Raw genomic sequence first — 53,940 nt, forward strand, 5'->3', positions numbered from 1 at the left:
AGATGATAAAAACGTTTTGCATACTTTCAATTGCTTCATGGCACTGGACACAATATTAATCTTTCACAATGAAGATATAAATACATACATTGTCCAAGTAGCACTGTCACATAATAAAGCTCTATTAAAGCGAATATTAGCAAAATACTCTTCACGGTTGACCATACATTTTCTATCTTCGGGAGGATGTGGTATCCGCTTTTGTCATACGATAAAGACATGTTCTCCCAAGGACAAGATTTTAGATCCTTCCAAAATTTTCAAACTGGACCGGATAGAGAAGAGAATAAAAAAAAAAACAGAAATATTGTTTGTCATTTTTCCAAAAGGATTTCCGGTTTTCTTTTAAGTCGAGCTTTCCCCCTCTCTCGGTGTGCTTTTGTTGATAACTTTTGCTCTGCGAAAGACTTTTCATCCTTTTCTTTCCTAAATTTCCAAAGGATATTGTTTCCTCTTCTGGCCCACATCTTCATCGAAAAAGATTTTCCCAGAACAAACACAAACGACAGCGCACGGCAAACGATTTAAAGCTCTAAACCGGCAGCAGTTCTAGCGCAGCGAGTGTGTGCGCTTATGTGTGGCAACAGTAAACCGTTTTGATTGCTGTTTGATCGGTTCCGTACGGCTTGGCGAAGCAACTTAACCGGAAAATAAGACATTGTTACGGAATCACGAACAAAGCCGGCCGCCGGGAGGCGTGCGTTATGTGGGTCTTGTTGACTCGTACAAAGTCAGCGTCCGTTATGCTCGTTATGTGATCTGCTGGACTGTACTGGTTGACTGTGTCGGTGGGAAAACACAGCACACACTCATACACAATTACTCAAATCGTGCAGCTAGAGAGGTGGGAGGAGTAATTTATTCATCCCGAAGGAAGCATTTTTATTGCACTCTGTTGTGCGGAATGGGCACGCCATTAAAAAGGCTGTCCATTTCCGAACGGTTTGAACAGCGCAACAATGTGAACAAAGCGAATGGACGTTTGCTGCATTGAAGCTGCTACGAGATTGTGCTTTATTTCGACTTCAAGCATTGCTCTTTTGCTGAGTGGACTAGATGCACTATTAAAGTATTACCCACGAAGTGAAAGAAATTGCAATTGCGATTTTTGCCTGAAACTAAAACGATTGGCCGTTGCTTTTCCCTTTTGCAAGCAAACTAATTGTAAGATAAGGTTCACAGTGTGATGACTTTTCCGAAGCAAATAAAGATCGACTCCAATCGAGCTGCAATTAGGGTGTCGATGGCAAAGCGAACGAACGTACGAAACGCGAGAGCACCAAAAGGTCAATTCATTGGCATTTCACCCGACGCATTTCTTACAATCGAGCGCTTGATGATGGCAACACACACAGTAGTGTTGTGTTGCACATTTCGTGTAGCTCCATGCATGGAAAGGTCAAATTGAAAAGGATAGCAGCGCGCATAGACGAACGCTTCTATGCTTTAAGCAATCTACCACACACACACGCACACGGTTTGCACGAGAGTGTTTGAAAATGCATTTTCAATTGCTGTAATGAACTTTTACCCAAAGGAGCGTAGGGAGCATCACAGGTTTCGGTATCTCAATTATCGTCCGTTCGAGGGAAGAATTGAAAATTGAAACCAATTTGCTGTGTGATTTGCTTGCTTTGAAATGGGAGCGAAAAGATGGTATAGTGCAACTGCAACACTTACAAAGTGACGTTTGAGAGCTTCATCTTGATTAGAAATGGGGGGAAAATCAATCCAATTGAATGGTTTAATTTCAAAAAAGGGCATTTTTTCTTTGCCATTTTCATTTTGCTTTCACTAATTCCACCCAACTATTTATTTTTGGTTTAACTGCAGAAGCAGTAAAAAGAAAATCATCAACAGCAAAATCAATGATTAAATAGTACTTTCCACTAGAAATAACACTATCGGATAAATTATATCTATTTAAACCACCAGTCGAAGCCCCATTACAAGAAACCGCAGTAAACCCCTTACCAAGGAATGAAGCATAACGACCAACTAGCGCGCGATACGTTTCCTAATGACCGGATGTGCGCGCGGCATGCCGGAAATGGAAACGCAATAAAATTCTGCCAACTACCGTCTGGTAGTTGGTGCCATTGCTTTCTTTCTAAAACAAATTAATTCTTCCTCAACCCACTGGTACACTTAAAGAGCACGAAATTGCCTACATTTAGGCGTTTATAGCTATACAGCGAAGCCAATTAGCAAACGATCGGTTGCGTGTCGATTTGGAGAAGGATAGTAAAAAACAGGCAGCCTAAACAATGGTAATGCACCATTCCACACCAAGACACAGCTTTAAATTAGGGGCCATTTTGTTCCTTGCTTCTGTTGCAGCAGTGGAGTGATTAGCTGGGGCAGGACACTTTATTGTTTCTTACACTTCTACACAAAGGCAGACGCTAGCTAATCGTCACACAAGCGCAAACGTTCACCACGCCGAATGGTGTGGTAAAATATTTGTCTGGCGCAGTAGCCGGGAGAATTTGATGCACGTGAATTATGACTCCTTTGTTTTGTAATGTAAAAAACAACACAACAATAACACCAACAGCGTACAAGAAGCTCCAAACGGGAGAAAATGCCATTCCGATGCCAAACTTTAATCGCGTAATGTTTCAACGTTCCTGTTTTTTTGTTTTTCGCTAGAGATCACGCTCCATCGCAGAGCAGCAGCATCAAAGGCAGCGAGCACCAGCAGAACCGTCCGAGCAACAGTGGAAGCAACATTCCAACAGCTCCAAACTTGTGAGGAATTTAGCTCCGTCGGAAAGTATCAGCGACCGTAGCACCGGCGGCACGACGAAGTAACGAGCAGCGGCGCGATTCGAGACAAAAATGTAACTACTGTTCGATGAAGCGAGTTTATTAAATTCTACCTCCCCCGGTTGGAAGAGCTTACCGAAAACAAACGACCAAAAAAAAAACCCAAGCGAAACAACGAATGCTTGACAAGTGCCGGCGAGCACTTCCCAACAGTAAGAAAATTCCAACACACATACACAGACAAAAAATTGCCTCCGCTGCAAAGATCGGACACACAAAAGACCTGGTGGAATCTGGGAGATTGTTTCACTTTGTCGATTGCTTTTAATCGACGTAAGGCATGTTTTTTTTGGGTGATGATATGCCTGCCATAGAAAGGAAAAAAAACACGATCAAAACCTAACCTAAAACAAAGCAGATTGAGAGACGGAGAGCGAAGCAGAGGCGGACAAAAAATCGCCAGCCGGAAAGAAAAATATCACATAAAACGTGAAAGTGACGAAGCACGAATGGTCTACCAAGGCCGGTCTGACCGGTACCGTATCCTCCCGGTGAACGTCAAGGAAATTAATTCTCTGGAACTGTTTGCAACCCGCTACACGGTGCATTGGTTTCCGTCCACCGGAAACCGGACTCGGCGAATGAGAAAGTGAGGAACAGAACACAGGAGCAATATTTTTCTATGCCTGCATCCGTGTGTCTGTGTGTATGTGTGTGTGACTGTTTGAGGTCTTCTATCACTTTCGGCAGTGGGTGGTAACCACCGCCCCATGCTGCTCAGAACGTCCGAGTAGAGAATAGTGGCTAACCAAAAGAAAAAAGCTTCTTCTAGCAATCAACCACGGGAACCGAATCCGGTTCGAAGGACCAAAACTTTTGCACCACAGTAGCGGATGGAAAGAACAGACTCTAGAGCGAAAGGGAGAGAGATTGAGCCCACATAGCTTCTGGTGTGGGTTCTCAATACTAATTTATCGGATGACAGTTTGAGCTGAGGGGGGGAGTACGGTTTCACTATACTGCTGTTAAGAAAGAAAATAGAGCACACACAAAAAAAACTGGAGAGAAAACTGTGTCTCTACCGCAGGGCGTGCGTTGCGTGACTTACCCGTGTTGAAATCGACGGCGAACTCCTCCATCTCGTTGCCCTTCACGATGCTGTAGATCAGCTTCCGGCCGAGCGGGCTCTCCGCCTGGATGGCAACCGACAGCGGCGAATGCAGCTCGATGTTTTCCGCAACCGTGTCCGAGTAGAACTGCTTGCTGAACACCGGCATCGATTTATCTATCACCTGTGCCGAGGGGGAGGAGAGAGGAAGAAAATCGAGAATGAGAATGTGGCTGTGGTGCATCTAGCAGGTAGCTGCCCGCGAGCTGTGGCCAACCGTCCGACGAACGATTCAATCGAACGTCGGCTTAGAGCATGTTTAAGCTGAATTCAATGATCGAAACCGTAAGCTGGGTCAGGTGAGACGTTCCAGAACGGAGAGAGAGAGAAAAAAAACCAGCATTGCCTCAGGTGAGCGCTTTCTATAGAGACTATATGATGGGGCATGTGGGTATGTGGGACAGACACAAAAAAAAAAAAAGAAAAATGAGCACAAATTTAGGTGAAGGCTAGAGCTTACCAGATGGCACGTTTTATCAGGCCCGACCGGCCAAATGCAAATGATATGCAAATGGGGGGGGGGGGGGGGGGGGGGGGGGTAATCATTCAGCGCAGAAGATAATGCTAAATTGAACGGTTTTTGAAATGCACACAGCTCCCGAAAGGCCCGAATGTTTGCCGAGTGACCCAGTTCTGTGGCTGGCACAGAAAAATGGGCTATCAAAATTAATAAGTAAAATGCGCCTTTTCGCTCCGAGCGATGAACCAACTTCCGGCACGTACAAAATAGACACTTCCTGGGAAACAAATCACGAACAAATACACCATCGCAACCGCGCAACACCGCAGTTCCACCTGGCAAGGGAAAATGCGCTGCTGACCCTAATCCTGTTGTGATAAATTTGTCCGATTGTGCCGCCACCGGGTGGTGAAGTAAAAAAAAAAAAGAAGCTTCCCGCGATGTACAAAACGGACCGCACCGGCGAGAAGAAAAAAGGTGAGAAATCTAGTGCCGACGGGGCCATATCGTTCGATGGCCAATTCCCGCCAAATGGAGCTAAACCAGCCTGGCAAGGAGGGCGGGAGAGACACCTCGGGGCTAATGCAGCTCGGCACGGCATATAGGCAGGATATACCATGATTAATGACTGCATTCAATCAAAAGCGAACAAAATGTTTCGTATCCTTCCGTGCGGATCCTGCTCTACCTGCTTGGCCCCGTTGTTACCTTAACGCTTATTGGCATACCGTTTGGTTGTTTTTGTACGTAGTCAAGTAGTCTGTTACACGAAGACATATGAGGGAGCCATACCACCGGGTGCTCTGTTCGTGCACGGATGCTTCCAACGGTTGATCGTTTCCGACCTGATGAAAAGGTCGCTGCCCAAAATGCCGGAGGGAGCTCTCCGGGCGATGATAAGCAGCTGGAGCAGGATGAGATGTTGAATGGATGTACACACCCTTCTCTCCACCAAAAAAAAAAAAAGGATTGTTCCGTCGTCCATCCGTTCCAGCCAATGGGACGTGTGAACACGTCCATGATTCATGAAGCTCGTATCACGCCGGGAAGGTTAGGAGACGAACACCCCAAAACAACCCAAAACAAGGGGGCATGCGTGTGCGGTGTGTTGCAACAAAATGTTATTCTAACTGAAAGAACCTCTTGACAGAAGGAGATGAGGATGAGAAAAAGGACGAGCGATAAAAGTAACAGTAAACCTCAAACAAAGGGATGGGATGGCCAACCGTCGTACCCCATCGCTTCCGGAGATCCGGCCGGGATGGGTTTGTTCGGTGAAACACACACACACACACTGAATGCCGATACCGTGGCGGTAAAGAACGGTAATAGGTTCCTCTTGAAAAACTTCCTGATTTATTACGGGTTTGCCTCTTCCCAAGGAAGGCATCGCATGAATGGACCGCTTGAACCGACTCGCCGAGCTCGAACGCGGATGCTTCCGGCGTGATGAAAAGAAGAAGAAAAAAACAACGAGTGAGAAGCAAACCCATTTCTTACCTTCACGTGTACGGTAACGTCCGTCGAGCAGGGTGTGATGCCGCCGTCGTACGCCGATATCAGCAGCTCGTAGTCGCGGTTGTGGCCCTCGAGCGTCTGCTTCAGCGTCACCTCGCCCGTCTTGCGGTCCACCTTGAACAGCTCGCCGTGGCCGCGCTTCATCTCGTACCGCACCTCCCCGTTCTCGAAGCTGTCCAGGTCGAGCGCGTGCACCTTGGTGATGACGGAGCCGCGCGGATCGTCCACCGACACGACCGCGTAGTACGGCAGGTTCACAAACATCGGACAGTTGTCGTTGATGTCCAGTATCGTCACGTTCACGATGACGTGGGCGACGCGCGGCTTCTCCCGGTCCGGCTGCTGGGAGCGGGCCTCCACGATGAGCTCGTAGTTGTCGCGCACCTCCCGATCGAACTTGCGGCCCGTCGTCTGGATCGCGCCGGACGTTAGCCCGATCTGGAACATGTCGGTCGGGTTGAGGATGGCAAACTCGATGTGCTCGTTCAGCGTCGAGCCGAGCACGTTCACCACCGCGACGGTGCTGATCTTCGTGCTGTTCTCCATGATGGAACCCTCGTACGTCGGGCGCTGGAAGATGAGGCCCGAGTTTTCGGACGTCTCGACGTTCACGTGCACCTGCGCCACCTTCGCGAACTTGCCGTCCGAGACGCGCACCGCGAGACGGTAGGCGGGGCCGATGCTTTCGACGTCCCGCGTCGTGATGATGCCGGTGGTGGCATCGATGGCGAACACACCGTCCCGGTTGCCCTCGATGATGTCGTACCGGAGGGTGGAGTTTTCCGAGCTGTCCTCGTCGGTCGCGTTCACTTGCAGCACGGCCACGTTGGCGTAGGTCGGCAGCAGCAGCGTCACGTTGTACTCGCTCTGGCTGAACGTGGGCGCACAGTCGTTCACGTCCGTGATGTTGATGCGCACTTCCGCTGTCAGTTCCGACGTCAGCCGTGGCTTACCGAGATCAGTTACCTAAGCAATTGTGGCAAAAGAGAACGAACGAAAACAAGCAATATAGTAGACGTTTCAATAAAAAAAGACACTTCTCCGCACCGCGAGCCACTTACCTTGACGTGAAAGCTGAAGAACGGGATCTTTTCGTGGTCCAGGAACATGATCGTCTTGATCGCGCCGGTGCTCGAGTCGATGTGGAAGTACCTGCGCGGCAGCATATCCAGGATGTCGTAGTGGAGCAGCGCATTCAGGCCGGAATCGTCGTCCCGCGCCCGGATCACGAGCGGCAGCGAAGCGTTCACGAGATGATTATGGTTGCCCGTTATCGCACTGCCGTTCGGCGCCAGTGCCTCCGACAGCGTCAACACGAGCGACCCGATCGGGGCCGCCTCCGACACCTCGCCCCAGTACACCTGCTGCTCGAAGTACGGCACGTTGTCGTTGCGGTCCAGCACGTTAATAGTGACCGAGCAGGTGGCCGACGCCGACGCCATGTTCGTGGCGCGCACCGTCAAATTGTAGAACTTGTTGTGCTCGTAGTCGAGCTGGTCCTTCGTCGTGATGACGCCGGTCGACGGGTTGATGAAGAACATGTCGCCCACGTTGCCGCCGATGATCTGGAACAGCAGCGACGAGGTGCTGCGTGCCTCCAGGTGGATGACGAACGTGCCGATCGGTTGGTTTTCGTAGATTTCCGCCGCCGGATCGTCCGAGATGAAGCGGGGCGGCGCGTTGTCCGCCATGCCGATCATGATGTGCACCGGGATCTGGGAGGAAAGCGGCGGCTTCCCACCGTCGGTCGCCTTCACCTGCAGCATGTACTCGGACAGCGTGCTGATGTCGAGCTGCTTCGCCACACTGATCACGCCCATGCTCGGATCGATGCCGAACACGTTGCCAATGTTGCCGCTCACGATCGTGTACGCGATCTGCGCATTGTCGCCCACGTCCCGATCGATCGCGTACACCTGCACCACCTGCGTCCCGACCGCTGCCGTCTCGTACACCTTCCCCTGCACGATCTTCGTCGTGAACTCGGGCGCGTGGTCGTTATGATCGTGCACGGTAATGATGACGGTGGCGTAGTTGCGCTTCGCCGGCGTGCCCTGATCCTTCACAATCACTATCAGCACGTGCTCGGCGAGCGTTTCCCGATCGAGCCGGTGCGCCATCACGATGCTCCCGGTGACGGAGTCCACCCGGAACAGCTTCAGCGATACCGGATCCCTCGCCGCGTGCAAGCTGTAGAACAGCTTCTTGTCCTCGTCCTCGTCCGTCGCGTGCAGCTGCAGCACCTCCATGCCCTCCTCGATGTTCTCCGAAATGTCCACCCGGTACACCGACTCGGTAAACTCGGGCCGGTGGTCGTTGATGTCGATCACCGACACGTACAGCTGCGTGTACACCATGTGCACCCCGTCCGAGATGCTGATCGTGATGTTGTACTCGCGCTGCCGCTCCCAGTCCAGATACTTCGCCAGCAGCACGTTCCCATTGTCCCGCCCGATGTAGAACTCGTGCCGCTCGTCGCCGCCCACGATGTCGTACCAGACCTGCTCGCCGTCGGCGTCGGACGCCTGGATCAGCGTCACCAGGTAGCCGGGCGCATCGCTCTCCGTCACCTCCACGTGCTGGTCGCCCGTCTTCACCACCGGTGCGTTCTCCGACTCGAGCGGCACACCGACGACGGCCACGACGACGCGCGCCTGCTGGGAGCGCTTCGGCACGCCGTGGTCCTCCGCCCGCACCAGCAGATCGTACTCGGTGTCGATCTCGAACGTGCGGGCCGCGTAGATCACGCCCGTGTCCGGATCGATGCGGAACTTTTTCGCCTTCCCGCGGCCCGGCTTGATCGAGTACGTGACGCGACCGTTTTCGCCGATATCCTGATCCGTCGCCAGTACCTGCATGGGACCGAAAGATAATGAAAAGGCGCATTATTGAGCGGGTTGGGAATGGTTGAAAGCGGTTGTGCTGCAGGGGAAAATCAAAGCACAAACGCATAAGCATTACATTAATAAAGGCTTCATTTACGCTAGCTAGACTACTTTCTAAAAATAGCTACGTTAACGTGGTTCATTAACTTTTGAGGCACAGAATTGTGCCATTTCCCTTTGATGTTGTCATACCACTCTGCTCTGGCAAACGATGGACGCCCCTTGTCTCGGCACTTTAGCATGAAACCCGTCGAGTAGAAGCAAATTGCGCTTCTAAATTGATACATTCTCTTTCATATCCTGTTTGTTTTTGCGCCAGTCAATTCGCATACAAGATGCCACCCTTGGGAGCGGGGTTAGCCTGTGTCGCTGACACCATATCGGAAAGCGTATTCCATTCGCAAACAAATAGCAAACATTTCAGCGTAATAGAATTTATCCCACACTCGCACTACTCGCCGGGTCGCTTGTTCAACTCGAGTCAATTTCTCCCGCCCCTTTTTCCATTCTGCCATCTCAATATGCTCGCGGTAGGAGAAAACAACGACGAAACAATATATCGTGCCCGTGCGAAGATTTAACACCCAGCGTGTGCATGTTTGTGCATAGGAAAAGAGGGTTTTTTTGTGTCGCCGTTGTCTAGCTCGGTTGGTACAATCTTACTCTACACTCTACACTGTTTTGGGTACATATATGCATGCATGGATCCAATCTGCTGACGACGTACATAGGGGAAAGCGGGGCAATATGGTCATCTGAAGCAGTTTAATGAATATTCTTTTGAAATTCCCACAAACCATGATCGTTCTTACATTGATTACATGATCCCCACTAATCTATGGTTTAAAATTGGTACATAACCTGAAAACTGGGGAAATATGGACCACAACAACAGCGCTTGGGTAATGGTCAAAGTTTTTGCGCACGTTTCATGAAATGAGGACCAGCCCGATTCCGTTTTCGGAATCAATTCCAGAGCTGGTTTCGATTCGAGAGTCGTTTTTGGAGCCGATCCTGGAGTCGACTATGGGGTCGATTTCGGAGCCAATTCCGTAGTCAACTCCGGAATCGATGCCGCGATCGGAATCGGGTCCGTAATCAGAATCGACTCCGGACCTGAGAATCGCAATTTGTTTCGGTAACGGAATCAGAATTGACTCCAGAATTGGAATTAGCTCCGGAAGGAGAATCAATTCTTTAATTGAAACAAGAAGTTTCAGAAGCAAAATCAGTCCGGAAATCTCCATGAGAATGAATCGTTGAAAAGTGAATTTTGATTATTTGCGGCCATCGTAGCATACGTAGCATCTTTGGACCCAAACGTCTATCCTTCATCAAATTCTTCATCTCCATCCCGAAACCGACTCCATTTCGAAGCCGATTCTGATTTCGGAGTCAATTTCAATTCCAGAGCCGATTTTGATTCCGAATCCGATTCCGGAACCAATTCCGGTACCGATTCCAATTCCGGAGCCGATTCCAATTCCAGAGCCGATTCCAATTCCGGAGCCGATTCCAATTCCGGGGGCGATTCTGGAACCAATTCCGGAACCAATTTCCGATTCCTATTATCCAGAATCGATTCCAGAAAACTTTGGAGCTAGCCGGAATTGATTCCGATAAAAACTTTTTTTTTTTTTTTATTCAGGAGTAACGGTCCAAAAAGGCCGTATTGCTTAGATAAAACTTATTTATATTTTTATAATTTTTGTAATTTTTTAATTACGGATCATAACACTTACATGGTGTTCATAGAACACTCCAATGAATACATTTTGAACCTTGGAATTTAAATGGTTTTCCAAGTCACTTTCAAATATAAACTTTGTTATTCACTGCTTGGAAGATGTTAATCCACAATAATCTGATATTTCATTTCCATCCCAATTTTCCATTTCTTCAGCATGATTTTCAACAAGACTAAAGCTGGATTGAGATTGATAGTTCTTTGTTATGTGTTGAAAATCATGAGTTGAAACTGAAATTTCATGTTGAAGCAAATGCACAATTTGACAGCTGTTGAAAAACATTCTTGGATGCGGTGAATAATTGTGCACACATTCGAAAGTGACTTGGAAATCCCTTGTAAGCTTGCTGTGAAATAATGCTTAACTAAAGGGTGCTCATTTTGCCCCGTTTACCCCTATACTGCCCGGATGGAGTGTGGATAACGAACCAGCCCCGGCTAGTCATTCGTCATCACCGTCGTTACCGGGGCACGATACACTCATATCCCGGGGAGTTGTGTGGAGAGCGTCCTGACATTCGACGCCTTTTCTCCAGGATTGAGTTGACTTTGCTTCTATCATCTTCTTCCTTTACCCACCATTCGGAGTACACCAGTAATATGCTATTTGCGCGTGTTTATATCGTACTTCCCTTTCCGAAGGGTACAGAACATCTTTCAAAACTGACTACAAGTGTCGCAGCACAGAGAGACAGATGGAAAGAGAGAAAAAAAGACGGAAAACTTCCTCAACACGACCAACACGACACGGAGAGACAAGGCATTTTCCTTTTATAGCTTTTGTATGCGCCGCTCAAATACGTTCCTCCGCACGTTCCCCTGCTAGAACGCGGTCGTTTCGGGCGTAACATATTCTTCCGGCACTCTCTCCGGCGCGTTTGCAGAAGGTCCTGGAAGGGAGAGAACGTACTTAAGGGGGTTTCTTGCGTGTTTTTTTTTGTTATTTCCTGTTGGTTGGTGATTCTTCACAGCGCCCGGTGAACGTGTGCGAACCTTAAAGGCTTTTTCGGTGAAATGTCACCCTGCCCACGATTCCCGCGACACTTTGCGCCACATCATCGGACGAACATAAAATCATAAGTGACATCATTTCACTGGGATGGGTTCGGGGTTGGTACGAATGTGTAATGGAACACTCTGCACACGTCCCGGGGATCAGCACCGGGGTGTGCTTTCCGCCGGGGGTGCTATGCATATTGTGCCACCGCCCTCACGTCGCGTGGTAAGCGGTGCGGATTCAAAAAAGAGGGGGAAATTGCATACTTCATTCTACACTCGTTTGCCAAACGGCTTGAGCCACACCGACGGACGGACACGGGGGACTACTGGGACCTGGGGCTTTTCAATTCCGGCACTTGTGAGCTTCGGGAATGGGATACTTTTCAAATATTGTCTTATTTATATGGTAAGCTTTTTATTTGCGACAATTGAATCCATCTACTTTGCCACCTTTGGAATCATGTGAGAACAAAAACCGCCCGAAGTCGACAGACTTTGAGACCCCTTTATCGCTATGCATCGAATTTTTTTTCCCACAGCCAATGCATTTTGAGCAGCCTCTGCACCTGGCGAGCGGTGTTGTATTCGCGCAATTCCGATTTATTGTCCTCGTAAAGTTGTCGTACTTGAAATTGTTTTCCCAATTGGATTTTATACAGAGAGAGAGAGAGAGCACGAATATAAAAGCAACATTAGCGAAAATGGCAACTTGACCCACATTGCAGTATTTTATGCTGGGTGGAGAATGAGTGGGTTCTTACTAAGGTGTGATCAGTAGCGGGTTTCCTTTTATCTGAGAATATGGCAATCTCCAAGCCTTTTCTTTTCGTTTGTTATGACTAATTTTATCCACTTAAATAAACTTTAAAGAATAATCCGTTTGATGGAAAATGGATAATTCAATGAAAACATTCGTACTATCTGTGAATATTGGTACTGTAGTGTGAATATTGGCATTCGCTAACATAACCTAGGCGAAAACTTTTACCATTTTTAATGCTGTAAATAAGGGTTAAGTCTTTTTGGGAGAGTTATTTTTTCTGCTTCTAGGAACCATGCCGCTTACCCTTATTAGACTCAGCATAGCGTTTCCATGTTTATTGCATTTGTAAAGGATTTACGCTTATGGTAATTTGGCCTTTTCTGGAAGGGTCACGCAGTGACAGTTAAAAAGAGTTTATTTACTACATAAAAGCACGACCTTTTCCGCGAACACATCAGCCCCGGAGTCCCGGAGTCAGGATGAGGCTGAATAAAGCTTTTCAATCTAAGCTTCTTTTCAAAAATGTGTTTCAAACAGGCGGCACACACGGAGGGGGGGGGGGTACGGATGAAAAGCAGTCCCCCTCCTTACGACAAGCTCCGTATTTTCTTTACAAAGCTACCTTGCATAGCCGAAAAATGCTTTAAAGACTATATGCTATGCGCCTTCAAAAATACGGGAGCTCTTAGCTTAAAAGTCAACGAGATGCTCGCTCAAGGATGCATGATGCGTCGTACTACCCCCTGTAGTAGTGCGTGTAGGAGGTGTGTCCACAAAAAAAAACATTAAGAAGAAAAAACCTTTCAACATTTCCTTGTACATCCTTCCAGTTTTTGTTGCTGCCCACCGAGCAGCAACTGCTGACCGCGTTTGGACAGCCGGCGGGAGCATGTCATTTTTCATGCATAATTTATTGGTCCTTTCCGTGCCAAATCCTCATTTTGATTGACACTGATGAAGGCGACACACGTAGCGGTAGGAAGGGAGAAAAAAAAAGCAAGAGGGAACCCAAATTTTCAAGCCGGACCCTTCGGTGAAGGCAAAAAAGGGAAGGGCACACAACAGTATGCGCATTGAATGGAATAAAAATGAAAAGTTAACTTAGGTTAGGTAAGGTTTATTCGATTTAGCTTTAGCCGTGTCTTCTTCCTTTTTTATCGGTACAGAAACAGTCCATCCTAGGGATTAACATTTCTTTTCGGGGTGGCCTTAGAGGCAAGATTGACGTGGGGCAAACTTATGCGCACCAAACAAAAAAAAACGGTGCCACATTTGTCAGCGGTGAGCTCTGTACTGCCCCAGCAGTTGGGTAAATATTTAAGGATCAGGGACAAATGCTTAAAGCCCGATCGAGGATTTTGCGTAGTGTAAATTCGGTTATGATAACGGTGGATTTAAACAGGCCAGTTTTCTCTAACAGAAATTTAAAGTCTATTTCAATAAACTCCACTTACATACAAACTCAACCTTGATTTGTGGCGTACGTCACACGACTTACATCACGAAAAACCATTTCGAGCAGAACTTGTGCAGGTAATTACGGTGTGATAATAAAGCAAGCACATTTATAATGACTGAATGAACGGCCATTAGTCGCTAGTCGCTGAATGGCACCCTAATTAAGGTCTTCGGCAGAACACCAGGCACCAAGCACCCACTCAAATGCGCTGCTCCTGCCTGTATGTGCAGCACACACACATGTGCCAAGGAAAAGGAAGAGTAAAGCCACGCAAAACGCAAGCAAAAATGCCGCATAAACAACGTAGACACAAATCCCATTCGCGTACTTTCTCGCTTCGCTGGATTTAAGACACGCGAGCAAAGAATCGACATAATTGAATTAATCAGCAGCCTTTTTGAGACACACTCGTACGGTAAGGACGCGCAAGGTATACCGACGCAGGCATGTTCTATCCATACGCGCAACCGGTCGAGTGTGTGTGTGTGAGTGTTGCTGTCTTTATACATCGTTCGAGAGATTGAATAATGAATAAATTGACTTATTGTCAGACGGAGACGCACAAACCCGGCGCTGTTTGTTTCAGCATCGCGAAAGATAAAGTGAATTAAATAGTTGTGCTTGAGTGTTGGTAGGAGTCGCTCGGTTGTACCTAACGCTGTCTAGAATGGTTTTCCACGAAGGATAGGGATGTTCAGATAAATAGGAAAATACGGGTTAACGCGAACGGCTGCCATGGAAAAACGGGGGGGAAATTGCATTTGAGTTTACAAATTCCGCGAATCGAATTCAGTTTTTGATGTAAATGTTTGAATCTCATTAAAGGGTAGCATTATGGTGGCAATTGAAAACGTCATCTAATAGAATGTTTCAATCGATGTGGAAAAACAATCTCTATTTTATGCAAAAACCTTTATGGTTTGAGAATTTCATATGCCCATTGGATTTTTTTTTTCAATTTAAATAAAATATATTTATATATATTTGTCGCATGTCCACTGAAATTCGCGATCCTTTCTGTCTCAAGTCCCTTTATTGCTGGGTCCGTTCCGTACTGGAATATGCCTGCATCATCTGGTGTCCTGTCCAAAAATCTCTGCTCCAAAGGATTGAGAGGATCCAGAGACGTTTTACGAGGATTGTATTTCGTAGGTAGCTGGGTCATCACTCTATTCCGTTTGCTTCGTATGACGATAGATGCACTCTATTAGGCCTTGCCAAGTTGGAGCACCGCCTCTCGGTCGCTCAGGCTTCTTTCGTTGCTGGCATATTGCTTAATACGATTGATACTCCTTCCCTTCTGTCGCGCTTACATTTGTATGCACCTTGTCGCACCTTACGTTATCGTTTTTGTCTCCAGTTACCTATATGTCGTACACGTTTTGCTCGCAATGAGCCTTTTGTAAGAGCTATGTCGTCTTTTAATAGTACTTGAGATCTGTTCGATTTCAACATACACTGGTGGACATAAAAATAGGAAAAAAAAATTGTGTGTTTTTTTTTTGCGTGCACTAGGTGTGTCATCGCCAACAGTTCGAGGCGTACTGAATTTGCAATAGTCGAATTATGCCTTTTATACTCTCATTTTTGGTGCGCTACTTATCTGAGTTTTGAGTGCCGGCAGCGTTTTGCGGCAGTATAAAAGGAGAGCCAAATCGTGTTGAGCTTCATTCTTCCATCAGTGGTCAAGGTGAAAGGTTGCTGTTGAAAAATTCCACAAAATCATCATGGGTCGCGGAAAGCACTGCACACCAGAGGAGCGAAAACACATTCAGGGGCTTTATCGTGAGAACGTGCCAATCAAGACAATCTGTAAGGCGTTCGGCCGTTCACGGACGTTTGTGGACAACGCCATTCGTAGCGAGGCTACGGGTAAATCGACAGGTCGTCCGCGAAAAACAACGGCCGACGTTGACGCGCAGATTGTTGAGATAATCAAGGCGGATCCTTTCAAAACTTGCGCTCAAATCAAGCAGGAGCTTGGTTTGCAAGTTTCGGCGAAAACGGTGTCTCGCCGTTTACACGCCGCTGGGTTCTGTGCCCGGAGACCGCGGAAGGTTCGTAAGCTGCTGCCGCACCACGTAGAAGCGCGCATTCGGTTTGCCGAAGAACATTTAGCTGCATCCATCTTTTGGTGGAGTAAAATCATTTTTTCGGATGAGTCCAGAATCAATCTGGATGGTTCGGACGGCATTAAATACGTCTGGCGCCTTCCTAATCAGGCGTATCATCCGAAAAATACGATAAAAACCCGAAGTCACGGAGGCGGCCACGTAATGGTGTGGGGTTGCTTCTCCTGGCACGGCCCGGGTCCTTTGTTCCGTATCAACGGGACACTGAACTCGGAAGGGTATAGAAAAATACTTAGTCGTAAGATGTTGCCATACGCCCGACAAAAATTCGGAGACGAAGAGCATTACATCTTTCAGCATGATAACGACTCTAAGCACACATCGCGAACAGTTAAATGTTATTTGGCAAACCAGGATGTGCAAGTTCTACCGTGGCCTGCGTTGAGTCCTGACCTAAACCCAATTGAAAATCTGTGGTCAACTCTCAAGCGTCAGCTTAAGAACCAGCCTGCACGTTCAGCCGATGATCTATGGACACGCTGCGAGGTTATGTGGGAAAACATACCCGAAAGCGAATGCCGTAAGCTCATCGAAGATATGGCCAAACGCTGTCAGGAAGTGATAGCGAATAACGGTCATCACATTGACCGTTAGAATGTGTTTTCGCTCTGTGGAACACCGCAACACCTCCTCCCAACAACCACTTAAACAGTCCTTTTCAGGGCTACCAATATTTCTGACAAGAACTATGTCTTTCGGTCACAGAAAAAAGTTCCTATTTTTATGTCCACCAGTGTACCCTATCCTGTCTACCGATCCCGTCTTCGCTCCTTTTCCGTACCATAAACTCCTTCCACCTCTCTTCCGGCCTCTTCTTACTCCCGAATAACTGTACACAGTCAGTAATCACTATTGCTGTAACCCAACGTGGCCGAGCAATTAATTGAAATAAATAAATAAATAAATAAATAAATAAATAAATAAATGTAGTCAAAGTATGTTATGTAAATTTGTCAAAGTATCTAAACCCAAGTGCCTGTGTAATTGGATGCAGTGAGGACTCAGTTGCAATATCCAGGATACAACATATTCTTCGATTCGGTGATTCGGCAAAAAAGACAAAAAACAAGCACAAAATTACCTGTCGTCATAATAGTACTCGCATACATGGTGGTACCCCTATGGCTACCAAAACAACAGCATGCGCTGTACTTATTCACTGTGTTGTTGTAGCGATTAATTTCATCAGGTAAACACACAGCGCGTGGATTACACTGTACTTACAATACGCGCTCCAGCAAACGATGACTCACGCGAAAGGTTAAACGATCGAATTCACGCGGCCAAACAACACAATATTGTAAGCATAAACTAAAGCCAACAATGTCCCACCCGTTTGCAACACGAGGGACTGTGAGTAGTTGAGCATGAATGCGTATCATGTTACATGTTTTTACGCTGTCGCTGGAAGGATTGCAGCCAAATCGGAACCAAACCGGCCAGCCAAACAATGACTGCCGAGCGTATTATAATGATGAAGGGTGAATTGGGCGCGCTATGCTAGCTCCACGGCTCACCATCACCACCGACACCGACGTCTAAACCATACCGTCAGCAAAACGGTGACAGTGACTGACCGTTCCGTCGGACGCCATCGGGCGCAGGAGCGATGTCGAAAGGGCGCGGGGTCAAATCAGTCAACCGTAAATCTGTCATAGAAATAAATGTCAACGCAGCAACAATGCAGCACTCTCGGTTGGTGATAGAAGCGGTACGAATTGGCGTGTGTGTGTGTGTTTGTGTGTGTTGCGACATGGCTGCGCAATGTCATCTGAACCTTGTGCTGGTGTGCTGTGCCTTTCCCCTAACGTCCGACCGATTGAATATAAATGTTTAATCGATGCAGATTTGACGCCCGTAATTTGAGTATGGCTGCGTTAATTGGAAGTGATTAAAGAGAGAGAGAGAGAGAGAGAGAGAGAGAGAGAGAGAGAGAGAGAGAGAGATAGTGGGGTGTTGGATGCTTCAGTGGTGGTTTTGATTAGGGGCTGTGTAGTTGCTATTGTATGTCTTTTTTTTTATTTTTCAACTGGAAGCCATACTGACAGTCACGCTTCTATGTCAAGCTGAGGGCTCCGTGTGATGACACTGCATCGCGTGACACGTGTGATGTCTGTGAGTGTGTGTGTCCAATCAAAATGGCACATAAATAATAAAAAAACAATCGGCTTCATATTTCGGTGTCTCGAGCGAGCCAATATGGTGGTCGTGCTTGCTTGCTGTGGTCGTCGAAGAAGATCGATCGGTGGTACGGAAGGGGAGCGCTGTCAATCATAGAAAATGTAACGAACAATTTCTGCAGACTGAACGTCACACAAATGGGGAAATTAATTTGCTTCCATCCCCGACGTTTGTTTGACAGGTGGGCTCCAGAGTGGGAAGTAATTTCACACTACGCCAGAAACGTTTTGTATCACCGGCCAGTGCGCGGTGCACTTGATTTGCTGGATTAATTTCACAAACAATGGCTTTGTCGCGCTGATTCAACATTGCTGCACTCGGATAAGGTTAGAATTAATGGGAAAATATAACGATTTTGCTTTCCCTTCCCGAAAACTATGTACCAAGTAATTTACTCAAGTATTCCGAGCAGGAAGACCTACGAGTTGGACCGTAACATTCGATCCTTGTACGATAAACCTTGCCACAGAAAAACCCACAAGAATCCACACAAAGTCCGCTAAACCACAGGTCGGTTTGTAATCGGTATTTTAGGTAAGGATTCCAAACGCATTTTCCGAACCATACACCACATCGATTGTCAGTGTGTTTCCGATGGCAAAGTAACAGAATAAAAAACCTCCCTTCAAATGCAGTGCGCACTACTACGAAAAACCAATCAAGCACGACCGATGGAAAGTCATCAGTGTACGCGGAAGAACTAGGGCGCACAGGAATGTCCAAGCATTGGGCGGTGTACATTGCAAAGGACACCTGCCCAACAATTTCTTAAGTCGCCCCAGTGTCCCTCACTACGGTGCGTGTGGGTGTGTGTGATTTGTGATACGATATACATGCACTTTACCGACCGTAACCGGATCCTTGAGTTGCTCATGTCTTCTTGTGGTCGTGTGGACGTCGTTACCGTCCACTGGAAGTCGTGCGTTACCGTGCGTCCCGCTCTAAAAACCTCGCTACCATCGCAACCTCGTTGCAAAGGGTCCTCATGGAAGGGGACATCACACACACACACACACACACACACACACACACACACACACACACATACGATAATAACGTTCCGGACGGGGGATGCGGGAAATAGTTTGCTAGGAAAGCTAAGCTGACACTGATGGGATATAAAATTTGTGTTGATCATCGCTTTTTGCGGCGATGGAAGCCAATTCGGTTCCAGTTTGCTTGTGCTGTTCGAAGCTGTGGTGACGAAGCACTGCCAACGCAAGTTGCCGGCAGGCAGGCCACCGGCAGGTTTTTCGATATCGAAACCAAGCAAGCAGGGACAAAAATGAGTCACATATCTTGAGGTAATTCTACGGTCGGAAGCAGCTTATCATGAAGTACAACTGACTCTTCTTAGCAAATTTCATGCTACGATTACTTCTCTCATTGGAGTGGAAGAGAACATTCACTGACATAGAAGAAGGAAATAAGATACAACCAAAACAAGGACATCACAATCTCCGTTTGCCGCCTGTTGGATGCAGGCAGTTTTGGGAAATAATTTAGTCTTCTTATGAGCGGCATCGTTTAATCGAATCAGGTCGCAAACGCGGCAGCTCAAAAAGTTTTTGAGGCAGCTTTCGCAACCGATGGCTCCGACACTTCCGAGGTTAGTATAAGAGCTGCGCGGCACATTGTGCACGATGATATCGTTCATTAGTTGCTCGTCCGGGGGCACCTCGGCAGTGGCACCCAAGTGCACCCCAAAAACTTCCGAACCGCACTATCGCGTGGCAGCGGCGGCAAGTTTATGGCAATTATTGGCACGAGCGCACGTACGTTTCTTCATAAATGCTGAGAACAGCAGATATGAGAACGTCTCTTTTTCCACAATTTCCACAACCATAGTGTTGTGTCAGCAGTTTGGTCCTTGTTGGTAAACAACATTTACGACAGCGTGGTGCTTTCCTGTGGACTCTTCTGCGCGGTAACCTGATATATTTATAAGCACGACATAATAACAGGTGTAACGAGGTTCTTCATTGCCAGGGTATTGCTGATGGGGCGTCGTAACAACTAATCATTGCTCCACCTCCCCCCCCCATGAAAGTGTGATAAAAATATACGAAATGGTTTAATTTATTTCGAAGATCGGTTCATCTCTTTTTCTCGTCGGATGCATGTCGATTCGATTGGATGAGAAGCTTGGAAGATACTTCCGGTGAAAAACATCTAATTAATTCATCCAGAGATGGAGCAGTATTGCATAAACAAATAAATAAGCAACGACAGTAAAAAATACACATATAGATCATACGAGTATCGATTTTTTACCAATAAAGCAAACGTGAAACAAACAGCATTTACATTGAAATATTCACCTAAAAAGTAAAAGTTTTACAATAACAAACAGCTTAACAAGCAAATTGCATACTTTTAAGAGTATTCTAATAAAATGCACATGAGCTTGGGCAAAAGTTTGCCATAAAAATGCCATAAAAAGATGTTTTCGATTGAACATTAAAGGACAGTTGAAGCAAAGAAGCTAATAAAAAGTAATCTCTACAATAAGCTCAACAATGCGAAATAAATTGCTCTATAAACTTTACCCTACATGAAGCATTTGTAAAACGAAAATAATATGAATTTGATTTTGGTATTAATCTGACTGTTTAAAAAGCTTTCATAAATAAATAAATAAATAAGTAAATAAATAAATAAACCCAATAACAGGTAGAAAATGCATACAACAGAAGCGACAGTATAAAACATCCAAATTAAACCAGCAAACAATTAAAGACGCCGAGAAAGGAGAGAGACAAAGAGAAGAGAAACAATGTTCGCCATCATTACCCGAAAGATGACTTGCAGGTCGTTGAAGTTTTTCTCCGGAAACGATTCCCACGTGGCCGCATCGTCCAGCCCGACGTCCGGATCGGACAGCATCGGTTCGGTCAGTTCCAGCTCCGGCGGTTCGTAGCCACTGCTAGCGTAATCATTCTGCGTGTGTGTGTGAGATAGGCGAAAGCGCGCGTGCGGTACCGTGATGTGGGTTTGGCGAAAATCGCAGCCCCGATTTTGTGCAATTTCGTTACGAGCGGTGTCGTTTTGAGTTGTGTAGGATATATTATTGAATAAGCGCCATACGATTCACCAGCGTGAAACAGGAATACGATTTCGAAGCGAAGAGGAATGCATATTTTGTGGTTTGGTGTCGATGTGTTGGCACCGATACAAACACACACACACACAGAGTGTTGTAGCAGCCGCCAGCGGCCAGATGTTGATGTTGTTGTACCGGAGGTGGTCGTGGTTTTGTGTCACGAAAATCACGTGTGTCGAAGGGGGAAAAAAGATCATAATACAGAGAGATAGTGTGTTAAGAGATTTGTGTAGTTCATGTATCATTTGAAAGAAACAACATATTGCTAAACAGTAATTTCCCAGCCAGACTGTGAATCATCGTGCAGTGAGAACCGAGCAAGTGGTACATTGAATGATTTAAAAATGATTGCACTATGCATTCGAGATGTTGTAATAAAATTAAAACGATGCACAATAAGACAAGATATGCATAAGATGTGTGGGAGCAAAAGTAATGAAACAGTGATGAATGTTATGGTCATGAATAACTTGAAATTCCTGAAAATTCTCTTAAAAATATATAGATGCTGAATGGTTTATAGCAAGAGCGCCTAAAAGCATGCAATTTTTTATTCAATCGTGAATCTACATGAGCTGATAAAGAGTGATGTTTTGATTTGCGCAGAATAATGTTTCAAATTCTGTATTGGTTTTGCGAACTAGTTGCAATAAACCAAAACCTTGACAAAAATTGTCATATTTTGCACGGAACATACTGTACACATACGGTAAACACTTACACCCTTGTCTACACATAGTTGGTATAACGTATCATACGAGCAAATATCGACATTGATCGCTTCAGCCTAACATCACTTTCCTGTATCGCTTATGTACGCACTGGCGAAGATAAACATCGATCTCTCACACCACACTCAATTGTAAAGTGATTAAAGTGCATTATATCGAAACAAAGATACATACTCTCTCTGTCTATCTCTCTATATCTATCGCTCTCTGTCTTGCTCTCTCTGATTTCAATCCTCTTCAGCGTACCCAGGCCCGGACGGTACCAGTAATTAATTTTCCTCGGAACTACCATCGGCAGCACCAAATTACTGCCACGCACACCTGATGTGCACTCGGTGGTGTGCACTTGAACGCAGAAAAGGCTATCATTAAAACCCATTTTCCGCCGAGCTGTCAGAGAAGCACCATCGTTGTTCGACGGGCGGGATGTGAGGGGTAAAATGACCGAAGAACCGCCGCATAGCAGCACCATGGTCGGCAACTTCACCATCATCATCATCATCATCAGCATCCCTATTATGCACAGATCATAATCATCGTCAAAAAGCAATCGTGATTCGATGCGACCGGACGGCAAGGATGCAGACACACACACACACACACACACACACACACACACACACACACACACACACACACACACACACACACACACACACACACACACACACACACACACACACACACACCACACACACACACACACACACACACACACACACACACACACACACACAGAGCTCGAGATAAATGGACAGGCTGTCAGCAGTGTCATTGTAACCGTGATTATCACCTTCATTGTCATCGGATTGACATCGCATTCCACCGCACCGCCGGGTGAAGAATATGGATAGCAAGATAGCACCGACAACAGCATCTATAACACCACAACAGCAACAAAAAAAAAAAAAACGGACTCAAACGGAACCGTACACATGCAAACCGGCCATCCTGTTACTAGCCTTTCAACGGCATTATCAACATGGTGGAATGCTCGTGAAGGCGGGCAAGAAAAATGGGAATCGATAGTCTTTCTAGCGGTCGTGTGCTTCGGGCGCAGCGCATAAAGCAACCATCGCACACGGCCAGGCAGGTTGACTTCGTCGGAAATGGAAACGACAGTCGTTGTTCTGCCATTCGCTGCTCATTGAGTTGACGTAGTTAAGCCAAACGAACTGGCGATGCCAAGGCAACCTTCATTGTGTGCGGGCTGATAGTTTCGCTAGTAATATTCAAAGTAATCTCCTGCTCGTACCTTTTCCGTGCAAAGTTCTTTAGAATGTACGTGGATGGGAAAAGTCAAAGGGAGAGAGCAATGTACGGGAAAAGGATTAATTTTATGTCAGTTCCAATGGTTTGATGATAGTTTTACAGGCGCATTGTTTTACTTGCACGATCTGAACCATCTGAATAACTGGCATATGTAATAAGAAATGCATACATTCAGGAGGTTATGTAGTGTATTGTACATTTTTCATTAATGAGAAGCGCCTAAAAGTATACTAATTGTCTCTTCTACCTTTTTGTAGGAAGTTGACATCGAATTTAGTTTTTAATTTTACCTTGAATGTAAGGAAACAACCCATGCTTGTCTTTTTAATGGATTATGGTACATAAAGTACTCGTTTTTATGAATTATGTTGGTACCGAATAAAAAAAACCTTTCGAATTTAATAAACCTTAAAAAATAAGTAGCCGATCCACTGCATACATTCAGGCGCAATGGATCGCTCGTTTGCGTGTAATGTATAAGCTTTCATCTAAGATTTATGATGAATGATGAATAAAAGCAATCAAAGTATCGCTTGTAACATGTTGATACTATCGAAACATACGTTCATTATGAGTTTTTTCAGCCAAAAGTGCTTAGTGTAGTAATCAATCGTACTCTCTAGCGCCAGGGTGATTGCACGCAATGAGGTAATTAGTAAAGATAAATAGAAAAACAAAACTGATGTTCCTGAAAGTCATCCAATATCTCATGCTCCTTGACAATGGCGTTGATTTACTATCAGGAACAACCCCACAATCATGTCTAGAACCTCACTTCCCCGAAGCAGTTCCCCGGTAGCTTTCGCATGTAACTGGTATTATGTGTGTAAATCAATTTCATCAACCCATCACACTATCCATCTAGATAGCTGCAGTGAGTTAAACGTGATTCCGGGAAAGGTTAAAAGAAATAGGCGTTTTTCTTGCGGTGAGTAAATTTAGAATTTTCCAACGCATAATTGATGTCTGAATAATGGAACGTGCTGCGGACCATCTATCCATCAAAGAGAAATTCCTAGCTTGAACCGCATAAACGATCAGTAGCTTTGATCTAAGGGAGAGAAAAATCCCGTACCACCAACACAAAACCATGCTTCATTATCCCACGTTAAGTCACTACACATGCCGGCTTGTAAAAACATGCTGTCAAATGAGGTGTACACCGGCAGCTTCACAGCGCACACCCTTTACCACACATAGTGATCTCCGTGACCGCTGGATGAGGCGTGTATGTATGCCTTCATTCCTACGCAGTTTGCGGCCAGGTAAGTCGCATACATTATGCAAAACTGATGCCTTCTCTCCGACGCTCTCCCAGCAGCATTGTTACCTTTCATCCCGTGTGCGTTTAGTTTGGGCCCATTCCCATCGTGGAACGGAAAATTCCGAAACCAAAGCAGACAGTCAAAATGAAAGCGGCAAACGGCTGGAAAAGAAAATATATTGCCCACGGGAAAATGTGGCAAACATCACACACACACACACACACACACACACACACACACACACACACACACACACACACACACACACACACACACACACACACACACACACACACACACACACACACACTCACACACACACACACACACACACACACACACACACACACACACACACACACACATTTATACGCACACATTAAGACATGTGGGCGGGCTGGCTTCGTGTAGGCAGTTTTGCATAATTTAGCAGCATTTTGTAATTAACGAGCGAAAGAGCGCACCAGAAAAATTGAAGTCGAGTCCTGAGCGAGCGTTCGTTTGCCAGCAAAATTGTGAGCAGGAGCACAATTATGTTTGGTTGATTTATTTTCATCATGCGTTGAATAACAAAGAGAAAAGAATGAGGGAGAGAGAGAGAATTAGAGAGAAAGAGAGAGAGAGAGAAAGAGAGAGAGAGAGAGAGAAAGAGAGCAAAACAATGTGGGCAAAGGCTGAAACAGGAATATTTACCCCGAAACGCAAACGGAAGCAAACTCTTTCGTTCGTATCGAAACGCCTTGCTTAGGAGAAGTTGCTTTTCTACGAAGGAGAAGCTTTCTAAAATAAACCAGCCACCGGGCGGACAAGGGTTGCGCACTGCTGGATTTATTTTAAGACGGGCTTTCGGGTGGTTTGCGTAATAAAAAGGAACCAAAACCCCCACCAACAACGGGTTGGGGGTGTTGTTTGTGTTGTTTGTTTTAGTTTGTGATTAAATTGAAGGGCCCGAAGTGCTTCCGTAAGAAGGCGGCAAACGGTTTTTGAGCAAACACTGCCATGATACTTGCTTTAAAGGAAACGTTTCTGCACAGCTTCAGCTGCAGTACTTTAATTACTTCCGCTTCAATGGGAAATGGAAACCAAGAGCAAAAAAAAAGGGACACATGAAAGGCCAGCACATGAACGTACATTCCACTAGCAAATGTCAAGTGTGTCCTGGCAGGATGCGACGATCCGTAAAATGACTTCTCTTATCATAATTACTATTATCGCCCGCCACCACAACCAATATCCGGACGCATCAATCTTTTCGATTCGACCAGCGGCAGTGGAGACGCCTGGTGGCTCACTACAAAGACGAGAAAAAAAAAACGCACACAGACAAACAAGAGGACAAAAAAACATCGACCACAACTGAAGCCCCGAACCCGGCTCGTGTTTTGTTGGTTTGTCGGTGTGGAAAAGTTTTCCCTTTGCTGTGCTAATTGAAATTCAACTGCTGCTGTAGCTCGGGACGGGACGGGACGGAACGAAACGGCGCACGGCGCCGCCAGTGCGAGCAAAGAGGCACCCGCTTTATCATTCAATTAATCAAACCGAAAGAGTTTTATTCGTACGGCCCCCGTGTTACGGGTTCGGCCACTTCATCTTCTTCACACTGCCGCTGACGAGGCTGTTATCTGGGACAGTGGGCGAACTAAACTACGGCCCACGTGCCGCACCATACCCCGAGTGGCAAATGAATAAAAATGTCACCATTCGGTGTGTGGCGGTGATGGAAAACGAAGAAGAGAGAAGAAAAAAACAGCATACACACACACACAAACGTTCGCCGAGTGGAGCAACATCAATAACATCAAACGACAAATCATTTGCGCGCGTGTAAGAGCTGATGTTTTATCCCTAGTGCTTCTTCTATGTTGCTCCCGGCTTGTTATACATCAGTTTTATTCAGCTCATTACTTAATGCGTACCCCAAATGAGGATCGAGGCACGCTTGTGGCGCTGTGTGCGCAGCGGCAGTGGAATTAATTACCCGTAGTTGATTGAATTATTCATCACGCAGGGGCATTCGGGGCAGGAATGTGTGCGTCGGCGGTACCCTGAAACTCGGCGGTTTGTAGGCCTTCGCAAGAGCATGGGTAGGGAAAGGACTTCCGTCCACTCCACTCGCAGCATTATTGATAATGGATCAGAATTTTAATTTGCGACTTTAAAAAAAAAATAAATAAACAAAATGCAAGGCTCTAAGGGATTTCAGCCGAATCGGGTCTTATCATCTTTTCTCCTCATATCTCCTCATCATTTTCAAATTTAAATTCAAAAATATTTGCAATGTTGCTGCTTTGACAAGCCTATTTCCAGAGGAAAGTATTCACATTTACTCAATAAAAACATACAATACGTGTTAGCGGCAATTATTGTACAAAAAGGATAGACTTTAAGTGCCTTCCTAGTAATTTTCAGTAAGCCAACTCTCAACCAATCACTTCATGTTTAAAATCGATTGATCGTTGCAATTTAAATCTTGATATTGATTTAATGCTTGACACAACATACACGAAAGCCAGCTAAACTTCAAAGCATGGCATTGATTAAAAACCCCTACCAATGTGTCAAAGGTTCATCCAAACAATCGCTAAAATTAAAATGTGGTAATACCTTTTAAGCAACACGGCAAAGCCGTCCCTCCTCAATAAAAAAAGTGTTAGTACCGCGAACATACACATAATCGTATAAAGCATATCTCGTAATCGCAACGAATGATACAACTTTCCACCCGATCACGAACACCGTACGAGCGAAATGTTCCAAACGGACAAAAGTGCATCACGAGCAAACAGCACCGCAACCACCGCAGGGTAAGAGATTGGCTTCATGGTCGGTACAGCCACGGGTCCATGATCAGACAGTGGCCAGCGAGCGCTCTAGAAACCGTAACGATGGTACTGGGTTGTCGCCCATTAGACCCGGATGTTATTATTTTCTGCTAAATGAGATTTTAATGAGTGGTGCAACCGGTGCCGGGTGCCTGTTCTGCGCCCCGGTAATCGTTTGCAAGCCGAACGACGCCATGTCCAGCCGTACCGTTGACCTCGACCTGGGCCAGCCGAGGCGGTCACTAGCCCATGCCACACTGCCCCGAAATATTGAACCACAAATAGCGAATGTTTGGACGTGATTGAAAAATAAAATAAAACCTAACACACAAACCCAAAGCAGCAGCAGCGGTGGTGCCGAATTGTTGTGGAAAATCTGCACACGATAGCACCGGTTCGTCTTTTACGGGTTATTTTCACATAATAACAACAAAAAACACGATTCTGGCCCAACCATGCTCTGTCCAAAAACTTTTGAGTCCCTCTCCCCAAAGCGGAGGGTGCAAAAGTTCAACTGAAACCCAACACCAGACCCACGCCCGGTGGGAAGCCGTTGCCCCTTACATCCGGCGATTTTAGGCCAATTTTCAACTCCTTTCTCCTTCCCTATCCTCCTGCAGAGACGGGGCAGATTTCATTGGGGGGAAATTTTCGGGCTTTGTCCGTCCGCGCGCGCTCGCGCTCTTGAAAAAGGATTAACGCTTTATGAAACTAATCCCAACATTCGCACGAAATGAAAGCAGCTTTGCAATCAAACTGCCTGATGTCGTCTAGAATCGGTGTATGTGTGTGTGGGTGTGTGTGTGTGCATGTGTCGACACATATTCACACGAAAGCTCGAACGGAACCCCCACGAGGGTAGATTTTTATGATCCATCTCGGTTCGCTGCTTGCTTGCTTTTATAGCAAAAAACCCCTCCGCTGCGCCAAAATGTAGGCAAAGCGGTGTTTCGAAAACTCTGGCAAATCCCTACGACCGACCACGTGGCTAAATTATCACGTGGGAAAACTGTTTTAATCGCAACATTTGGTCCACTTTTAGGAGGGGACGGTGGTGGCCTAAATCCTAGCAACTACGAGAAAGAGAGCATTATGAACCTGTGTGGTGTGGGCTTTTCAGTTTGCAGCGTTGGTTTAGCTAAAAGGAGTGTACAAAAAAAAATTTATGGTAACGAAATATTATGCCGCCCTCTCACTGGGATGGATGGGTTGGAGCGGGCTTAATAATACCTCCCCCTCGACCTAGCAGCACCTTGCATGCAGTGCACGTGGCACAAGAAAGCTGCTGGGTGCCTGGGCCGCAGTTCGATGCAGTATGACGGGAACGATTCAAAACGAGCGCTCACACACCCGCACCCGTTGTCAGCATGTCAGGAATGATTAATAGATCCGGGGTCGGCCCGATTACGCGACAACTAGGACATGCAGAGCATACGATGGGAGCTTGGTAATGTGTATTTGGTTTGTGTTAAAATGGGTCCCTCCTCGCGGCAAAGGGTAGGGGAGTGAGCAGTGCGGGAGCGCTTTACGCTTCCCTCACAGTGACTACGGATGTACGGTGGTGTATGCGTGTTGTGAGGTGAGTATGGTATGGATGTATATAAAAATAAAATACACGAAACAAACCAACAATAAAGAACAACCAACATAAAGGGGATGCACTTTCGGGCGATAATTATTTGACAATCCGCTCACTCAAAATTAAACCTTCCGGCACCATCCGCCGGTCCCCTCATTATCGGTGCGGCACAGTGCGGATTGCGAAATAACGATCGCCACAACGGACATGCCGGAACATTCCAACAGGCGGCAAAGGAGGCAGCGGCGAACTTACCTGAAACAGTGGCTGATCGATTTTGGCGTTCGCCGGTATCTGCACCTTGTACATTTTCTGATCGAACTCGGGCGCGTGGTCGTTAACGTCCTCGACCTGCACGACGACGCGCGTCGTCGACGATAGCTGCGGCTCGCCGTTGTCCATCACCAGGACCTGTAATTAAAATGGCATAAAGGGAACGGAGTGGGGAAAAACGAAGAAAAAAAAAAGTTCAACATTAGTGCGACTTGGTCCGTGATAGGGATCTCAGTGGAAAATAATCTGCACCGCTGCGGGAGGGCGGTATGCGCCGGGGTGCACACAGTCCTCACCGTTACGCATAACGGGGCCGTCGCACTGGGAGGCAAATTAATTTTCTACCAAATGATTAATGAGCAGCAAACGCGTAGCAGGAAGTGCACGAAAGGCCACGACCACGTCGACGCGTCCCGAGATTGTCCGCTGCTGGGCGAGGCTTTTGTTGATTGGGATCGGGAAAACAGGGCCCAAAAAACACACACACACACACTATCGACACCTGCAGCGGCCTGTCCAGCTGCTTGACTGATGGCGGATTATTTGCAACAATGTGTGTTCTGCGCGTGCGAGTCGGTCGGGAGCGCTGTCAAAACCCATCAACCACACACGTTGGGGGCCCATGGTTTTTTGGGGCGGCGTGGGGGCATTCAACGTGCCATGAGGTCATTAAAAACGCACTTTGATCAGTAATCTGGTTTACTACCAAGCTGGAAACTAGTGTGAGCCATTTTTTTGAATCAAGCGAAAATTGTGCGTAGAGGCTTGATTTTGTTTGTTGTTGCTAATGATTTGCATTCTATGACGTAAATTGCAATAAACATATCTTTTCCTGGGTTATTTAATGATTTGATTTGTATAAAGGTATCTTTCGCCACATTTTGTAGGTCAAATTGCATACCTTTAGGAGTTTTTTTTATTTAGAAAGCTAACAAAGCGTCATCCTTCAATTACGTTACGCTTAAATGGTGATTCTTTTTTAATTTTTTTTACTTTTTTTGAGGGATTTTGACTATTTCAATAAGGATAGAAACTATAAAAAAACAATATTTGTGTAATTGATCTTACCTCAAGTATATGTTCAGGTTGATTTTCCCGATCCAGCTTTCGCGCGGTGGTAGTTATTAGCCCTGCAAAATATAACAAAAAAGAATTAGCTAAAGCATCTACAGAAAAGTTAAACTATCACAATCGGGGGAGGGCAACAGTTAATCCCTCCACCCCAAAAGTCCCAAAGTCTACAGATACTTTAATAAACCCACCGCCCACTGACGCAACGGAACGATTTAATCCTTTCTCCAAGGAGTGCTTTGAAAGCCAAAACCACCACAGAGCCACCTCACAGTAGTTTGCAGTGGTGCCATGCCAAATCATCATTACGGGTTCACCTTTAATCTTAGCCACCCCAAGGGCAAATACATAATTCAACACACACCGATATGGCCCACCCATACTCGGCGGCAAACCAAAGTAGGTGGGAGCAAGTTTCATTTCCATCGACGTTTGAAATGCAATCCGGTTCGGAAAAGCGTTCCGAACCGTTTGAACGTTCGCTAGGGCGATTCGTTACGCCTGGTGTTTGTGTGTGCTATGTTGTGTGCTTTCCTTCTGAAGTACTTTCCTCGATGGACGTCAACGGACACAACCTTCTTCTCTATGTGAGTATGTGTGTGTGTGTGTGTTTTAGTGTTTTTGCTGGTTTGATTCAAACCATTCGATCAGGTGGGTGTACAATCGCTTTTGCCAGGGCTACTCCTTTTCAAGAGGGAATATGCGGCGAAGGCACAAAAAAAAACAAAACTAAAAGCTTTCCCCCCAGTCAGTAAGTATGGTTGTTTGTGTGAATGAGTGTGTGTGTGTGTGTGCAAAGGTAAGGCTAGAGAGGTTGTCTTCCACTTCAGCTCCAGCTGCTGCTGCAACGAATTGACCAACCGTAACCGATCCAGCTCAACCCGTTCCCTCTTTACACGATGCGAAACGCTTCTTGACGGATATGCGCTCGGTTCGGTGGTCCTTGAAACGATCCACTGGAAGCGTGTCCGGTGCCCGCCTGCCCCTGTGCAAAGCAAGCAAAACCACCGCCTCCCGCCAACAGGGTTGTCAATTACAGTTCGCATCTTCGCACGGTACGTGGCCACGGTGGGTAAAGGTAACGTCTTCATCGATTACGGCGCGTTTTCTATGTCAATGGGCACTGCCAACCCGATCCCCTCCTCATCCAGTACGGGATAAAACCATCACAATCGCGCACGTCGTTAACAGGCCCGCCGGGGCGAAACATAGTCACCGGGCTTTTTCGTATCGATCCATATTTATGGCTCCAATCGATATTGTTCCCGTGTTGACTTTTATGAGAAAATAATTGAATTTTAAAAGTGCATTTTCTGGCGGCTGCTAGCTCAGCAGGGGAGGTTTGCTTGGCGGGTTTTGAAGGTGCTTCTTCGACGCCAGAAGCGTTGAGATTTACGCAATGTCTTTCCCGCTTCCTTCCCGATGACGGTAATTAAAATGTGCAGCTTGCTAGAGCGCTACAGACAATCCCTGCTTACCGCTGGTGCTGTTGATGGCGAAGTTGCCCTCCGGATTGCCGGAGATAATGCGATAGGAAATCTGCTGCAGTGGATCGATATCTCGATCTTCGGCCGCTAGCTGCAGGACCTTCACGTTCGGCGGGCTGCTTTCCGGTACCGAGGGATAGTACACGGCGTCCTCGGTGAGCGGCACGTTATCGTTTTCGTTCTGCACCTCGATGTAAACCTGCAAGAGGGGAGCAGTAGTGGGGGAGGAAAATGGGTTAATAAAGGCGCGGTTAGTTGCAAATAGTTTGCTAACCAGGTTTGTGTTTGTAGCTCCTCACCATTAGGTTCGGAGTGTGGTAAAGCTTACCTGTACGCAAGAGTGCAGCGGAACAACGGCTTGGTCCTGTGCGCAAACCGTCAGCCAGTAGTTCGGCTTCGTTTCCAGATCCAATGAGGCCAGTGTGCGTATCGTTCCTGAGAAAGAGAGGGAGAGTGAAGAAACATTGATGAAGAGATTACCACAAGCTTTAGTGTTTCAAGATCATTTAATTGCTGCATAGGAGGTCGTCAATGGAGCGATTGATTGTATCGTTCAAACTTTATGTTTACCAAGCACATACTCTTTGCCCACTAAGGTCACTGCCACACCAGAAGGTGCAAAGTTATTGAAAATCTATCTATTATTATCAAACGTATTTGTGCGCCTAAAGTTATGCAAAGTGCAGATGGAACATTTTTTTCTTATTCGAATTTAGAGCATTTAATAGCTTGGAATGCCTTTACAAAATTATTCTCCTAAGGTATTTTTATCTCCAAACCAAGTCATCTATTGCAAGTATGCAAACACATTCCTGCTTGAATGTGTATGGGTCGTCGCATTGTCACGTTTTGCTAAGCGCCTATTGGTATGCAAAATGCGCTAATTAATCGTCGCAATTACATATGGGACATTGTACAATAATGTGTTCGCATTCATCAGGCATGCAATCTCACATACTTCCAATGATAAAAATTCACTAAATAAACCACAATACAGCGTTTAGCTGGTAAACTTTGACGCTATAAATTTGAAACCTCTTAACAAAATGCTTTAAAAAAATACATTATAAATCTAAAATCTCTTAACAAAATGGTGAAGAAAAAGGACACGTTATCTTAAAGAGCCACGGCAATTTGTCTTCCCACAAAAAAACGCTGAAGAAAAACCGGCCCTAAAATAAACGCACCATAATTACCATCATCGCTTGCACAAGCATTAAGCGTACACCGCAAATTTCATGCAAAGAAATCATGATCTACGGCTTTACCAACTGAGCCGCCGAGCCTTACATCACACGCCCCCGCTTTATGGTCGCTCATCACTCCCTGCTGACCGCTTTTATGTCCCTTGCCCCAGCTAACCCCCGATTGCCGTTGTAAAATGCTCATTAAATCTCCCTCCCTTCAAGCCTGCCGCGTGCGCGCTGCCGCCCCGGTGGAGAGGAGAAAACTTGGACACATCATAAAAATCGTGGTCGGAAAATTCATCTTCCTAATCATTGTGCGGTCATTCTGTACCAAGACTCAGCGCCGTGGCGGGGCAGAAGAAAGACGGATGATGGGGGAAACAATAGGATGAAAACAGCCACACACACACAAAAAAACAGAAGAAAAAGATTTTCCACTCTGTGCTATGCTTTCATGCTGCCTCATCAGACACCTCGCCGCGACACCAGCTGGCAGGCAGTGGGGCATTCTTCCCGGAATCTGCTAATACCACACGACCCGTAAAGCACACTTTGAGGTTTCGTTCAATGCGCGCACGTCAACCGTACAGAGCACATGGAAATGTTGCGACCGGTCTGGGCAGACGAGACTAGCGAGCAGGAACAAATTCTAGCAACCATAATCTTTTGTTTCCTTGCGAATGTGGTTCTCCTAAGCAGAAGGTTTTTTGGCGATTTTGCTTCATCTTTTTTCCAGTCTCTGTTTCGCGCCCGACTGACCAACTGGAACGGCTGGACAGCTGTGTGGTTACCCTGCGCACAGCACACAGGGTACCGGTTATCATCGGAGCACACTTTGGGCATAAGATGAATGTCATTCCGTGGACAATGATCCTCCACGTCCACAACAAGGGACACCTCGGGGACGCCGGTCAACCATGTACGGGCAACGGGGGATAGTATGTTTTTGGGGGAGGATTAGTGTGATTACAGCGTGCTGAACTTGGGCCAACTTTTCGGTTGTCGTCTCTCTCTCACTCTCTATCTTCCTTCCCATGCTTCGGCCAGACGTGTCCCAGAACGGGTCCGCTTCAGCAGCTGCCAAGACAACGATGATAATGATAATAAGTAAAAGTCGCTGACGGGCTTGCTTCGATCGACGGGGACATTCGGCGAACAATGTGTACGGTGTGTCTCGCCCAGTGGACGGCCAGTCACACAGGATTGGCAGTTTGGAGAAGCGAACGACATTTGTTACGCTCAGCGGAGCGGCGATAATGGTTAAGGAAATACACCAAAACATAACAATGGCTTGTTGGGCGAAAGGCTTCCAAGATGGTTGTTTTTTTTTGTGTATATGATATATACCGACCACCATAAGGAGGTAGCAGTGGAAGCACGAGGAACATCGATAAAATTGGCCACAAACTGATCGACAAAGCGTCTGCAGCCTTGTTGCGAGTGGTGATGCGCTGCACATTGTTTGGAAGATTCTGGGCAAAACCGTTGCTTGGTAGAAGAAAAAAAAGGTACTTCTGAATATACAAAAAATTAAATTCTCCATCTTTATGAAATCCAATAACGTCGGGAGTAAAAAATCGAACGACGAGAAACAGCACGAAAGACTACCCAATACACTAAAAAAAAAGTTGGCTCCAACGCGAACGTCAGTTGATATTGTTACAAAAAATTTGAAGGATGTTGTAACGAGTGAGGGGGAAAAATAAACAACATATTGCATTGCACATCGTGAGAGCAATAAAACGCCTAAATGTAGACAATAGGCACATCAAATGACCATTAAGAATCGATGATGCTTTTATGCTCCTATGCGCCTTTTATTATAAAGGTTTGAAATAATCTTTAAACTACCATTATTAAACTGCACCAATCAACGTTCTATTTCTAGTTTAAATCTTAAAGATCAATTTTCTACAATCGATTATGCTTAGAATGCAATACAATACAATACAATCGAGATGATTAGAATGGTTAAACATTCTGTGGTTTAGTTTTTTAAATCGGCATTCAATTAGGTCCTTTTTTATAATCGATTCATTTGATATTCGATTATTAAAAAACGGATGGTAATTTGGAATGTATTTACAAACTTTTTTTGTCAGACTGCTTATGGACGCGAATAAAATGACTATAAATAAATTATGGTACATTATGGCATTATGGTTCCTCTTAGAAGTCAATACCACAGTTCAGCGGCGAAACATTTTTAGATTTTGGAATGATCAAAAGATTATGCAGATCTTCTAACGCCCATCAAGTTTTCTTCAAACTACAATTGAATATGCAATTGTTTTACTTAGTGCACATTATCCACCCCTTTTGAAGCCATAATATCTACAATTCAATACACACACAGCCCTATTTAAACATTTACAGCATATTGACCAATGGTCGGTGAAACGAATCTCCTGTCCAAATTGGGTTCGGTGTTCTGCCAAAGTTTCTCATTCCATTCCCATTTCGTCCACTGCGAATGGAGTACACTCGCTTACGAAATACACTCGAGAGTTCTTCAAAACATTGATAGCGTCCGATTGCCGACTTCGGAGCTCAAGCATCATTCCCTGAGCTGTCAGGGTGGTCTCGCAAGACTCACCCAACCCAACACCGGCTTGGCAAAACCGGCTGGAATGTGAAACATTTCGAGGCCCCGTTTGCCGATGCAAATGGAATCAATTAAAATAAGGGCAACAGTGCTCTGAAAGTTGCCACAGCGTACAAACACCAGCCTGAATCATGGATGAGGTGAAATGAAGTTTGGAAATTTGGCATCTCAAACACCGAAGCAGAGCGCGAGGTAATTTAGGGTAATGGTGCTACGGCGCCGCCCCGGAAGATCAACGGGCGGTATCGATCACACCTAATTAAATTAGAGCTCCAGTCTCTGGTTAATGCCTATTTTATGATCTTTCCGCTCTTTCGCGGTTGGATCGAGCGGGCCCCCTGCTTTGTGCTCGCCACGGGCCACTGGAGGCAGGTCAAGCGGTGGGCGGTGAACTTTGCGAAACATGTTTCGGGGAACTGAAACATTGTTGGTGCCACTCCAAAATATCGTCTGCCTGCACGCGGTTCCCAGACAAGAAGCGTTCCAGTTTCCCGGCAGCAAAGGTGCATGTTCCGCTCGAATCAATAACATTTTCACTTGATTTTTATTGTACACCCTTTCATTTTGCAGCAGGAGAGAGAGAGAGAGCTAAGATGAAATAGGTGGAAATGATGAAAAGCAGAGAGGGAAAAGTTTTTGCTTCGATTGCCACAGCGTACAAGTGCCATCGAGTGTTTCGAGGGAGGGCGCAAAGAGTGTGCGAGTAAATAAATTAGGCATATTCTATCTTCATCAAACGAGCCCATGCCTTTACCGCGCCCGCTTCATGTTTTCCATCTTTCTTCTGTTCGCATGGGAGAAATGAAACAAAAACCGCTCGGGCTGAAGTTCTTCTGCCCCACCGCAAGCAGCCGGCTGATACTGTGCTGAGTGATAAATTTCCCAATTCCAACCGACCGACTCTCATTCCACCCGGCTCCTTAGCACCGAGACCAGACGGGAGAGCAGGTTTTCGGTTGCCTTTGCCGGCGGTTTAATGGAATGGAAGCGCCACCGAACGAACGCCGATGAAATTCATTCGGCCCATAGATAGGCAATAAAACGTGTTAATTACCCGCGATGGCGAAAAACGAACCCAGTGCCCCCGAATGGCGATGGGTGAGGGTGGTGGGAGGAGGAAAGTAGGAAATAATGTTGCTACATTTGCGGGCAGCACGGTTGAGCGAGGGTGTTCGCTATGAAAAAGCAACCCATTAGTAGGTCGGTATGTTCTTTGGTTGCTGGTCTAATCCGGAGCTAGTGTGAATGTGTTTGGTTGAGGTGTGATTATTAATTTCTTTTTATTGTTGTCGGAGGTGGCATTGAATGATTTGCTACATTTTTAGAATTGGATTTTTTTAACTAAAACGCTTCAAACTCTACGAAGAAAGCAACAGTTGGATAACAACATTTAGCAAACGCCTACATTTATGCAAGGAAAACATTATAGCATCTTTAAGCTTTGCTTTTCTGTTAAAAAGAGGACGTTTTAGCAGCTTTAATGAGTGAATGGGTTGTCTTAATTGAATATTTGGTTGTGTTGGTTTAAACAAATTATGTTTCTAAAATTATTTTCAATTCCATTTAAAGCATATTGAAACAGAAATCGGTACAACCACTCGCTAAAGTTCCTTGCATGAAAAACGCTCCATATGCTTTCATGTTGCTGAAATATATCTGCTCACGTCCTTTCTGGCGCGCAAGAACCTTCTGTAAAAAAACATTTAATTCTACACAGCGCACTCGTGCGTGACACTTGCATTCATTTTGCTCCCATTATAGCTAAGCGTTGCAGTAGTCATGTAGCTCCCAGTCGTACGCCATATATCCTGCAACAATCAGCGACTGGCGGAACACATGAAACAATAAAACAAGATACAAAGTTAAGCAACAAATACCAGGAGCGAGAACACACACATTCTTTAGAATGGCTTCGTCCTGTCGCGTCGAAACGCAGACGACTGCGAAAGACGCTTACACGGTGCCGCTGCTTTCTGTTTCTTGTTTTACCTCGCGCTGCAAACGGCAGGGCGGCAGTAGGACCACAAACACCACAGCTACAGCTGAGCTCAAACCAAACAAGGCGCAGAACAGCACAATGGAGCACATGCTCGCAGACTGGCTGGTAACAATGGCTTTGCATTGGTCTAATTGTAGTCCCAGCGCTGCCGAAAGGAAATGCCACCGGGGGGAAGGATGGAGTGAACAGTGAACAAAAGTTTTCTCTCTCGGCAAGTTGTTCGGTGTAGCTCCCTAGGGCTGTCTCCTAGCTAAAAGAAAAATAAACAGTAGCACCACAGTACGCAAGATGAAGCACGCATTTATGATTTTTTATTGCAACATTCTCCGTGCCTCCTCACTCGCGCGCCCACAACGTGGCATTGGCCGAGAGCCGTTAGAACAATAGCGCTTTTGGATATAGGTGAAAACAATACGAAAAAAAAACGTTGTTTAAAAAAAAATGCCCCGCCTTGTTATATGATGCCACCACCAGCTTTCTATCGCTTCCGATAAAAGGCACTGACACTCTTTTCCCATATAGCATACCTCACGTACCAGTGGTTCGTGTTCGTAACTTGCCGCGCGCTGTGTAGACCGCGTCTGGTGCTCCGTTCGGGGGAGGGCACGATGTTCGTGGGAACGTTGTAAGTCCTGAGCTTGCGAATCGATTTGAAGCGGCAAGAAAAGGAAAAGAGCTGCGTTGCCACTGACTGACGACAGGAGGGGGGGGGGGGGGGGGGAGAGGGAATATTAATTAAAATGCTACAACTTTTGCAAAAGCAACAATCGATCGAAAGTTTGTTGCCCAACAAACTTGTTCCAATTAAAACTAAGGTAGGGACGGTGGAACATCAACGCGGCAAAGGAGACACATTCGAGGGAAATAACGACGTTCAGGTAAGGTAAATAGTTTGCTGATTATAGCCGGGACAGAATGATAAAATGACTGTACAATTAATTAAACGTTGTATAGTGTATACTATGTAAAGAGCATCAACGTTGTTATTGAGTAGCAAAGGACAGTTTCTGGAAAACATCAAACTTTAAGAGTCGTTCCTGCGTTTAGTTTGTTCGTGTAGTCTTAACGAGTGCATTATTTTCTCCAACCTAGAGTATTTCAGCCTCAAAGCTATAATTCGATTCGAGCACCTGCTCGAAAAAAATGGCAAAACAAGGTCGTGATTTCATTTATCCCAAGGTGCATTAAAGAGATTAGGTGGTGGTGAGATCTAGAATCAAAGTGTGAAAAGGTGATCTCACATCCTGTTTTTACAGGGTTTTCCAGGAGTTCTCATAGCTGTGGAACACTTTATTGACTCTTTTTTTCGTGAAATGAACTTATTGTAAAGGGAATTGAACTCTATAGCATCCTTGTTGGACAAATCCAATAGGAATTTCCAAGGAGCCCGTCCAAAAAACGGTGCCATAGAGTCCAATTTCCACCGTACAAAGTTCACTTCCCATATGAATTCGTCTAGGAAGTGTCCCACAACTATGAGAACCCCTGGAAAACCCTGTATAACCATATTTCAACGACATTTTTTGACTGAACGGGTGAAAACTTTTACTCGAACAGGCTTTTTGGTATTTAGACGCATACGCAAAATACTCTTAAAAACACCATTCAGAAGCAGAAGCGATACAAATCAATCTGCTAAATCATGCCAAAGACTTGGGCATTGTTCTTGATTCAAATTTGAACATTAAATAGCATATCGATGACGTTTGAGCCAGAGGAAACTAACTACTTGGCGTGGTTGTCCGGTTACCACTAATAAATTCCGCAACCCCAGGTGCATCAAAGCTGTCTACAATAGTATCGTTCGTTGGGTTCTGGAATATTTGAGCGTAGTCTGAAGCCCAACTACTGGTTCTTCAATTGCTCGCCTTCAGTCGGTTCAACGTTAGCTCACGCGATATGCCCTACGCCTACTTCCCTGGCAGGATGATCGCAATAATCTTCCTCCGTATGCTGAGCGGTGCCGTCTTCTAGGGCCTTGAAGCTCTTTCGGTTAGAAGATGCAATGCACAGTGCTCTTTCATCGCTGGTTTGCTAAATGGCTCTATCGACTCATCGCCTTTGTTGCATCGAGTCGATATCTGTGCACCATACCGAACACTTAGGTCTAAAGAGACTCAACCTCGATCCAGCGCTGGTCGGTCTGACCCTATGTTCCGCATGTCGGCTGTTTTCAACACTGTTTCGGATTGCTTCGACTTCAACATCTCAACTCAGTGCTTCAAGGAACGTCTCCGGCTTCTACCATGGCCGCAGTGAATTACGATACAAATCTTTATTTTGCTATGATTTTTTTTTTTGTGTACTGTTACTTATCTTAATTAGGCCATACGGCCCGCTGTAGATTAACCAATAAATAATAATAACTATATACACCTCGGGATTAGCCCACCTGCACATTATACCCATTTTGATAACTGCTCGAATACTGCTTTGCAATACAAACAGCTGATTGGTTGAAATTACAGCGTACGATCTTGAAAGCGAAAGGGGCCCATCGCTAGAAAGTCATTCATTCCGCGCCGGAACAAATATAAAGCAATTCAATCTGTTACGATATGTTTGCTCCCAGCAAGAGGTCCCGTACTGTTTCTTATCCCATAAAAGCACAACACGCAGGCAACAATGCGGCGGGGCTCACGCACTACCCCGAAATGTCTTCACTCCTTGCCTAACAAGACTTCCGGCGTCACGGATACGCGTGGTGTACGTGTTTCGTGCCAGGAGTGTTAATAGAAAAGTTTTTCCCATCCCTTAACCACAGGAGCTCCTGTTTCGGGGATATTGCAAGCCACGACGCCTATAAACATATGGCCCCGCAAAACATGTCGCACAGTGAAACTGTTGCTTCGATTAACGAGATACTAGAGGTGGGAACTTTCGAGGCCCCAAAAGGACATTAGACGGCGTGGATGTAGGTTGCGGCTGCGTACCAATTTGCTAAATTGTTAGCGGTCAGTAATTAGAGCATTGATGCTCTCGCCAACCAATCTAGAACTTTTGGGGAAGGAGTGTGTGTGTGTGTGTGTGTATTTGTGGAACATTGTGAGCTGATTGGAATCGAGTATAGAACACAAAAGTCGTACACAAATACACCACCACCACCGTGTGCGCGTGCAATCAATTTAGTGTGCTGACGTGCTGGTGATTATTTTTCCATCCTCTCGCTGATTTTGTTCGATAGGCTTCTCTGGAGGGAACCACTCCGCTACGTTCCGTTGGATTACAGCGTTTGCAAATGGTGTGTGCAAATAACACACCGTTGTTTGTTAACTCGCCCACAATTCAACGCCCCATCTATTAGCCCTTGTAAAAGGACACCTCCCACTTCAGCAGCAGGAAGTCCAAAGAGACAGACGCACCACAAAGCAACACCAAAGATCCTGTAATCCTCGGCGGAGGCTGGCACCGCCCCAAGGCAATAATTATGGCACAAAGCACACCGGGAATAAGGGAAGGAATTGCAATGCGCGCTGCCTACATTCGGGCGCTCTGTTATCATCTGCACTGCCATACCAACAATTACCCGCTGTTGAGGGAGACCGAGCTGGCAGAGAGTCAGACGGAAGAACAGGGAACAGGGACAGAACCGTAGATGCGGTAAAGACGATGAAAACAAGAACTTTCATTCCCCGTTTGCCGGATGCATCCGGCGGTGTTCGTATCCACTTCCATTGTGATTTGGATTTGTGTAATGCAGTGCACCCGTAATTCTAACCAACAACTGGGTTTGCATCCGTTGCGCAAATGCAAAAGAAAGGAACTGTCTCCACTGTTCTTTACCCTCGTTTATCGCTGTACTTTGCAACTTTTTCTGCCATGGGGGAAAGTTGTGCAGCTGCACAGCCAGTCGGGCTAAATTATACATCTTCCAGTGGTGTTTACGTGCGAGTGTGTTGTTTCTGTGTTTCTGTGGACAGAAATGGCAGCAACTGTAACTTGGGAGGTAAATCTTGAGAGTTTAAGGAGCGAGCTGTACTACACCAAAGATGGGTATTGTTATGGAGTTGAGAAAGTGATAATTTAACACTTGTAGGGTTTATGAGGCGTAGTTGTGGAAATCAAAACTTGCGGTTTATACCGCAATTATTTCAGACGGTACTTTGTGTACTATGTCACCGTTTTCCTGTTTTGCTAAGAAAGATTATTTAAAATATGAACTCTTATACAACGTTTTAGGATAAAGGCAAACAAAACGCACATTTTAAGCCGTTCGTGTCGGCTACTCCATAAATCCAGCACCTAAAATAAATTGTACCTTAAAGTCGGCAAACGTCAGCGCAAAGTTTTTAGCGACAATCTTTACCAGCAACTCGCGTGAATGCAAATGAAGCAAATGCGATTACGCCAATGCTAGACGCAAAAAGGAATGGCCGTACAGAGATGGCTAGAGAGAGAGAGAGAGAGAGAGAGAGAGAGAGAGAGAGAGTAAAAAAACACATCTTTTCTACCTTTCTCAAGACGCTCAACCAGCCCTGAACATATCCAAACTTTGGATGGATTGCAGCAGCAGTACAGAAAGAACGACAGAAAGACAGATAGAAGTTGGAAAAATAATGGTTCCGAGCTTCCAAAAGTTTGTGCGCGGTTCTGTGGAATCGCTTGAACAATGGGGCGGCGACACGACGACTTCTCTTTAGCGCCATCAGATCTCGTTTGTTTAGGTACCCACCGCGACGGGTTTTGGGCCGGGTAAGGACACTTTAGCATAATTCGGCACAATCGCTTTTTTTGCTCCACTACCGGCCACACAGCTTGCTGCCGGTGACGTTTCGTTTGGAAGTTTTGCAAGTGTTTCTAGAAATCACGCTTGACGCTTGAATTGTGGCTGGAGCGAGCAGCAGCAGCATAAATCGATCGAACAAGACCTGGCAGTGCCGCCGGATATTCACTACACGCTCTGTGCGCACTTCAGGATAATTCGATCAAAACTTGCACACCGTGCAGCACCGAACTAGGGCACTGGATGTGGGAGAGCTGCCTGCTGGCGAAGTGCTCGGTCTCGGTCACAAGATGTCAAATTCATTCTCTTTTTGATTCAACGGCGGAACAACACTTTGTTCGAGAAGGATGAAGGCACAGCGTTGGAATCTCATTTAGAACGAATAGAGTGACTTTTGGGGCAGGGAGATGAGCGAACTATCTTTATCATCGAACAACCGCAAAGGACCCATTCGTTCCGTGGCAAAGTGTTCTCCCGTGGTGCTCTATTTTCTCCACCTTCCCCGAGGCAGTGAATGACATCATTCGACTTTGATTAATAATGATCGTATGCATACTTAATGCGGAAGACGGCTGCATTTGCATTCCAATCGCGCGCCGAGGCCGGGTGGTGGCCTGTGGGAACCGGCAGAAGTTTTCCCATCGTTCCAGCGTTGTTCCTTGTAGGGTGAGACTTGAACTCCACGCCAAAGTATCCCGGCGTTCGATCGCTTTCGGGCAACAACATCCAGCAGGAAGCCCAAGTGCACCAACTTGAGCGCGTTAGCTAAAAATGAGCACACAGGGTGGCGCAGGGTGTTGATGGACAGCGCGCAATCAAATTTGCACAACAGTAATGGGCAAATTTTGCCAACACCTAATGCAATGTACTGTCCAGCCGCAAACACTAACTAGCCCCCGCGCACTCTCTCGCGGGTTTGATTTACGTGCGCGCCGGGCAGTTTTGTTGTGCTCGTTTTTGTTAGCTCTCTCTCTCTCTCTCGCTCTCCATCCCGGCGATGATTTATGCGTTTCAACTGATCGGCTGTTCGGAGCGGGTGGGAATCAGTTCTATCCCGCGCGGTTTGTTTGTTGACGGGATTTGGCGCAGAAGTTTCGCGGACGAACTGCTGCACTGCTGCCCACGCGGGGAAAAAGTAAGTTATGGCCAGCATTACAGCATCGCGTGGGACTCACTCGAAATCGGGCGACGGACGATTCTGAGAGTGTCGTTTTTTTTCACCCCCCTCTTCTACCGCTGCTGATGCTTTCCATTTGACGGATGGGTTTGTCAACGGGCTAATGTCGTTGCGAAATAGAAACAAACTAGATAACGGCTGCACCGCTGATGGATGTAGTTAAATTACACGGCACGGTGGGTGATGTTTATTCTGAGCTGCTGATGGTGGAGTAGCACTCGTGCAGGAGAAACTATGTGTACTGAGTCGTTTTGACAAATGCTTCTTTTCTGTTTGAGCGATTGCCGAGTCGAGTTTGTTTGGACGGTACCATTAAATCAATGGCTTCAGTACAGAATGTTACATGAACAAATGTTGCGGGTGAAAGTGCACAATTCATTGCATCGGATAAAGGAAGCAAGATTTGATAATTTTATAGATATTTCATAAAATAAATATAGTTGGTGAAATATAAGCCCGTCACAACAGGTAAATTTGTCAAACTCGTTTCTTTGGTAAGCAATACGGTAAAGACTACAAACACACAAAAAACGTATCTACAGTCATAATCCGATACACGCCATCGTACGAGACCAAGCACAATAGCGTATCTTGAGTTTACGCGTATAGTGAATTTCTTCGGAAAAACAGTTTATACGAAGGTCAAAAAATATCGAAACAGAGATTATAATACGATATTTTTACTTTAAAACAAGTATCTTTTGCAAAAATTCGACGCAAAACGCTTTTTGAGCATTAGTAAAATTCAAAAAGAGCATTAAATATATCTGAATATTGTGGATAATGAATTTTAACATAAATATGAATATTTAATAGGCTTTTGTTGGATTTAGGAATTAAACAATTTACATTTGGAACCTGAATTCAAATACGAAAACACACACGAATAAGAAGGAACTAAAATAAAGTATATAGATAATCCAATTGACAAATATGAATCGTAAGAAATGAACTGCTCGAACTACTCGAATGAATGTAGTGAACTTTGAGACAAATGAATACACAATCGCAAACCGATTGAGGGGCACGCGTTTGTTACAAAATTTATAATAAATATCACAACCAGCAACTTTTGTGAACATATTTCACAGCTGTTTTAAGAATATGACTTGTTTCCAATGTTTGATGTTTCATTTATTTATTTATATGTTGTTATTACTTATTGATGAATTTTATCTTTTTTTTTTTTTAAAGCCCTATGGCCTTCTTGGACCGTTATTCGTGAATAGAAATATATTTTAATTTCGTTTATGTTCAGACTTCCTTGAGTAAAGTTTAACACAAGAACTGGAATAGGACGACAAATAAGATAATAAAAACATTATTCACCAAGGCGTTATTTATTTTTGAATGTTGACAAGTTTGGATACAAAATGACAAGTTTGCATAAGCAGTATTAAATTTCAGGCAGTGAGGTACGATCAGAATGGCCCGGTCAGTCAATGCTCTACTAGGAATGGTTGCGATAACTTCCATGGTTGACTGTAGCGTCCAAGCAATAACTTGCAAATTGAATTTTGCAGGAATATTCGCAGAAAGTTTGTAGCTTTCCCTACATTACAATGGTATTTTTCTTTTCTGTTAAGGCAAACAAAACCGTCTAAAACTCAGTAAAGACAATTACTAGGAAACCAAACCATTTGACAACTTTCTTTGAACTAATTGTTAAAATAATACCGCGTGCGATGAGAACTTAACAAGATTTCCGCTTACACTCGTTACACAACATTTCCAACAAAAGATTTACGATCAAACAGACACGTTAAGCCGGTAAGAGCACTTCAATGCAATTAACATGACCAAAATTGTGAAAAGTAATGTCAGTAAGCGAGAGGAACATTCTTAGTTCCACTCAAAACATACTTAGGTGACAGAAATTCGTTAAATGCCACACAACACGAGCCCATAAATTCTTGTTTTCCCTCAGAAAGGTTAAACGCAATGCATTATTGATTTATCGATCGTACTCCAGCAACACACCCTTCCCATTTCATCGATCCCTTTTACCTTCAACGAAGATCACGACGACATGCCGACCATTTCCCCCACCTAGCGATCTCTGAATGCAGCTGGGAGGCATTTTTATAAATATCCTCTTATCCCTTACCGGATGGCCACACGATACAATGCAATGTCGATGTGCCGGTACGGTGCACCGCACTTCACTTTTGCCCCGTAAAACCAGCAACCCTGGAGGGTAACGGCCTTGACGGGCGTAAATCGCCGTGTCGGGCACCGTAAAGGGAGCACAGAAAATAAATCCCTATTTAAAGAAATCCGTAGCATTCTCAAGTAGGTAAGCCGCATGCAGGGCAGTCACACACATACATACATATCCCCCTGGGGCTATTGGCTTGCCCTCATTAGGAAGCGGAATGTATGAGGTATGAGCTATTATTAAAAAAAAAAAAACAACATACCCTACAAGTGTTGCACACGTCCCCGCTGCGGCAAAGATAGTGGATAATGGTGCTTGTATGGCTACGGAAGTGTGTGAAGGAGAAAATAAGAACCCCGCAAAAGCCATGAGAGGGCGTGAAACCGTAATTGAATGGTGGATAAACATCGTATGTAGCGGTGGAAGAACTGCCGCCGGGTGTTTGTGCCGCACTTCGAAGGTCATACCTGGGTTTGTAGATGTAGCTTCCGATAGGAGTCCTTGTTAAAGAACCTTCTTTTAAAGCGATAGAAGGGTGTAAAGGAGACTAAAGAGTGCATTGAAACATGGGTAGAGTTAAGGATTAAATATGTTTACCTGAAGACTGAAGCATTTCAGAACAGAAGCTTCCACAATACACCGAATAACCGATCGCGTGACGAGGTTCACATCCATCTTTGGACACTTCCCATGACCAATTGGAACGTAGATTGCATACCGCAACAAAAAAAATCCATCACTTCCACATCATGATGGATTGGTCTGGATTAGAACTTTCCCATTGGACAGTGTTTCGTTACACTTTCGAACTGTTTATTGCTCTCGCTCTGATATTAAGCTTATCCCAGTAGCTCATCAACATCGCTCGAGGTGGGAATTTTTGGGAAACACACTGCAGGAAAATAAAACTTGCCTCCCCCCCCTCCCCCTCTCCCGCTAAGCCCCACAAAACCACTGCCAGCGGGAGAAAGCGTCAGCAGTTTGTGGAATTCATCCGACATAGCTTCTTTTGATGCCACCGCTTAATCCTGTTCTGGCAGCAGCGGTGGCACCGTACAGGATTATACAGTACATCAAGAACGCCCCAATACCAACCCTTCAGGCACACAGAAGAGAGAGAGAGAGAGGGAGAGGGAAAAAAGGAAGGGTCGGGGAGATCCAAGAACCCCGAGGCTGGCGGGCAAATTGGCTCCCGAACGGCACAGCCCCGAAAAATTCCTTCGTGATAAAGTTTTAATCCTCTCTGGCCGAACACACCGGCCGCTGACACCTATCATCAGCTTGCTTGATCCAGCGGCCGCTTACAGCAGGCGGCGGGCCACGGGTTCCATGTCGGTGCAGCAATAAGCGGTTGGTAAACTTTTGCACCGTAAACCCATCCGACTCTAGCCAACCACCCATCGCCTGTCGTCTCTGGTATCTTTTTTTTTTTTGTGCATTAGTTTCCCGAAAAGAATGCCAGCTCCAAAATACCAAAGCAAAACAACGGGCTCCAAAAGTGCGGAAGGTGAGCATGGGAAGGGTTTGAGGGTTGACTAGCGAGAAAATGCAATAAAGCTGGGTGCACTTTTACGTCGGTACAACAAACCGCAAGCGCTCGAGCTTGAGGAAGGAAATCGGGACTAGCAGGGCTTTGACCGTGGTGCAGCTGCAACTCTCCAGCACTGACAGCTACGCGCCACACTAAATTCTGTCACCGATCTCGGCTGACATCGGTTCGGAAGAAGCGTAGCCGCCGCTCCCGCCAGTGGAAACTGTTGCTTGTGTACGTAATGTTTCCACTTCCTTCGCAGTGGTTTTTTTGGTGCTCTTTATGCGGATGTAATCTCACCACTGCTGGTGCCCGTTCTACCGGGGAGTGACATTCGCAACGGATCAACTTGATTGGACCCCTACATACAACTTTGCGCGAAACGTTCTCGCGAAGTTGGCTGTATGTTGGTTAAGAGATACAGGGGGATGGGGTGGAAATGTTGTTTTTGTTCTGTTGTAGAGGAACGAATTTTCTAGCTAAATAATCACCACTCTGGAATTAGTTTCGTATCAGCAAAGAGTTGCTGCAAAAGTAGCCCCGAACAGTGGGTAGAATACATCATAGGGGCCCTTCACGATTCTAGCCAGTTTTTTGTATGGAGTTTGACAGTTGGAGGCTGAAATCATGTAAACACTCCATGATAATAGAGCCTCAAAGCTAGAATTAAATTCGAGCACCTGCTCGAAAAATGGCAAAAACAAGGTGGTGTTTACATTTATCCCAAGGTGCATTAAAGAGATCTGCTGATGGAATCCAGAATCAAAGTGTATGTAGTCCAGGTAGTTTTTTTATAACCAAATTTGAATATAACTTTTTGACAGGATAAGTGAAAACTTTTGTTCAAACAAGCTTTCTGGAGGCTTGACGAATACACAAAACACTCTTAAAATCTTCATTAAGAAACAGAGGCGATAACATTCAGTCTTCTTAATTCATACGCCTTGGGATGAGCCCACCTGCATACTATACCGACATAGATAACTGCTCGAAAACTGCTATACAATGCAAACAGCAGACAGGCTGAAATTTCAGCCTACCAACTTAAAACGCAAAATACCCCCTATTTAGATTTTTTGCAGCTAGTGCATCAAAAAGGATTGTTTTTTTCTTTTTATTGAAATTTAACATTACTGCTTTGGAGTTTTTGATGTAACTAAAAACATTGCATTTTATAGCAATTATTTTTAAACTATTTTACTTGAATATAACATATAGCTTTGCGCTAAAGCAGCTTAAAACTGCCCTTTTGCAAAACAAGTGCATAATTTTAGGCGACAAGCTTAAAAATAAGGCTATAGCATTGAAGTTGACCGAGAAAGAGACTTTCAATGTCAAGCTTTTAGTAAAAAAAGAATATCATTTCCAAAGCTCCAATAATTTATACTTAGTTTTAAAATAATTTTAAAGCACTTCGTGACACTAAAACGCACTGTTCACGTTCAAGGATTGCATAATTTTGGGCGTAATTTAAGGAGCTGATTATGTTCACACTTTCTTATATTTACAAAAATGTTTGGCGTATCTGGCGAAAGATCCCATAGTGCTGCTCAGAGACCTGCAGAACTTTCCTAGAAGATCCACCAAGTGATTAATTCTGGAGAAGATAGAACACTGTCTATTTTCTATTAAAACTTGCTCCTACGCTACCTTCCAGCGCCCGACTACCACGAAGCGTCCCGATGGTCGTTGTTAATAATTAACTGACGATGCAGCTTACATCCCCAAAACTCTAAACATTCGATATCTTTGGGCCATGCCAGCAAAGGGGCAACTGCATGAGCACACGCCGAAACCTTTCGTTTGCAAATTCGTCATCCTTTGTCCTGAAGGCACTGTGCTTGATGAAGGATTCCACATTGCTCTTACCGAAAAACAAAACAAAAGACAAAACTAATCGTTCGTTCTCTGAATCCCAGTTGGTGGCTCGTTGCCGTAACAATTTCGCTACGTCAAGAGTCGCAAAACCGTTGCAATAATGTCGTGCACGTCTCGGGTGACATTTCATTCATGTCCTATTTAGGCGTCAAACGGTACCCGGCGTGCTTCAAATTCTTTCATCTCACCGTGCCAACCGAGCCGGGATGATGGTTATGACAATCTCCATCTTTCGCCGCCGCGCAACGCAGTGGCAGCGACTTGCCGGCAAGGAGTAATCTGTAACGACGCATATCTAGCGCCGGTGGCACAACAGCACGTAGCATTCGTAGCAGCTTAGCGGTGGGGCCCCGTACGCACTGTTCATGGTTGACGATACTTGCTCGTTGTCGTCCGGAAAAGTGGCCCCGGCACGGGATGCACGATGACGTTGAATTAATTCCTGGGAAAAAATCCCTGCCCCCGGGGTTGCGGCCGCTTCATCCGATCGATAGAAGCGAAGATATCGTAGCGTCCCATGCTTCGCCGTGCGTATTTATCCATGCTTGACGATATAAGCCTCATGGGTGTGGTTGTGTGATTGTGTGCACCGTGTTAAGTAGCGAGCCTCCGCGCTTCCAATGTCCCGCTTTTAGGCCACCCTAAACCCCCAGAAATGCTCGTATCGTGTGTATGTGTGGTTTTCGCTTTCGAAGCGCATTTCCGCACCGAGCGAATCAGTGCTTTGACCCTTCACACACAGAAACGGGCGAGCGCGCTTGCCACGATGACGAAATGTATGCAAATCCATCTGTGGAAGGATTATTCCCTCACGGGCGAAGACCGTGTGTAATTCCTGCCGGCAGTTTGAAGGCGCTGGAGCACCCGGAAACACCACCAATCCACCTATCGCTCACGGGAGCGCTCTGGCTCGCCGTTTCGGCGCAACATCCTGCACGAATGGCACTGAGCAAGACCCCGGTCGGTGCTACCGGGAGGCAGAATTTGGGACCGGGGGCGTAGTAAGCGTTCCGTTTACATCCGGATGAGACTGAGAGAAATGTTTCTGTGGCACATCGCTTCCGGTGGCAATTCCTCGTCCACCCGCGCTCGAAAGTGGTGCCCGTGTTGCCTGCAGGGAGGGGATATATCAAGCTTTAACGCAGCGAGTCGCCTTTCACCCCGTTACCGCAAATGCACCCATGGGAAGGTAGGGTGGGGTAGGTTTTGTCAAACGAGGAAATGGAATCGAGCTTTTTTGGTTTTCACTCATTCGGACATGGTTCCCAAAACGACTGCTTCTGGGGAAGTGGCTTCACGGCGTAAAGCGAACACTGAACCGCCCGTGACGCCTAAATGTATGTGAGCCGGATTTTTGGCAGCACAAATGGAAGCGAAACTGTAGCCAGTGAAGCCTTTTTATGGGATTTTTGGGGGTGTTTAGAGAGAGAGAGCCCAAGGTGGGAGTTAACTCACCGCGAATGTCACCATTTTTCGTGTGTGTGTGTCATTATTCAAAAGGCTTTTTACGGTGCGATTGCCTAACTTTAGGCGCTTCTCACTTTGAGCACACAGGGGAGCTCCCACCCAGGAGAAACTTTTTGTTATCTTTCCAGCTCGGCTTACACACGGCGATATGTTTCTGCCCGTGGAATGCCGATGGTGTTAGCGATGTTTTGTGTGCCAACTGTCCACGGAATGCCATCCATCTCTCGCTCTCTCTTGGGTGAGGCGAATGTGTTGAAAAACGGCCGGCGTTATCGTCGATAAGCATCTTCCCAATGGCGCTGGTAAATGTAATCCAACCGTCATGGGAGGTGTGGTGGCAGTGATTTACATATTTACTTAAAATATACACACATTCACACTTTTTCTCACGAGCAGCAAACGCTAGCCTCCTTCGGAGCGCTTACCTTCAGGGCAAGTTGTAGCAACGCCGGAGCAACCATCACATGCTATTGATTTTTGACCGATGGACGGAAAGGCTCGGCATGGAAAAAAGCAAATGCCGCAGGTCCGCTTTTGAGCAGGCAAGCGCCGGAGAGAGCCACGAAGCAGGTGTAGATGACAGTCCAAATATGCTAACAACGTTGCCTTTCCGGGTGGCCGCACACTGTACGTTGCGATGACTTGAAAGTCAAATCATTTGGGAATACTGTCTACCGTCGTGCAGGCAAGACGATGTAAGCTTTTTATACACCTCCCATTGGGTGCAGCACGCTCCGGGAGGCTCACCCCGACCCGAAAGGATTCATATTCATAAGCAAACGAACGGACCCTGTCGGAGGGTCTACTGATGGCGGTACTGTGGACCAGTGAAAGGTCCTCGAGAACGTCCTCCAGCAGTCGATATGACGCTGGATATGGCCTCAAGTTCTCGACGTGAGCACGCATCAATAATTCCCGATGCTACATCGAAACGCCCAACCAGTACAACAAGCGAAGGTAACGACTCTTTCGATCACAAAATTGTAAGGAAGTGCGGCATGCAATCGGCCATCGATCCAAGGGTCCTCCTCTTCCCTGCCAGATGTGTGCCGGTATGTCGTCCACTAGTGCGCGTGTGTAGTCTTCCCCGTGTAGCCCGGGGTTTTTTTGCAATTTCCGGTCTACACCAAACGCAAAAGGAGGCCCTTCCCGGCTGCAGTACTACAACCACACTGGCATGGGCCAACGAAACAAGCTTTTGACTACCAAACCGGGCCAATTATTGTGCTCGCTAGATGGTAACGTGGGGGAAAAAAGCCCCAGCCCTCGCGCACACGGGCTCCACCCAAGCCGGGCACCGGTGGGCACGGTTGAGTGAATCGATTTTTAAGCACAAAACCACCGTGTCCCCTCCGGGTGGTTCAAACGTTTTTTTTTTTTTCCTACACACTGGCAACGCACCGGCAATGGCAGGGATTGCATATCCTTTTTGCAGACTGCAACGACCATGTGCTATGGGGGGGAAAGGTAGGTAACCCGCTCATTGATTATGGAGGCCAGCTGCTGCCGGACTGTCGACGAGGCATACTTTCTGCCCGACTGGGCCCCGATTTGTCGATTGGTTGCAATATAGAAAATATTCAAATGTTTCAGCCTTTTGCGAGCCTCCGCTGCCATTGTGTGGCTGTGTGCATGTCATTGGACATTTTCAATTCAAGCCCATATACCGGGAGGGTTATTCATGGGACTTCGAACGAATAATCTGCCGCAACTCCCATCTTCCTAGCCCGTGTGCGCTTCGGAAACGACGAACCATTTTTGATGTTTTCAAATCAATCAACCGGCATCGTGTCCGGATCTGTGAAGGGGTGGGAAAAGCCCGTTCCAGGGATAAGGTCACACGTCTGCCAACGGCTAACACGGCCCACTGACCGCAGAACGGACTGACGAAATGAAAGGTTTTCCCTTGAGCGGGTTTCTGGTGAATGAGTGCAGCAGCGAACCTGAATGCTACTCTCGTCCTCTATCAGGCAAACATTTGCACGCAAATTAATCGATAGAAATATCATTTGTTTGATAATATTGTTCTCAATGTACTTATGAATAAACATTAAAAAATAGCCCTAAATTAGAATTATTTGTAATGCTTTCTAGTTTACTTCATCTTTCCTACTTGAACTGTTAATCGACTATAAAGGGATATACCCTAACACAACTAAAACCAGAACTTTAGTTCCAAACTTTAAAGTTTTTAATTTTTGAAACACTACAAACATGTTTGAGGTTCGAGAATATTTCTTAAGATTTTTAAAAAAAAATTCCAAATAATTACAATCAGGACAACAAAGGGTATAACTTGAGTCGTTTTTTGTCGCGATTTGAATTTCTTTACTCGTTCAATGACAGTGTTTGTTTCATTCTATCTATAATGATGAGTTAAAATATTATTTGACAAAATAACAATAATTTGATTGTTGAGATAGGGCGCATCTATGAATAAAAGAACTGAGGGGAGAAAAAACTCCCGAGCAAAGCCTTGAAAAATCCCAATATAAGCCTCCGCTATGCTAACCGCGGAAATTATTGAAGAGGTCTTGCCATTCGCAGTGGAACTCTAATTTCCCAATAAGAACAATGCTCACCAAAACCTTTGAAGGAACTCTTAGTACTTTGCACTGGAATTCTAAACTGATTTAATGGCAATTTCTGGGGTGTTCTGGGAAGGAGCCTACGTGCTCCGTTAGCGATAGATACATTTTCTTCTATATAATTCTTAAGTATGCACTATTCCAACTGGACTTTAGTTGAATGGGATTTCCGGTTAATTAATTGGTTAATTGCCTATTTGTGGGCGTTATTAATTCATTACCTAACCTTAAGGATTTGTTATGCCTATCTCAAAATCCACCAAGAATACTAGACATTATAAATTTAGTATTTTGATTCAAACTCTAATCAAATAAGCCTGTAGGTAATTTATTTTAAATAACATTCCTAGCTGAAAATAACCATATCGCTGAAAACAAACCATGTACCTTCCATTGCAAAGCCCACAAAACCTTGCAAGAATAATGCATTGAACCTTACCGGTGATAGTAGTAACAGACCAGCTAACAAGCATGCGTCTTGTAAGTAGAAATGACTTCCAAACAATTGCATTCGTGCCACCTCCGGACGCCACCACACAATCTCGTGCGAAAACAATGGCACTAAGCCTAATCAATTGAAATCATGCCTCAAAATGCGTATAAATTTATGCTCCACTAGCCTAGCAGCACGAGCATCCCAATCTAGCCGCTGCAGATGAGCAAACATTGTTTCCAAAGCCCAATCCGTCGTCTTCGAGATACGCGTACGGCTTTCGTTCAGCTCTCGGCTCGGTACGATGAAATTACATTTGCATTTGGCAATGGGTTCTCGTCTGCGTGTTCGCGTGCTGGTTTGCTGGTTGGAAACCCCCCCTTGGAATCTTGCACCGGACGGCCGAAGTGCAAATTCCTGCGCATCTTGCCTTCTCGGTACGCTTCAATCAGCCCTTGCTGTGCGATAGGCAAGACAAACGAGTTACTACAAGTCGATTAGCTTTCGACC

General features: G+C 45.7%; 1 protein-coding gene across 1 annotated transcript; it reads right to left on the reverse strand.

Moving 5' to 3' along the window:
• Positions 1-2,764: 2,764 nt before the first annotated feature.
• Positions 2,765-32,119, reverse strand: LOC121602134 (fat-like cadherin-related tumor suppressor homolog; the record flags this gene model as incomplete). Its single annotated transcript, XM_041930895.1, has 8 exons — positions 2,765-4,061; positions 5,898-6,881; positions 6,977-8,767; positions 20,875-21,021; positions 29,109-29,264; positions 30,195-30,256; positions 31,676-31,883; positions 32,013-32,119. Coding segments are annotated over 8 exons (3,722 nt in total), but the record flags the coding sequence as incomplete, so codon positions are not given.
• Positions 32,120-53,940: the final 21,821 nt, after the last annotated feature.

The sequence above is a fragment of the Anopheles merus genome, unplaced genomic scaffold, assembly GCF_017562075.2.
Source record: "Anopheles merus strain MAF unplaced genomic scaffold, AmerM5.1 LNR4000312, whole genome shotgun sequence".
In the NCBI taxonomy this organism is placed as follows: domain Eukaryota; kingdom Metazoa; phylum Arthropoda; class Insecta; order Diptera; family Culicidae; genus Anopheles; species Anopheles merus.